The sequence below is a fragment of the Oncorhynchus nerka genome, linkage group LG27 (assembly GCF_034236695.1).
Source record: "Oncorhynchus nerka isolate Pitt River linkage group LG27, Oner_Uvic_2.0, whole genome shotgun sequence".
Lineage (NCBI taxonomy): Eukaryota > Metazoa > Chordata > Actinopteri > Salmoniformes > Salmonidae > Oncorhynchus > Oncorhynchus nerka.
This window is the reverse complement of record NC_088422.1, coordinates 5931599-6003687: the sequence shown is the minus strand read 5'-3', so window position 1 is coordinate 6003687 and position 72089 is coordinate 5931599. Positions and strand designations below refer to the sequence as shown.

Genomic DNA, 72089 nt, shown 5'->3' with positions numbered 1-72089 from the left:
GGTTTCAGTCTATCAGTCTATCAGCTGGTCGTGCTCTATCAGCTGGTCGTGCTCTATCAGCTGGTCGTGCTCTATCCCTTCATATTAGCCAGAACCTCCAGACAGTGAGACAGACCTGTCCATTACACAGCGCGTCAGACTTGTAACACAACACATCACCAATGTTATGTTGAAATAACCCTTGACCCTTCGGCCCTTTATGGAGTGGCCACTTGCTGATGCGTTTGGGGCGGTAGCGTAGCCTAGTGGTTAGAGAGTTGGACTAGTAACCAGAAGGTTGCGAGTTCAAACCCCCGACCTGACAAGGTACAAAATCTGTTGTTCTGCCCCTGGAAAAAAAGGCAGTTAACCCACTTTTCCCAGGCCGTCATTGAAAATAAGAATGTGTTCTTAACTGACTTGCCTGGTTAAATAAAGGTAAAATAAAATAAAAAAATAGTCTCAAACACTCAAGTCTTTTTTCGAAAAAAAAGAAGAAAAAAAAAGAGAATTGAAACGATCAAAGTTCACTTAAATCCCAACTGCAACTTGTCAATATCCCAAAACCCATTGGTGAGCATCGTGTCCCTCCGTGACCTGTTTTGTAACATGATTCCCTATGAAACGTTGCCAGATAGACACTCTCTGGTAATAGAAAATTAGAAAGTTATAAAAAAAAAGAAGACGTTTATAACAGCACCGAAGCACACACATGCCTCCACTCGATGTTGACTTGATAAACTGATTGATGCCCGGCTGCTCAATGTGCCTGCTAACTACGACTTCCTAGCGGCATTTCTTTTTTTTAAACACAAGAGTTGGAACTTAGCTAGCAAGTGATTTTATTTTTCTTCCACTGATAAACAGCTCGTAGATTGTTCTTTATTTAAGATAGTTTGACAGCTGATGAGGAAGTTATAGACGTGTTATTGTTCTCAGAAATCAGCCCTGAGCATGCAGCCAAACTTTCCTGACTCCATAGATTGTCTGCAGTGCACTGATTAGTTTTCATGCAAATGTTTTTAACTTGAGAAATACTACACCAAACACCTTCGCTAGATGTCAAATCGCGGGACTAAGACCACCTCGGTAAGCTCTTATTTCTCTTTGATTCATTTAGACTATTTTAAGGAAGTGGTTATGTTGTTGCTACGGTGACCCAGGAGGGACAAACAACAGTACCTGCAAAGGTATGATATGCCACACCCACATCAAACCACACCCCAAGACAACTTACGTTTGGCTTCCGTCATGGCCGCTAGCGTTTCTTAAAGAGACAGTCTTCAAAACGAGGCCAAATCAGGAAGAGCAGTTGCCCTTCAATATGGCGACACATCTTAACTCCTCCTCCACATTTACTGGATTGGTTGAACAGTGCAGAAGAGAACCTCCCCCAAACAGTTTTTTTCCCTCTCTCTCTCTCCCTCTGTTTCATTTACACCTGCTACATTAGGCTAGAGTCTGAGTGTTGATCTTTTTTATTTCTATTTTTTTATTTGACCTTTTATTTAACTAGGCAAGTCAGTTAAGAACAAATTCTTATTTTCAATGACGTTCTAGGAACACTACGTTCACTGGCAGATCGACAGATTTGTACCTTGTCAGCTCGGGGATTTGAACTTGCAACCTTCCCGGTTGCTAGTCCACTAGGCTACCCTGCCGCCCATAGTGACCATAGATAGAAACTGGGCCCTAATCACACACATCCATTCTATAGATAGATTTGGATCCTTCTGTAACCCACCGGGGCAGGTAAGAGATGTCTAAATAGGCTCTCTGTTCAAGTTGTTAGAGTCATGGCTTTTCCAACACGGAAATAATAATTCCTTGTAAATGAGAACATGCGTGTAGTAATGTGTAGGTGATCACTGTGTAACATCAACCTGAACCCCCCCCATGGTCTATTTGTGGCACAAAGACATCCAATGCATTAATATGGTCGGGCCTTATGCCCGCGTGAACATGTGGAATGTATGTTTAACACTCACTCACACACACTCACGCACACACACACGCACGCACGCACACACACACACACGCACACACTCACTCACACACACACACACACTCACACACACACACACTCACTCACACACACAAACTCGCACGCACGCACACACACACACTCACACACACACACACACTCACACACTCACACTCACACACTCACACACACACACACACACACACTCACACACACACACACACTCACACACACACACACTCACACACACACACACTCACACACGCACGCACACACACACACACACACACACACTCACTCACTCACACGCACACGCACACACAAACTCACTCACACGCACACACACACACGCACATGCACACACACTCACTCACACGCGCGCACACGCACACACACACACACTCACACGCACACGCACACACACACACACACACACACACACACACACGTCCGCTAGCCAGAGTTCAGGGTTGGTTTATTGGACAGTAGCGGTCATTAAATATCTCAATAGGTCTGTTTTCCAGGTCTGTTTTCCAGGTCTGGATGCCAGTCTGTTCTCCAGGTCTGGATGCCAGTCTGTTTACCAGGTCTGGATGCCAGTCTGTTCTCTAGGTCTGGATGCCAGTCTGTTTACCAGGTCTGGATGCCAGTCTGTTTTCCAGGTCTGGATGCCAGTCTGTTTTCCAGGTCTGGATGCCAGTCTGTTTTCCAGGTCTGGATGCCAGTCTGTTCTCCAGGTCTGGATGCCAGTCTGTTCTCCAGGTCTGGATGCCAGTCTGTTCTCCAGGTCTGTTTTCCAGGTCTGGATGCCAGTCTGTTCTCCAGGTCTGGATGCCAGTCTGTTCTCCAGGTCTGGATGCCAGTCTGTTCTCCAGGTCTGTTTTCCAGGTATGGATGCCAGTCTGTTCTCCAGGTCTGGATGCCAGTCTGTTTATCAGGTCTGGATGCCAGTCTGTTCTCCAGGTCTGGATGCCAGTCTGTTTACCAGGTCTGGATGCCAGTCTGTTCTCCAGGTCTGGATGCCAGTCTGTTCTCCAGGTCTGGATGCCAGTCTGTTCTCCAGGTCTGGATGCCAGTCTGTTCTCCAGGTCTGTTTACCAGGTCTGGATGCCAGTCTGTTTTCCAGGTCTGGATGCCAGTCTGTTTACCAGGTCTGGATGCCAGTCTGTTTACCAGGTCTGGATGCCAGTCTGTTCTCCAGGTCTGGGTGCCAGTCTGTTTTCCAGGTCTGGATGCCAGTCTGTTCCTCAGGTTGTTGTTGTTTGGCCAAACAAGATTTGTTTGGCAAGGCAACAATGTGTCGTTGTCGAAAGCAGAAACAGTCATTCAGCTACCTAGACTACACTATTGTTGCTTGGCAACCCAGACTCCTTGCTCTGGCCAAACACAGACACAATGAGCCTGGATCTGAGTACCTCCCCGACCCTCCACTGAATGCCAAAACATTCGGGGGCCGTCTGATTGGTCCAGAAACCGATGTGTTTGGACCATAGCCAGAACCACAAGCGTCAGTTTAAAAACAAAAAGATACTCTGATTAGATCCCACCTGGTCGGACAGTTATAGGCCTATCGAGCTGACATGCAACATGTGTAAATTGATTCGAGGTTGATGCATTTCTTGTAAGTTAGGGATTTGATGAGCGGAGCACAGAGTGGGGTTCAGGAGAGGGAGGTCTGCTCTGGTCACAGTTAAAAGAGGTGATGAGTGTTGTGTATTTTGACATTGAGAAAGCTTACGATACCATGTGGAGGGAAAGGGGTTGTTGATCAAGTTGAGTGCATCGGGCTTTGGGGGACGACTCTATAACTGGGCCATGGACTTCCTGTTTTGATCGAGTCATACAGATGAGGGTGGGGTCAGAATTGTCAATGTGATTTGATCAACGGTATTCCGCAGGGAAGTGTAGTTAGTCCTGTGTTCTTCACCCTGATGATAGATTACATTTTTTTTAAACAGAGTTATTTTGGACGCAGTATTTGCACCCTACTGCAGTTATACTACAGTATACTGCAGTTATACTGCACTCTGGCTACAGTTATACTACAGTTATACTGCACTCTGGCTACAGTTATACTACAGTATACTGCAGTTATACTGCACTCTGGCTACAGTTATACTGCAGTTATACTGCACTCTGGCTACAGTTATACTACAGTTATACTAGTTATACTGCACTCTGGCTACAGTTATACTACAGTTATACTGCAGTTATACTGCACTCTGGCTACAGTTATACTACAGTTATACTGCACTCTGGCTACAGTTATACTACAGTTATACTAGTTATACTGCACTCTGGCTACAGTTATACTACAGTTATACTGCACTCTGGCTACAGTTATACTACAGTTATACTGCACTCTTGCTACAGTTATACTACAGTTATACTGCACTCTGGCTACAGTTATACTACAGTTATACTGCACTCTGGCTACAGTTATACTGCAGTTATACTGCACTCTGGCTACAGTTATACTGCAGTATACTACACTCTGTCTACAGTTATACTACAGTATACTGCAGTTATACTGCACTCTGGCTACAGTTATACTACAGTATACTGCAGTTATACTGCACTCTGGCTACAGTTATACTGCAGTTATACTGCACTCTGGCTACAGTTATACTACAGTTATACTAGTTATACTGCACTCTGGCTACAGTTATACTACAGTTATACTGCACTCTGGCTACAGTTATACTACAGTTATACTAGTTATATGCACTGCTACAGTTATACTACAGTTATACTGCACTTGGCTACAGTTATACTACAGTTATACTGCACTCTGGCTACAGTTATACTACAGTTATACTGCACTCTGGCTACAGTTATACTGCAGTTATACTGCACTCTGGCTACAGTTATACTGCAGTATACTACACTCTGTCTACAGTTATACTACAGTATACTGCAGTTATACTGCACTCTGGCTACAGTTATACTACAGTATACTGCACTCTGGCTACAGTTATACTACAGTCCATGCAGTTATACTGCACTCTGGCTACAGTTATACTACAGTGTACTGCAGTTATACTGCACTCTGGCTACAGTTATACTACAGTATACTGCACTCTGGCTACAGTTATACTACAGTATACTGCAGTTATACTGCACTCTGGTTACAGTTATACTACAGTGTACTGCAGATATACTGCACTCTAACTACAGTTATACTACAGTGTACTGCAGTTATACTGCACTCTGGCAACAGTTATACTACAGTGTACTGCAGTTATACTGCACTCTGGCTACAGTTATACTACAGTGTACTGCAGTTATACTGCACTCTGGCTACAGTTATACTACAGTATACTGCAGTTATACTTGCACTCTGGCTACATTTATACTACAGTATACTGCAGTTATACTGCACTCTGGCTACAGTTATACTACAGGGTACTGCACTCTGGCTACAGTTATACTGCACTCTAACTACAGTTATACTATAATGTACTGCAGTTATACTGCACTCTGGCTACAGTTATACTACAGTGCACTGCAGTTATACTGCACTCTGGCTACAGTTATACTACAGTGCACTGCAGTTATACTGCACTCTGGCTACAGTTATACTGCATTCTAACTGCAGTTATACTATAGTGTACTGCAGTTATACTGCACTCTGGCTACAGTTATACTGCATTCTAACTACAGTTATACTATAGTGTACTGCAGTTATACTGCACTCTGGCTACAGTTATACTACAGTGCACTGCAGTTATACTGCACTCCTGCTACAGTTATACTACAGTGTACTGCAGTTATACTGCACTCTGGCTACAGTTATACTACAGTGCACTGCAGTTATACTGCACTCCTGCTACAGTTATACTACAGTGTACTGCAGTTATACTGCACTCTGGCTACAGTTATACTACAGTGCACTGCAGTTATACTGCACTCTGGCTACAGTTATACTGCATTCTAACTACAGTTATACTATAGTGTACTGCAGTTATACTGCACTCTGGCTACAGTTATACTGCATTCTAACTACAGTTATACTATAGTGTACTGCAGTTATACTGCACTCTGGCTACAGTTATACTGCACTCCTGCTACAGTTATACTACAGTGTACTGCAGTTATACTGCACTCTGGCTACAGTTATACTGCACTCTAACTACAGTTATACTATAATGTACTGCAGTTATACTGCACTCTGGCTACAGTTATACTACAGTTATACTGCACTCTGGCTACAGTTATACTGCACTCTAACTACAGTTATACTATAATGTAATGCAGTTATACTGCACTCTGGCTACAGTTATACTACAGTTATACTGTACTCTGGCTACAGTTATACTGCATTCTGGCTACAGTTATACTGTACTCTAACTAGTTATACTGTACTCTAACTACAGTTATACTGCAATCTTTTTTTCTTAAGGGAAGACATCTTCAACCACGAATGCGTTTTTTTGCGCACTGTATAATAATCAAGTTACGAACGTTTGCAGGAATAACAGGTTTCAAGGTATCCATGAGAAGAAGATTTCGGGTGATATTTTATTTTGACATGTTTAGCTGTCTGTGTAGTTTCTTCTGGCAGACTACTTTAACAGAGTTGTTATTCTGCTATGTGGTTACCTACGCTTAAAAAGGAATAGTCATCTAACAAGTTAAACTCTATCGCACCCAAGTGGCCAACAAAGAAAATACACCCTTCTACAAATCTTTTTTTTTTTTTTTTGGAATGGAGTTAGTTCCAAACTTCACTTCAGTTCCGAGGTTGATCAATTAAATATTTATGTTCCTGCTTCTATTGTGGAATTGGTACATGACACATGCAGCAAGACACAGAGATGGTCTAGGTGAACAAGTAACAGGCAGGAAGAGACAGAAGGACAAACACTATATAACGTTTTCAAGCAATCAATCACACACAAAACTAGAGCATGGTCATTTGTAGGCTACACTTTACATAACTCGGGTTCAACCAAAATACGTTTATTCTTTCTAGGGAGGTTTTTTCTTCTTCTGGCAACTGTGCTCCTGCGTGCTCTTTGGGGTTGCGATACTGTAAAACACGTTGACAATCACCATGGAACTGATGAAAGATAAACCCGCACGCAAACACAGTGTTAATTAACCTACGTCATGGGGTTTCATGTATCTTACCCACCTTGATGTGTATCTGAAGGGATACATGACAGTAGCACTAGGAGCATGGCTTCAGCCTGTTGCTCCAGCGGGAGGCGGACCATGTGTGTGTGTGTGTGTGTCTTGAACAACATTGAGCAGGAACAGTACAATTGCCTTCTAAATAAAAGTCCCCAAAATTAAACTGATGCAAACGGATGAAAATGGCGGAATCCTGCCACAATTAGACTGGAGATCATGCTAAACAAGGTAGGAATGTTGTTATATAAATTCAACAAAAGAAAAATAATTAGTTAATTTCACCCCCCCCCCCCAAAAAAAAAATCTGTTGAAATCGTAAATGAAATCATGTATGTATAGATTAAAGAATTGCATTTGGGTCACACGTATAATATAATGTATAGCCTTACCTATGGATTTTGGGTGTGTTGGAGTGTCAGAGTGTGTCGAGTCCTGTCAGTGTGTCGAGTCCTGTCAGAGTGTAGAGTCCTGTCAGAGTGTGTCGAGTCCTGTCAGAGTGTGTCGAGTCCTGTCAGTGTGTCGAGTCCTGTCAGTGTGTAGAGTCCTGTCAGAGTCCTGTCAGAGTGTGTCGAGTCCTGTCAGTGTGTAGAGTCCTGTCAGAGTCCTGTCAGTGTGTAGAGTCCTGTCAGAGTCCTGTCAGTGTGTCGAGTCCTGTCAGTGTGTAGAGTCCTGTCAGAGTCCTGTCAGAGTGTAGAGTCCTGTCAGGGTCCTGTCGGGGTGTAGAGTCCTGTCAGAGTGTAGAGTCCTGTCAGAGTCCTGTCAGTGTGTAGAGTCCTGTCAGAGTACTGTCAGAGTGTAGAGTCCTGTCAGAGTCCTGTCAGTGTGTAGAGTCCTGTCAGAGTGTAGAGTCCTGTCAGTGTGTAGAGTCCTGTCAGAGTGTAGAGTCCTGTCAGTGTGTAGAGTCCTGTCAATGTGTAGAGTCCTGTCAGAGTCCTGTCAGTGTGTAGAGTCCTGTCAGAGTGTAGAGTCCTGTCAGTGTGTAGAGTCCTGTCAGAGTCCTGTCAGGGTGTAGAGTCCTGTCAGAGTGTAGAGTCCTGTCAGGGTGTAGAGTCCTGTCAGTGTGTAGAGTCCTGTCAGAGTCCTGTCAGGGTGTAGAGTCCTGTCAGTGTGTAGAGTCCTGTCAGTGTGTAGAGTCCTGTCAATGTGTAGAGTCCTGTCAGAGTCCTGTCAGAGTGTAGAGTCCTGTCAGTGTGTAGAGTCCTGTCAGAGTCCTGTCAGAGTGTAGAGTCCTGTCAGTGTGTAGAGTCCTGTCAGAGTCCTGTCAGTGTGTAGAGTCCTGTCAGAGTGTAGAGTCCTGTCAGTGTGTAGAGTCCTGTCAGAGTCATGTCAGAGTGTAGAGTCCTGTCAGAGTGTAGAGTCCTGTCAATGTGTAGAGTCCTGTCACTGGAGATCATGCTAAACAAGGTAGGAATGTTGTTATATAAATTCAACAAAAGAAAAATAATTAGTTAATTTCACCCCCCCCCAAAAAAAAAATCTGTTGAAATCGTAAATGAAATCATGTATGTATAGATTAAAGAATTGCATTTGGGTCACACGTATAATATAATGTATAGCCTTACCTATGGATTTTGGGTGTGTTGGAGTGTCAGAGTGTGTCGAGTCCTGTCAGTGTGTCGAGTCCTGTCAGAGTGTAGAGTCCTGTCAGAGTGTGTCGAGTCCTGTCAGAGTGTGTCGAGTCCTGTCAGTGTGTCGAGTCCTGTCAGTGTGTAGAGTCCTGTCAGAGTCCTGTCAGAGTGTGTCGAGTCCTGTCAGTGTGTAGAGTCCTGTCAGAGTCCTGTCAGTGTGTAGAGTCCTGTCAGAGTCCTGTCAGTGTGTCGAGTCCTGTCAGTGTGTAGAGTCCTGTCAGAGTCCTGTCAGAGTGTAGAGTCCTGTCAGGGTCCTGTCGGGGTGTAGAGTCCTGTCAGAGTGTAGAGTCCTGTCAGAGTCCTGTCAGTGTGTCGAGTCCTGTCAGTGTGTAGAGTCCTGTCAGAGTCCTGTCAGTGTGTAGAGTCCTGTCAGAGTACTGTCAGAGTGTAGAGTCCTGTCAGAGTCCTGTCAGTGTGTAGAGTCCTGTCAGAGTGTAGAGTCCTGTCAGTGTGTAGAGTCCTGTCAGAGTCCTGTCAGGGTGTAGAGTCCTGTCAGAGTGTAGAGTCCTGTCAGTGTGTAGAGTCCTGTCAATGTGTAGAGTCCTGTCAGAGTCCTGTCAGTGTGTAGAGTCCTGTCAGAGTGTAGAGTCCTGTCAGTGTGTAGAGTCCTGTCAGAGTCCTGTCAGGGTGTAGAGTCCTGTCAGAGTGTAGAGTCCTGTCAGGGTGTAGAGTCCTGTCAGGGTGTAGAGTCCTGTCAGTGTGTAGAGTCCTGTCAGTGTGTAGAGTCCTGTCAATGTGTAGAGTCCTGTCAGAGTCCTGTCAGAGTGTAGAGTCCTGTCAGTGTGTAGAGTCCTGTCAGAGTCCTGTCAGAGTGTAGAGTCCTGTCAGTGTGTAGAGTCCTGTCAGAGTCCTGTCAGTGTGTAGAGTCCTGTCAGAGTGTAGAGTCCTGTCAGTGTGTAGAGTCCTGTCAGAGTCATGTCAGAGTGTAGAGTCCTGTCAGAGTGTAGAGTCCTGTCAATGTGTAGAGTCCTGTCAGTGTGTAGAGTCCTGTCAGAGTGTAGAGTCCTGTCAGAGTGTAGAGTCCTGTCAATGTGTAGAGTCCTGTCAGTGTGTAGAGTCCTGTCGGTGTGCATAGAGACAGTGCAAAAAGAAAGATACAAGCCATTTTGCTAGCTATTTAGCAGCTTGAGGATAGAAGCCAGTTAAGTTTTGTTGTGTTACAGCCTGAATTTAAAATGTATTAAATTGAGATTTTATGTCACTGGCCTACACACAATATCCCATAATGTCAAAGTGGAATTACATTAGAGGTCGATGCAATGATGCAATCGTCAACTCAGATAGTTTGTGAAGCCATTTTGTTTTATTCTATTTAACAGTCGTATGACTTGGGGATAGAAGCTGTTCAGGAGGATGTTGGTGCCCGACGATGTACCAGTATTGCTCGCATGGATTGCCGTGCGGAAGCAGAAAGAACAGTCTATGGCTTGGGTGACTGGAGTCTAGGGCTGTCACCGACTAGGGCTGTCACCACTGACTTGGTCGACCAAGAGTCGTCTGTTTTTTCGACCAATTGACTGGTCTGAATTTTAAAATGCGTATTGTTCCATATATAGACACGCCCTATGTGTTTTAATCAAATCAACTATATGCACTGAGCTTATCTGATGCTTTAAGCACAATCAAATCAAATGTATTTATATAGCCCTTCGTACATCAGCTGATATCTCAAAGTGCTGTACAGAAACCCAGCCTAAAACCCCAAACAGCAAAAAAGTATTTAGTCAGCCACCAATTGTGCAAGTTCTCCCACTTAAAAAGATGAGAGAGGCCTGTAATTTTCATCATAGGTACACTTCAACTATGACAGACAAAATTAGAAGAATAAAAATCCAGAAAATCACATTGTAGGATTTTTAATGAATTTATTTGCAAATTATGGTGGAAAGTAAGTATTTGGTCAATAACAAAAGTTTATCTCAATACTTTGTTATATATCAAATCAAATCAAATTTATTTATATAGCCCTTCGTACATCAGCTGATATCTCAAAGTGCTGTACAGAAACCCAGCCTAAAACCCCAAACAGCAAGCAATGCAGGTGTAGAAGCACGGTGGCTAGGAAAAACTCCCTAGAAAGGCCAAAACCTAGGAAGAAACCTAGAGAGGAACCAGGCTATGTGGGGTGGCCAGTCCTCTTCTGGCTGTGCCGGGTGGAGATTATAACAGAACATGGCCAAGATGTTCAAATGTTCATAAATGACCAGCATGGTCAAATAATAATAATCACAGGCAGAACAGTTGAAACTGGAGCAGCAGCACGGCCAGGTGGACTGGGGACAGGAAGAAGTCATCATGCCAGGTTGTCCTGAGGAATGGTCCGTTGTCTTTCTCTCTCTCCTCCCTGCTGCAGCGACCACCACAGAACATCAACAGAGTGTATAGTGTTGTCTGTCTCTCCTTCCTCCACCACAGAACATCAACAGAGTGTATAGTGTTGTCTCTCTCTCCTTCCTCCACCACAGAACATCAACAGAGTGTATAGGGTTGTCTGTCTCTCTCTCCTTCCTCCACCACAGAACATCAACAGAGTGTATAGTGTTGTCTCTCTCTCCTTCCTCCACCACAGAACATCAACAGAGTGTATGGTGTTGTCTCTCTCTCCTTCCTCCACCACAGAACATCAACAGAGTGTATAGTGTTGTCTCTCATCCTTCCTCTACCACAGAACATCAACAGAGTGTATAGTGTTGTCTATCTCTCCTCCTTCCTCCACCACAGAACATCAACAGAGTGTATAGTGTTGTCTGTCTCTCTCTCCTTCCTCCACCACAGAACATCAACAGAGTGTATAGTGTTGTCTGTCTCTCCTCCTTCCTCCACCACAGAACATCAACAGAGTGTATAGTGTTGTCTCTCTCTCCTTCCTCCACCACAGAACATCAACAGAGTGTATAGTGTTGTCTCTCATCCTTCCTCTACCACAGAACATCAACAGAGTGTATAGTGTTGTCTGTCTCTCCTCCTTCCTCCACCACAGAACATCAACAGAGTGTATAGTGTTGTCTGTCTCTCCTTCCTCCACCACAGAACATCAACAGAGTGTATAGTGTTGTCTCTCTCTCCTTCCTCCACCACAGAACATCAACAGAGTGTATAGTGTTGTCTGTCTCTCCTTCCTCTACCACAGAACATCAACAGAGTGTATAGTGTTGTCTGTCTCTCCTCCTTCCTCCACCACAGAACATCAACAGAGTGTATAGTGTTGTCTGTCTCTCCTCCTTCCTCCACCACAGAACATCAACAGAGTGTATAGTGTTGTCTGTCTCTCCTCCTTCCTCCACCACAGAACATCAACAGAGTGTATAGTGTTGTCTGTCTCTCCTCCTTCCTCTACCACAGAACATCAACAGAGTGTATAGTGTTGTCTGTCTCTCCTCCTTCCTCTACCACAGAACATCAACAGAGTGTATAGTGTTGTCTGTCTCGCCTCCTTCCTCCACCACAGAACATCAACAGAGTGTATAGTGTTGTCTGTCTCTCTCTCCTTCCTCCACCACAGAACATCAACAGAGTGTATAGTGTCGTCTCTCTCTCCTTCCTCCACCACAGAACATCAACAGAGTGTATAGTGTTGTCTCTCTCTCCTTCCTCCACCACAGAACATCAACAGAGTGTATAGTGTTGTCTGTCTCTCCTCCTTCCTCCACCACAGAACATCAACAGAGTGTATAGTGTTGTCTGTCTCTCCTCCTTCCTCTACCACAGAACATCAACAGAGTGTATAGTGTTGTCTGTCTCTCCTCCTTCCTCCACCACAGAACATCAACAGAGTGTATAGTGTTGTCTGTCTCTCCTCCTTCCTCCACCACAGAACATCAACAGAGTGTATAGTGTTGTCTGTCTCTCCTCCTTCCTCTACCACAGAACATCAACAGAGTGTATAGTGTTGTCTGTCTCTCCTCCTTCCTCCACCACAGAACATCAACAGAGTGTATAGTGTTGTCTGTCTCTCCTCCTTCCTCCACCACAGAACATCAACAGAGTGTATAGTGTTGTCTGTCTCTCCTCCTTCCTCCACCACAGAACATCAACAGAGTGTATGGTGTTGTCTGTCTCTCCTCCTTCCTCCACCACAGAACATCAACAGAGTGTATAGTGTTGTCTGTCTCTCCTTCCTCCACCACAGAACATCAACAGAGTGTATAGTGTTGTCTGTCTCTCCTTCCTCCACCACAGAACATCAACAGAGTGTATAGTGTTGTCTCTCTCTCCTTCCTCCACCACAGAACATCAACAGAGTGTATAGTGTTGTCTGTCTCTCCTCCTTCCTCTACCACAGAACATCAACAGAGTGTATAGTGTTGTCTCTCTCTCCTTCCTCCACCACAGAACATCAACAGAGTGTATAGTGTTGTCTGTCTCTCTTCCTTCCTCCACCACAGAACATCAACAGAGTGTATAGTGTTGTCTGTCTCTCCTCCTTCCTCCACCACAGAACATCAACAGAGTGTATAGTGTTGTCTGTCTCTCTCTCCTTCCTCCACCACAGAACATCAACAGAGTGTATGGTGTTGTCTGTCTGTCTCTCCTTCCTCTACCACAGAACATCAACAGAGTGTATAGTGTTGTCTGTCTCTCTCTCCTTCCTCTACCACAGAACATCAACAGAGTGTATAGTGTTGTCTCTCCTCCTTCCTCTACCACAGAACATCAACAGAGTGTATAGTGTTGTCTCTCTCTCCTTCCTCTACCACAGAACATCAACAGAGTGTATAGTGTTGTCTGTCTCTCCTCCTTCCTCCACCACAGAACATCAACAGAGTGTATAGTGTTGTCTGTCTCTCCTCCTTCCTCCACCACAGAACATCAACAGAGTGTATAGTGTCGTCTCTCTCCTCCTTCCTCCACCACAGAACATCAACAGAGTGTATAGTGTTGTCTGTCTCGCCTCCTTCCTCCACCACAGAACATCAACAGAGTGTATAGTGTTGTCTGTCTCTCTCTCCTTCCTCCACCACAGAACATCAACAGAGTGTATAGTGTTGTCTGTCTCTCCTTCCTCCACCACAGAACATCAACAGAGTGTATAGTGTTGTCTCTCTCTCCTTCCTCCACCACAGAACATCAACAGAGTGTATAGTGTTGTCTCTCTCTCCTTCCTCCACCACAGAACATCAACAGAGTGTATAGTGTTGTCTGTCTCTCCTCCTTCCTCTACCACAGAACATTAACAGAGTGTATAGTGTTGTCTCTCTCTCCTTCCTCCACCACAGAACATCAACAGAGTGTATAGTGTCGTCTCTCTCTCCTTCCTCCACCACAGAACATCAACAGAGTGTATAGTGTTGTCTGTCTCTCCTCCTTCCTCTACCACAGAACATCAACAGAGTGTATAGTGTTGTCTCTCCCTCCTTCCTCCACCACAGAACATCAACAGAGTGTATAGTGTTGTCTGTCTCTCCTTCCTCCACCACAGAACATCAACAGAGTGTATAGTGTTGTCTGTCTCTCCTCCTTCCTCTACCACAGAACATCAACAGAGTGTATAGTGTTGTCTGTCTCTCCTCCTTCCTCCACCACAGAACATCAACAGAGTGTATGGTGTTGTCTGTCTCTCTCTCCTTCCTCCACCACAGAACATCAACAGAGTGTATGGTGTTGTCTGTCTCTCTCTCCTTCCTCTACCACAGAACATCAACAGAGTGTATAGTGTTGTCTGTCTCTCCTCCTTCCTCCACCACAGAACATCAACAGAGTGTATAGTGTTGTCTGTCTCTCCTCCTTCCTCTACCACAGAACATCAACAGAGTGTATAGTGTTGTCTGTCTCTCCTCCTTCCTCCACCACAGAACATCAACAGAGTGTATACTGTTGTCTGTCTCTCCTCCTTCCTCCACCACAGAACATCAACAGAGTGTATAGTGTTGTCTGTCTCTCCTCCTTCCTCCACCACAGAACATCAACAGAGTGTATGGTGTTGTCTGTCTCTCCTCCTTCCTCCACCACAGAACATCAACAGAGTGTATAGTGTTGTCTCTCTCTCCTTCCTCCACCACAGAACATCAACAGAGTGTATAGGGTTGTCTGTCTCTCTCTCCTTCCTCCACCACAGAACATCAACAGAGTGTATAGTGTTGTCTCTCTCTCCTTCCTCCACCACAGAACATCAACAGAGTGTATGGTGTTGTCTCTCTCTCCTTCCTCCACCACAGAACATCAACAGAGTGTATAGTGTTGTCTCTCATCCTTCCTCTACCACAGAACATCAACAGAGTGTATAGTGTTGTCTATCTCTCCTCCTTCCTCCACCACAGAACATCAACAGAGTGTATAGTGTTGTCTGTCTCTCTCTCCTTCCTCCACCACAGAACATCAACAGAGTGTATAGTGTTGTCTGTCTCTCCTCCTTCCTCCACCACAGAACATCAACAGAGTGTATAGTGTTGTCTCTCTCTCCTTCCTCCACCACAGAACATCAACAGAGTGTATAGTGTTGTCTCTCATCCTTCCTCTACCACAGAACATCAACAGAGTGTATAGTGTTGTCTGTCTCTCCTCCTTCCTCCACCACAGAACATCAACAGAGTGTATAGTGTTGTCTGTCTCTCCTTCCTCCACCACAGAACATCAACAGAGTGTATAGTGTTGTCTCTCTCTCCTTCCTCCACCACAGAACATCAACAGAGTGTATAGTGTTGTCTGTCTCTCCTTCCTCTACCACAGAACATCAACAGAGTGTATAGTGTTGTCTGTCTCTCCTCCTTCCTCCACCACAGAACATCAACAGAGTGTATAGTGTTGTCTGTCTCTCCTCCTTCCTCCACCACAGAACATCAACAGAGTGTATAGTGTTGTCTGTCTCTCCTCCTTCCTCCACCACAGAACATCAACAGAGTGTATAGTGTTGTCTGTCTCTCCTCCTTCCTCTACCACAGAACATCAACAGAGTGTATAGTGTTGTCTGTCTCTCCTCCTTCCTCTACCACAGAACATCAACAGAGTGTATAGTGTTGTCTGTCTCGCCTCCTTCCTCCACCACAGAACATCAACAGAGTGTATAGTGTTGTCTGTCTCTCTCTCCTTCCTCCACCACAGAACATCAACAGAGTGTATAGTGTTGTCTGTCTCTCCTTCCTCCACCACAGAACATCAACAGAGTGTATAGTGTTGTCTCTCTCTCCTTCCTCCACCACAGAACATCAACAGAGTGTATAGTGTTGTCTGTCTCTCCTCCTTCCTCCACCACAGAACATCAACAGAGTGTATAGTGTTGTCTGTCTCTCCTCCTTCCTCTACCACAGAACATCAACAGAGTGTATAGTGTTGTCTGTCTCTCCTCCTTCCTCCACCACAGAACATCAACAGAGTGTATAGTGTTGTCTGTCTCTCCTCCTTCCTCCACCACAGAACATCAACAGAGTGTATAGTGTTGTCTGTCTCTCCTCCTTCCTCCACCACAGAACATCAACAGAGTGTATAGTGTTGTCTGTCTCCACCACAGAACTCAGAGTGTATAGTGTTGTCTCCTTCCTCCACCACAGAACATCAACAGAGTGTATAGTGTTGTCTGTCTCTCCTCCTTCCTCCACCACAGAACATCAACAGAGTGTATAGTGTTGTCTGTCTCTCCTTCCTCCACCACAGAACATCAACAGAGTGTATAGTGTTGTCTGTCTCTCCTCCTTCCTCCACCACAGAACATCAACAGAGTGTATAGTGTTGTCTGTCTCTCCTTCCTCCACCACAGAACATCAACAGAGTGTATAGTGTTGTCTGTCTCTCCTTCCTCCACCACAGAACATCAACAGAGTGTATAGTGTTGTCTGTCTCTCCTTCCTCCACCACAGAACATCAACAGAGTGTATAGTGTTGTCTGTCTCTCCTTCCTCCACCACAGAACATCAACAGAGTGTATAGTGTTGTCTCTCTCTCCTTCCTCCACCACAGAACATCAACAGAGTGTATAGTGTTGTCTGTCTCTCTCTCCTTCCTCCACCACAGAACATCAACAGAGTGTATAGTGTTGTCTGTCTCTCCTCCTTCCTCTACCACAGAACATCAACAGAGTGTATAGTGTTGTCTCTCTCTCCTTCCTCCACCACAGAACATCAACAGAGTGTATAGTGTTGTCTGTCTCTCCTCCTTCCTCCACCACAGAACATCAACAGAGTGTATAGTGTTGTCTGTCTCTCCTCCTTCCTCCACCACAGAACATCAACAGAGTGTATAGTGTTGTCTGTCTCTCTCTCCTTCCTCCACCACAGAACATCAACAGAGTGTATGGTGTTGTCTGTCTGTCTCTCCTTCCTCTACCACAGAACATCAACAGAGTGTATAGTGTTGTCTGTCTCTCCTCCTTCCTCTACCACAGAACATCAACAGAGTGTATAGTGTTGTCTCTCTCTCCTTCCTCCACCACAGAACATCAACAGAGTGTATAGTGTTGTCTCTCATCCTTCCTCTACCACAGAACATCAACAGAGTGTATAGTGTTGTCTGTCTCTCCTCCTTCCTCCACCACAGAACATCAACAGAGTGTATAGTGTTGTCTGTCTCTCCTTCCTCCACCACAGAACATCAACAGAGTGTATAGTGTTGTCTCTCTCCTTCCTCCACCACAGAACATCCTTCCTCCTCCACCACAGAACATCAACAGAGTGTATAGTGTTGTCTGTCTCTCCTTCCTCTACCACAGAACATCAACAGAGTGTATAGTGTCTGTCTCTCCTCCTTCCTCCACCACAGAACATCAACAGAGTGTATAGTGTTGTCTGTCTCTCCTCCTTCCTCCACCACAGAACATCAACAGAGTGTATAGTGTTGTCTGTCTCTCCTCCTTCCTCCACCACAGAACATCAACAGAGTGTATAGTGTTGTCTGTCTCTCCTCCTTCCTCCACCACAGAACATCAACAGAGTGTATAGTGTTGTCTGTCTCTCCTCCTTCCTCCACCACAGAACATCAACAGAGTGTATAGTGTTGTCTGTCTCTCCTCCTTCCTCCACCACAGAACATCAACAGAGTGTATAGTGTTGTCTGTCTCTCTCTCCTTCCTCCACCACAGAACATCTGTCTGTCTCTCTCCTTCCTCCACCACAGAACATCAACAGAGTGTATAGTGTTGTCTGTCTCTCCTCCTTCCTCCACCACAGAACATCAACAGAGTGTATAGTGTTGTCTGTCTCTCCTCCTTCCTCCACCACAGAACATCAACAGAGTGTATAGTGTTGTCTGTCTCTCCTCCTTCCTCCACCACAGAACATCAACAGAGTGTATAGTGTTGTCTGTCTCTCCTCCTTCCTCCACCACAGAACATCAACAGAGTGTATAGTGTTGTCTGTCTCTCCTCCTTCCTCCACCACAGAACATCAACAGAGTGTATAGTGTTGTCTGTCTCTCCTCCTTCCTCCACCACAGAACATCAACAGAGTCTCTCCTCCTTCCTCCACCACAGAACATAGTGTATAGTTGTCTGTCTCTCCTCCTTCCTCCACCACAGAACATCAACAGAGTGTATAGTGTTGTCTGTCTCTCTCCTTCCTCCACCACAGAACATCAACAGAGTGTATAGTGTTGTCTGTCTCTCTCCTTCCTCCACCACAGAACATCAACAGAGTGTATAGTGTCTGTCTCTCTCCTTCCTCCACCACAGAACATCAACAGAGTGTATAGTGTTGTCTGTCTCTCCTTCCTCCACCACAGAACATCAACAGAGTGTATAGTGTTGTCTGTCTCTCCTTCCTCCACCACAGAACATCAACAGAGTGTATAGTGTTGTCTGTCTCTCTCCTTCCTCCACCACAGAACATCAACAGAGTGTATAGTGTTGTCTGTCTCTCCTCCTTCCTCCACCACAGAACATCAACAGAGTGTATAGTGTTGTCTGTCTCTCCTCCTTCCTCCACCACAGAACATCAACAGAGTGTATAGTGTTGTCTGTCTCTCCTCCTTCCTCCACCACAGAACATCAACAGAGTGTATAGTGTTGTCTGTCTCTCTACCACAGAACTCCTTCCTCCACCACAGAACATCAACAGAGTGTATAGTGTTGTCTGTCTCTCTCCTTCCTCCACCACAGAACATCAACAGAGTGTATAGTGTTGTCTGTCTCTCCTCCTTCCTCCACCACAGAACATCAACAGAGTGTATAGTGTTGTCTGTCTCTCTCCTTCCTCCACCACAGAACAGAACAGTGTATAGTGTTGTCTCTCTCTCTCCTTCCTCCACCACAGAACATCAACAGAGTGTATAGTGTTGTCTGTCTCTCTCTCCTTCCTCCACCACAGAACATCAACAGAGTGTATAGTGTTGTCTGTCTCTCCTTCCTCCACCACAGAACATCAACAGAGTGTATAGTGTTGTCTCTCTCTCCTTCCTCCACCACAGAACATCAACAGAGTGTATAGTGTTGTCTCTCTCTCCTTCCTCCACCACAGAACATCAACAGAGTGTATAGTGTTGTCTGTCTCTCCTCCTTCCTCTACCACAGAACATCAACAGAGTGTATAGTGGTGTCTGTCTCTCTCTCCTCCACCACAGAACATCAACAGAGTGTATAGTGTTGTCTCTCTCTCCTTCCTCTACCACAGAACATCAACAGAGTGTATAGTGTTGTCTCTCTCTCAGAACTCAACAGAGTGTATAGTGTTGTCTTCCTCCTCCACCACAGAACATCAACAGAGTGTATAGTGTTGTCTCTCTCTCCTTCCTCCACCACAGAACATCAACAGAGTGTATAGTGTCGTCTCTCTCTCCTTCCTCCACCACAGAACATCAACAGAGTGTATAGTGTTGTCTGTCTCTCCTTCCTCCACCACAGAACATCAACAGAGTGTATAGTGTTGTCTCTCTCTCCTTCCTCCACCACAGAACATCAACAGAGTGTATAGTGTTGTCTGTCTCTCCTTCCTCCACCACAGAACATCAACAGAGTGTTGTGTCTCTCCTTCCTCCACCACAGAACATCAACAGAGTGTATGTCTGTCTCTCCTCCTTCCTCTACCACAGAACATCAACAGAGTGTATAGTGTTGTCTGTCTCTCCTCCTTCCTCCACCACAGAACATCAACAGAGTGTATGGTGTTGTCTGTCTCTCTCTCCTTCCTCCACCACAGAACATCAACAGAGTGTATGGTGTTGTCTGTCTCTCTCTCCTTCCTCTACCACAGAACATCAACAGAGTGTATAGTGTTGTCTGTCTCTCCTCCTTCCTCCACCACAGAACATCAACAGAGTGTATAGTGTTGTCTGTCTCTCCTCCTTCCTCTACCACAGAACATCAACAGAGTGTATAGTGTTGTCTGTCTCTCCTCCTTCCTCCACCACAGAACATCAACAGAGTGTATACTGTTGTCTGTCTCTCCTCCTTCCTCCACCACAGAACATCAACAGAGTGTATAGTGTTGTCTGTCTCTCCTCCTTCCTCCACCACAGAACATCAACAGAGTGTATGGTGTTGTCTGTCTCTCCTCCTTCCTCCACCACAGAACATCAACAGAGTGTATAGTGTTGTCTGTCTCTCCTTCCTCCACCACAGAACATCAACAGAGTGTATAGTGTTGTCTGTCTCTCCTTCCTCCACCACAGAACATCAACAGAGTGTATAGTGTTGTCTCTCTCTCCTTCCTCCACCACAGAACATCAACAGAGTGTATGGTGTTGTCTGTCTCTCTCTCCTTCCTCCACCACAGAACATCAACAGAGTGTATAGTGTTGTCTGTCTCTCTCTCCTTCCTCCACCACAGAACATCAACAGAGTGTATAGTGTTGTCTGTCTCTCTCTCCTTCCTCCACCACAGAACATCAACAGAGTGTATAGTGTTGTCTCTCCTCCTTCCTCTACCACAGAACATCAACAGAGTGTATAGTGTTGTCTGTCTCTCCTTCCTCCACCACAGAACATCAACAGAGTGTATAGTGTTGTCTGTCTCTCCTTCCTCCACCACAGAACATCAACAGAGTGTATAGTGTTGTCTCTCCTCCTTCCTCTACCACAGAACATCAACAGAGTGTATAGTGTTGTCTCTCCTCCTTCCTCTACCACAGAACATCAACAGAGTGTATAGTGTTGTCTGTCTCTCCTCCTTCCTCTACCACAGAACATCAACAGAGTGTATAGTGTTGTCTGTCTCTCCTCCTTCCTCCACCACAGAACATCAACAGAGTGTATAGTGTTGTCTGTCTCTCCTCCTTCCTCCACCACAGAACATCAACAGAGTGTATAGTGTTGTCTGTCTCTCCTCCTGTCCGTGTTACTGAAGGTGTAACATAACTACAATCATTTTTGACTGAAGAGTTTTGTTACCAAAATCCCTAATTTGGTTCATTTAAATTAGAACAGTAAAATGTATATATTTTTTTGTCATTGCTGTAGTATATGGTCAGATATAACATGGCTTTCAACCAATCAGCATTCAGGGCTCAAACCACCCAGTTTATGACTGTAAATAAATGCTGGTTGCACATGTGCATAACTATAGATAAATCTGACAGAAGAGAATGAGTGATTAATGTTGGACAGAGGATCTCGAAATCTCTGAGTGAGAAACACTAGAAGGAACTTTAAAGAATGAACGTTAGACTATTTTCTGGCAATTCTGCCCCAGCTCCAGCATTCTACCCTATCCCCAGCATTCTACCCTATCCCCAACATTCTACCCTATCCCCAGCATTCTACCCTATCCCCAGCATTCTACCCTATCCCCAGCATTCTACCCTATCCCCAGCATTCTACCCTATCCCCAACATTCTACCCTATTCCCAGCATTCTACCCCAGCTCCAGCATTCTACCCCAGCTCCAGCATTCTACCCTATCCCCAGCATTCTACCCTATCCCCAGCATTCTAACCAAGCCCCAGCATTCTACCCTATTCCCAGCATTATACCCCAGCTCCAGCATTCTACCCTATCCCCAGCATTCTACCCTATCCCCAGAATTCTACCCTATCCCCAGCATTCTACCCCAGCCCCAGCATTCTACCCCAGCCTCAGCATTCTACCCTATCCCCAGCATTCTACCCTATCCCCAGCATTCTACCCTATCCCCAGCATTCTACCCTATCCCCAACATTCTACCCTATTCCCAGCATTCTACCCCAGCTCCAGCATTCTACCCCAGCTCCAGCATTCTACCCTATCCCCAGCATTCTACCCTATCCCCAGCATTCTAACCAAGCCCCAGCATTCTACCCTATTCCCAGCATTATACCCCAGCTCCAGCATTCTACCCTATCCCCAGCATTCTACCCTATCCCCAGAATTCTACCCTATCCCCAGCATTCTACCCCAGCCCCAGCATTCTACCCCAGCCTCAGCATTCTACCCTATCCCCAGCATTCTACCCTATCCCCAGCATTCTACCCTATCCCCAGCATTCTACCCAATCCACAGTATTCTACCCTATCCCCAGCATTCTACCCCAGCCCCAGCATTCTACCCTATCCCCAGCATTCTACCCTATCCCCAGCATTCTACCCTATCCCCAGCATTCTACCCTATCCCCAGCATTCTACCCAATCCCCAGCATTCTACCCAATCCCCAGTATTCTACCCTATACCCAGTATTCTACCCTATCCCCAGCATTCTACCCCAGCCCCAGCATTCTACCCCAGCTCCAGCATTCTACCCTATCCCCAGCAATCTACCCTATCCCCAGCATTCTACCCCATCTCCAGCATTCTACCCTATCCCCAGCATTCTACCCTATCCCCAGCATTCTACCCTATCCCCAGCATTCTAACCTATCCCCAGCATTCTACCCTATCCCCAGCATTCTACCCCAGCCCCAGCATTCTTCCAGCCTCAGCATTCTACCCTAACCCCAGCATTCTACCCTATCCCCAGCATTCTTCCAGCCTCAACCTGCTCCCAACCCTCCCGGTGCAGGTGACCCGTCATTCGGGGCAGGTGTTCCGTCATTCAGGACAACTGACCCAACTGACCCGTCATTCAGGGCAGGTAACCCGTCATTCAGGACAACTGACCCGTCATTCAGGGCAGGTAACCCGTCATTCAGGACAACTGACCCGTCATTCAGGGCAGGTGACCTGTCATTCAGGGCAGCTGACCCGTCATTCAGGTCAGGTAACCCGTCATTCAGGACAACTGACCCGTCATTCAGGGCAGCTGACCCGTCATTCAGGGCAGCTGACCCGTCATTCAGGGCAGGGGACCTGTCATTCAGGACAACTGACCCGTCATTCAGGGCAGCTGACCCGTCATTCAGGGCAGGGGACCTGTCATTCAGGACAACTGACCCGTCATTCAGGGCAGCTGACCTGTTATTTAGGGCAGCTGACCCGTCATTCAGGGCAGGGGACCCGTCATTCAGGGCAGGGGACCCGTCATTCAGGGCAGGGGACCGTCATTCAGGACAGGGGACCCGTCATTCAGGGCAGGGGACCTGTCATTCACGGCAGGGGACCGTCATTCAGGACAGGGGACCCGTCATTCAGGGCAGGGGACCGTCATTCAGGACAGGGGACCCGTCATTCAGGGCAGGGGACCTGTCATTCAGGGCAGGTGACCTGTCATTCAGGGCAGGGGACCCGTCATTCAGGGCAGGTGACCTGTCATTCAGGGCAGGGGACCGTCATTCAGGACAGGGGACCCGTCATTCAGGGCAGGGGACCGTCATTCAGGGCAGGGGACCTGTCATTCAGGGCAGGTGACCCATCATTCAGGTCAGGGGACCCGTCATTCAGGACAACTGACCCGTCATTCAGGGCAGCTGACCCGTCATTCAGGGCAGCTGACCCGTCATTCAGGGCAGGGGACCCGTCATTCAGGGCAGGGGACCCGTCATTCAGGGCAGCTGACCCGTCATTCAGGTCAGGGGACCCGTCATTCAGGGCAGGTGACCTGTCATTTAGGGCAGCTGACCCGTCATTCAGGGCAGGGGACCTGTCATTCAGGGCAGGTGACCCGTCATTCAGGGCAGCTGACCCGTCATTCAGGTCAGGTAACCCGTCATTCAGGGCAGGGGACCCGTCATTCAGGGCAGGGGACCCGTCATTCAGGGCAGGGGACCTGTCATTCAGGGCAGGGGATCAGTCATTCAGGGCAGCTGACCCATCATTCAGGTCAGGTAACCCGTCATTCAGGGCAGGGGACCCGTCATTCAGGGCAGGGGACCCGTCATTCAGGTCAGGGGACCCGTCATTCAGGTCAGGGGACCCGTCATTCAGGGCAGGTAACCCGTCATTCAGGACAACTGACCCATCATTCAGGGCAGGGGACCCGTCATTCAGGGCAGGGGACCCGTCATTCAGGGCAGGGGACCTGTCAATCAGGGCAGGGGACCTGTCAATCAGGGCAGGGGACCCATCATTCAGGGCAGCTGACCCGTCATTCAGGTCAGGTAACCCGTCATTCAGGGCAGGTGACCTGTCATTCAGGGCAGGGGACCTGTCATTCAGGGCAGGGGATCAGTCATTCAGGGCAGCTGACCCATCATTCAGGTCAGGTAACCCGTCATTCAGGGCAGGGGACCCGTCATTCAGGGCAGGGGACCCGTCATTCAGGTCAGGGGACCCGTCATTCAGGTCAGGGGACCCGTCATTCAGGGCAGGTAACCCGTCATTCAGGACAACTGACCCATCATTCAGGGCAGGGGACCCGTCATTCAGGGCAGGGGACCCGTCATTCAGGGCAGGGGACCTGTCAATCAGGGCAGGGGACCTGTCAATCAGGGCAGGAGACCCATCATTCAGGGCAGCTGACCCGTCATTCAGGTCAGGTAACCCGTCATTCAGGGCAGGTGACCTGTCATTCAGGTCAGCTGACCTGTCATTCAGGTCAGGTAACCCGTCATTCAGGGCAGGTGACCTGTCATTCAGGGCAGGGGATCAGTCATTCAGGGCAGCTGACCCATCATTCAGGTCAGGTAACCCGTCATTCAGGGCAGGGGACCCGTCATTCAGGGCAGGGGACCCGTCATTCAGGGCAGGGGACCTGTCATTCAGGGCAGGGGATCAGTCATTCAGGGCAGCTGACCCGTCATTCAGGTCAGGTAACCCGTCATTCAGGGCAGGGGACCCGTCATTCAGGGCAGGGGACCCGTCATTCAGGTCAGGGGACCTGTCATTCAGGGCAGGGGACCTGTCATTCAGGGCAGGGGACCCGTCATTCAGGTCAGGGGACCTGTCATTCAGGGCAGGGGACCTGTCATTCAGGGCAGGGGACCCGTCATTCAGGGCAGGGGACCTGTCATTCAGGTCAGAGGACCCGTCATTCAGGACAACTGACCCGTCATTCAGGTCAGGTGACCCGTCATTCAGGGCAGGTGACCTGTCATTCAGGGCAGGTGACCTGTCATTCAGGACACACCTGTTTTGAGCCCCACATTTTTACCTGGCATTAATACGTGTCACATATCAGCTTGCAAACAATGTAAAAAAAAAAAAAAAAATCTTTGAGTTTGTAAAGTCGCATACAAACATGTTTTTTGCTTTCTTGAGTAAGGCAGCTCCAAAATGTAGGTGTTTCAGCCTAGCTCAGTGCTTTCTGTGGTGGGGCATCCAACGGAAAATACGGAGCGTAGGGGTTGGTAATGTCCTCTAGGTGCGCTGCGATTGGATAATGTTCTCTAGTTGCGCCATGATTGGCTCAGTCTTCTGTCACTCATGGGGACACTACTTCACTGACAAATCTAAGGGTAGACCTAAAAAATTCAAGCCCCTTGGGTGCTGCCTGAAGAGTTACTTTTAGAAGTGTCCATCCAAGATGGGTGGTCATTGGTCACAGATAAAATGACGGCAAATCACGTGATATCTACAGTAGCTTTGATTGGACTGATCTTAGCTAGCAAGATAGCAGAACCTAACAGTTTGTCCATCTCAACTGTCAGTAGAAACCAAATTTGTTTCAGCAAGTCATCCATATCAGCTATGTTTAAAAAAAAAAAAAGGCAGTAAATGAGGCTGAATGAACTGTTTCACTGCCAGACAAGGATCTGCTGATAGCCAGGTTTAGCAGTGGTAAGGTGTTGGGACTGCTGTTTGTAGGTCTTAGGAGTTTGTGGGCTTGCCCCACCAAGATGTACCAGCTAAAATCGCCACTGGTCTCCATAATGATCAATCTAAATGGCTTACCTACAACTGGCAAAAAAGTTGTCACGACGTGCACGCTCTGTTTCCGTGACTTGGCTACCTCTGCTGCAACACACACACACACACACACACACACACACACACACACACACACACACACACACACACACACACACACACACACACACACACACACACACACACCTCCGGTCCTCCGCCTCCCAAACATTCACTCACTCACTCACTCAATATCATAGTCAGCAGCAGGTAACAGTGAACAATATATACTGACATATATAAATACCCTATAGTGGTCGCGGTGGAATTTAAAAGTATCTGAAAAAAACTACATATTTTCCACCCGTGACATCGTTTTCAAAATAGCCCAATTTGTCAGGAAGACCGTGAACATGGCAGCCCTCGTTCAGGAAACACTTATGTTCCTACCCTGTCACAATAACTCCTCCTGGCGTTTTCATTCGTTGTCACGTCCAACAACACTGTATTCAACGCGCCCACTGCCCTATCGGGGGGCTCCCGAGTGCCGCAGCGGTCTAAAGCACTGCATCTCAGTGCTAGGTGCATCATTACAGACCCTGGTTTGATTCCAGGCTGTAGCACAACCGGCCGTGATTGGGAGTCCCCACAGGGCGGCGCACAATTGCACCAGCGGTAAGTAAGAATTTGTTCTTAACTGACTTGCCTAGTTAAATAAAAAATAAATACAAATTATTATATTCTATCTATAGAATTAGAATAGTCATTGATTACATATCCGTGATTCCAACATGAATGTGTTGTCACCCTGGGATCACTACTCATAAAGAACATTTAGAATGTATGTGTTGTCACCCTGGGATCACGACTCATAAAGAACATTTAGAATATATATATGTGTTGTCACCCTGGGATCACTACTCATAAAGAACATTTAGAATATATATATGTGTTGTCACCCTGGGATCACTACTCATAAAGAACATTTAGAATATATATATGTGCTGTCACCCTGGGATCACTACTCATAAAGAACATTTAGAATATATATATGTGTTGTCACCCTGGGATCACTACTCATAAAGAACATTTAGAATATATATATGTGCTGTCACCCTGGGATCACTACTCACAAAGAACATTTAGAATGTATATATGTGTTGTCACCCTGGAACCGAGTTTGTGAAGCCCTGATCTAAAACATTGTCTGTTCTTGTACCAGATGTAGGTGGGGTTGGGGTTGTCACTCAGAAGGCAGGTGGTGCTACAGGTCAGTATCTTCTCTGTCATTGTGGTTGGAATCACCTTCACCTGCAGGTCTAAATGAAAAAGGGACTAGAAAACCCAAAGAGTGTTGTAAAATTAAATGTATATTTATTCATTATTTTCTGGTTGTACCCAGAACACCTAAAATACAAAGGTAGTTTAATCAATGTACTTTTTTTTAAAAATCAGCTGATTCAGGACTGAACCATACAACCTTAATGATAGTAATAATAATGTGATGTTCCCATTAAACAGTATCTTGGAAACAGTCCTTGGAAACAGTCCTTGGAAACAGTATCTTGGAAACAGTCCTTGGAAACTGTCCCTGGAAACAGTATCTTGGAAACAGTCCTTGGAAACAGTCCTTGGAAACTGTCCCTGGAAACAGTATCTTGGAAACAGTCCTTGGAAACAGTATCTTGGAAACAGTCCTTGGAAACAGTATCTTGGAAACAGTCCTTGGAAACAGTATCTTGGAAACAGTCCTTGGAAACAGTATCTTGGAAACATTTTCTTGGAAACAGTATCTTGGAAACAGTATCTTGGAAACAGTCCTTGGAAACAGTATCTTGGAAACATTTTCTTGGAAACAGTATCTTGGAAACAGTATCTTGGAAACAGTCCTTGGAAACAGTATCTTGGAAACATTTTCTTGGAAACAGTATCTTGGAAACAGTATATTGGAAACAGTCCTTGGAAACTGTCATTGGAAACTGTCCTTGGAAACAGTATCTTGGAAACAGTATATTGGAAACAGTCCTTGGAAACAGTCATTGGAAACTGTCCTTGGAAACAGTATATTGGTAACAGTCATTGGAAACTGTCCCTGGAAACAGTATCTTGGAAACAGTCCTTGGAAACAGTCATTGGAAACAGTATCTTGGAAACAGTATCTTGGAAACAGTCATTGGAAACAGTATCTTGGGAACAGTCATTGGAAACAGTATCTTGGAAACAGTAATTGGAAACAGTATCTTGGAAACAGTCCTTGCACATCACTGGACCATTCCTATGAAAACGTTGGGTAGTGAGTGACCTAATGAGACTCTTAAGGGACCATTCTCTAAAGTTGTGGGAACGCTTGTTGTTAACTGGGTAAGCAAGGCTGTACGTTGTAAGCACAATAACCCGAATAGCTAGGTGATTTCCCAGTCCTGCAATAAGAGATACTACAACGTTGATATGTGTGTAAACTCTAAATAATTGTAATCTGCGAGTGTCATTGTAGTAGGCTGATACCCCATTTAATGGACCCAAGAGCCATAGGCAAGGCTCTACATTTCAATATGAATGTTCAATACACACAATGGACTGAATGGGAAGTTGATTTCCCACAGTTAAAGTTCCATACTAAGAGCTATGTTATGTTCTGTTAATTACTGATGTCCCCTTTAAGGATGGAGCACCCTTGGTCATGCGCAGTATTGTTCTATGTTATTCTGGTACTAACTAGTTTGAGTAAATGTGAAGCTCCAGTTCAATTGCTTGTATTCCGAGTCTTTCTTATTACATAAATAAGTACTAAGTGTTAAGACACTACAATGGCGACGAGGATGATTACCTGCAGTGTGCATCACGAATACAGATGGAGTTCGTAGGAAGAGAGGAAGATTTTGACCCTGTAGCACAACAGCTAGCAAGCAGTGAAAACGAGGGGAGAGCTGACGAGAACGAGGCGGCAGATCAAAGACCCGTGGAGCCGGAGGTAAAGAGAATGGCTAGCATCGGGAAAATAGATGTGTTTGATGACACTTGGAACGACTGGAACAGTACTTCATTGCAAACGACATTGCTGATAACAAAAGAGTACCAGCGTTGTTGAGTTTAATTGGCCCAAAAACATGCAGTTTGCTAAGAGATCTGACTGCCCCTCTGAAGCCCTCAAATAAAACATTCACAGAGATTGTGGAGATATTGCAAAATCACCTATCACCTAAACCACTCCTCATCGCGGAACGTTTTCGTTTCCACAAGAGAGATCAGAATGAGGGGGAGGGGGTTAGTACATATGTAGCAGTGTTGAAGAAACTGTCTGAACATTGCCAGTTGGGAGAGAACCTAAATGACACATTAAGGGATAGATTTGTTTGTGGACTGAAACATGAACACATTCAAAAACGTTTGCTCACAGAATCAGAGCTCACGTTTGCAAAGGCTGTTGAAATTGCTGTGGCTATGGAAATCGCGACTAAAGATGCATTTGAGTTGCAAAGTAAAAGAAGTACTGACCTGTCACAAATTTCCCTGCACAAGTTTTCACGCAGTCGACAGCGCCCCCGTGTGGCCGAAAAATGCAACAGGTGTGACAGAGATGGTCACAGAGCAGAGGATTGCCGTTTCAAAGACGAAATTTGTCACAAATGCAGTAGAAGGGGGCACATTCAAAGAGCATGCAAAGCAAAATTGAGTCACAACAGGAAAACTGAGAAAATTAAAGGGTCTGTGAATGCACTAGCAGAGAACAGTGGCAGTGATTCAGATGAACGATTAATTGGTACAATGGAGTTAAACACAGTGACTTCTCCCAGCAGTAGCATAATATGGGTGACACCAGATATCGAAGGCAAACCCCTCAAAATGGAGCTGGACACAGGATCTGCAGTGTCTATAATTTCCACTACTGTCTACAATGAGCATTTTAAGGCTATCAAGCTGAAGAACACAAATGTGTTGCTGAAGACATACTCAGGAGAGAGATTGAGCCCAATGGGGGCGTTGCAAGTCAGAGTGCATTATGGGGGCAAACACAGCAGTTACAGCTGTATGTGGTGCCTGGAACTGGCCCCCATTATTTGGCAGGGAATGGCTTTCAAAAATAAAGCTGAATTGGTGTGACTTGAAAATGCTCCACACGTTCCAGTCCAAAGAGAAAGGCACAGACCAAACACTGGAACACTTGCGGAAGAAATACAACACAGTTTTCAGTGATCAGATGGGAACAGTAAAAGGCTTCACAGCAAAACTTGTACTAAGAGATGATGCAACCCCAAAATTCTGCAAAGCCAGATCTGTTCCATACTCCCTGAGACCAAAGGTGGAAGCGGAAATCGATCGCTTGCAGGATACAGGGATCCTGACGAAAGTGGACAGAAGCGAATGGGCCACACCCATAGTTCCTATTGTGAAGAAAGACGGGTCTGTTAGAATGTGTGGGGACTTCAAGGTAACTGTGAATCCAATGTTGCATGTGGACCAATACCTCCTACCACGTCTGGATGACATCTTTGCTGCACTAGCTGGTGGGAAACACTTCAGTAAAATCGATCTGAAACAGGCTTACCTGCAGCTACCGGTTGAAGAGAGTTCCAAACAGTACCTGACAATAAACACACACAAAGGTCTATCCAGGTATAACCGCCTGGTTTTTGGCATTGCATCAGCCCCAGCCATTTGGCAACGAACTATTGACCAGATTTTGCAAGGAATCCCAGGAACCCAGTGTATCCTGGATGACATGATCATAACAGGACGCACCGACAAAGAGCACCTGGCTAACCTGGAAGAGGTCCTGAAAAGACTGAAAGAGTATGGTCTACAGGCAAACTTAAAGAAGTGTGAGTTCTTCAAAGACAAGATTGTCTTCTGTGGATATGAGATTGACTGCAATGGATTGCACAAAACACAGGACAAAATCGAGGCAGTGGTACAGGCACCACGACCACAAAATATCACAGAAGTGAGATCTTTCACGGGACTGATCAATTACTACAGAAGATTCCTCCCAAACCTTTCAGCAGTACTCCAGCCTCTAAATCAGCTCCTGGAAAAGAATAGGACATGGCGGTGGACAGAGCAGTGTGAAAATGCATTTCTGGAGGCAAAACGGCTCATAACATCTGAACAGGTCCTGATGCATTACGACCCTGAAAGGCCAGTGAAGTTGGCGTGTGATGCGTCCCCTTATGGATTAGGGGCAGTCCTTTCACACACACTGAAACATGGGTCAGAGAGGCCAGTTGCATTCGCGTAACGAACATTGAATGATGCAGAGAAAAACTACTCACAAATCGACAAAGAAGCACTGGCACTAGTGTGGGGCGTCAAGAAATTCCACGCATACCTATATGGCAAGCGTTTCACACTGGTTACAGATCACCAGCCGTTGCTTTCCATTTTCAGTCCAAAGAAAGGCATTCCGGCAATGACAGCAGCCAGGTTACAGCGATATGCCCTGTTCCTTGCCAGTCAATGACAGCAGCCAGGTTACAGCGATATGCCCTGTTCCTTGCCAGTCAATGACAGCAGCCAGGTTACAGCGATACGCCCTGTTCCTTGCCAGGCAATGACAGCAGCCAGGTTACAGCGATATGCCCTGTTCCTTGCCAGGCAATGACAGCAGCCAGGTTACAGCGATACGCCCTGTTCCTTGCCAGGCAATGACAGCAGCCAGGGTACAGCGATACGCCCTGTTCCTTTCCAGTCAATGACAGCAGCCAGGTTACAGCGATATGCCCTGTTCCTTGCCAGTCAATGACAGCAGCCAGGGTACAGCGATACGCCCTGTTCCTTGCCAGTCAATGACAGCAGCCAGGTTACAGCGATATGCCCTGTTCCTTGCCAGTCAATGACAGCAGCCAGGGTACAGCGATACACCCTGTTCCTTGCCAGTCAATGACAGCAGCCAGGTTACAGCGATATGCCCTGTTCCTTGCCAGTCAATGACAGCAGCCAGGTTACAGCGATATGCCCTGTTCCTTGCCAGTCAATGACAGCAGCCAGGTTACAGCGATACGCCCTGTTCCTTGCCAGTCAATGACAGTGATACGCCCTGTTCCTTGCCAGTCAATGACAGCAGCCAGGTTACAGTGATACGCCCTGTTCCTTGCCAGTCAATGACAGTGATACGCCCTGTTCCTTGCCAGTCAATGACAGTGATACGCCCTGTTCCTTGCCAGTCAATGACAGCAGCCAGGTTACAGTGATATGCCCTGTTCCTTGCCAGTCAATGACAGCAGCCAGGTTACAGCGATACGCCCTGTTCCTTGCCAGTCAATGACAGCAGCCAGGTTACAGCGATACGCCCTGTTCCTTGCCAGTCAATGACAGCAGCCAGGTTACAGTGATATGCCCTGTTCCTTGTCAGTCAATGACAGCAGCCAGGTTACAGTGATACGCCCTGTTCCTTGCCAGTCAATGACAGCAGCCAGGTTACAGTGATATGCCCTGTTCCTTGCCAGGCAATGACAGCAGCCAGGTTACAGCGATATGCCCTGTTCCTTGCCAGGCAATGACAGCAGCCAGGTTACAGCGATATGCCCTGTTCCTTGCCAGTCAATGACAGCAGCCAGGTTACAGCGATATGCCCTGTTCCTTGCCAGTCAATGACAGCAGCCAGGTTACAGCGATATGCCCTGTTCCTTGCCAGGCAATGACAGCAGCCAGGTTACAGCGATACGCCCTGTTCCTTGTCAGGCAATGATAGCAGCCAGGTTACAGCGATACGCCCTGTTCCTTGCCAGGCAATGACAGCAGCCAGGTTACAGCGATATGCCCTGTTCCTTGCCAGGCAATGACAGCAGCCAGGTTACAGCGATATGCCCTGTTCCTTGCCAGGCAATGACAGCAGCCAGGTTACAGTGATATGCCCTGTTCCTTGTCAGTCAATGACAGCAGCCAGGTTACAGTGATACGCCCTGTTCCTTGCCAGTCAATGACAGCAGCCAGGTTACAGCGATATGCCCTGTTCCTTGTCAGTCAATGACAGCAGCCAGGTTACAGTGATACGCCCTGTTCCTTGCCAGTCAATGACAGCAGCCAGGTTACAGCGATATGCCCTGTTCCTTGCCAGGCAATGACAGCAGCCAGGTTACAGCGATATGCCCTGTTCCTTGCCAGGCAATGACAGCAGCCAGGTTACAGCGAAATGCCCTGTTCCTTGCCAGTCAATGACAGCAGCCAGGTTACAGCGATATGCCCTGTTCCTTGCCAGTCAATGACAGCAGCCAGGTTACAGCGATACGCCCTGTTCCTTGCCAGTCAATGACAGTGATACACCCTGTTCCTTGCCAGTCAATGACAGCAGCCAGGTTACAGTGATACGCCCTGTTCCTTGCCAGTCAATGACAGTGATACGCCCTGTTCCTTGCCAGTCAATGACAGTGATACGCCCTGTTCCTTGCCAGTCAATGACAGCAGCCAGGTTACAGTGATATGCCCTGTTCCTTGCCAGTCAATGACAGCAGCCAGGTTACAGCGATACGCCCTGTTCCTTACCAGTCAATGACAGCAGCCAGGTTACAGCGATACGCCCTGTTCCTTGCCAGTCAATGACAGCAGCCAGGTTACAGTGATATGCCCTGTTCCTTGTCAGTCAATGACAGCAGCCAGGGTACAGCGATACGCCCTGTTCCTTTCCAGTCAATGACAGCAGCCAGGTTACAGCGATATGCCCTGTTCCTTGCCAGTCAATGACAGCAGCCAGGGTACAGCGATACGCCCTGTTCCTTGCCAGTCAATGACAGCAGCCAGGTTACAGCGATATGCCCTGTTCCTTGCCAGTCAATGACAGCAGCCAGGGTACAGCGATACGCCCTGTTCCTTGCCAGTCAATGACAGCAGCCAGGTTACAGCGATATGCCCTGTTCCTTGCCAGTCAATGACAGCAGCCAGGTTACAGCGATACGCCCTGTTCCTTGCCAGTCAATGACAGTGATACGCCCTGTTCCTTGCCAGTCAATGACAGCAGCCAGGTTACAGTGATACGCCCTGTTCCTTGCCAGTCAATGACAGTGATACGCCCTGTTCCTTGCCAGTCAATGACAGTGATACGCCCTGTTCCTTGCCAGTCAATGACAGCAGCCAGGTTACAGTGATACGCCCTGTTCCTTGCCAGTCAATGACAGTGATACGCCCTGTTCCTTGCCAGTCAATGACAGTGATACGCCCTGTTCCTTGCCAGTCAATGACAGCAGCCAGGTTACAGTGATATGCCCTGTTCCTTGCCAGTCAATGACAGCAGCCAGGTTACAGCGATACGCCCTGTTCCTTGCCAGTCAATGACAGCAGCCAGGTTACAGCGATACGCCCTGTTCCTTGCCAGTCAATGACAGCAGCCAGGTTACAGTGATATGCCCTGTTCCTTGTCAGTCAATGACAGCAGCCAGGTTACAGTGATACGCCCTGTTCCTTGCCAGTCAATGACAGCAGCCAGGTTACAGCGATATGCCCTGTTCCTTGCCAGGCAATGACAGCAGCCAGGTTACAGCGATATGCCCTGTTCCTTGCCAGGCAATGACAGCAGCCAGGTTACAGCGATATGCCCTGTTCCTTGCCAGTCAATGACAGCAGCCAGGTTACAGCGATATGCCCTGTTCCTTGCCAGTCAATGACAGCAGCCAGGTTACAGCGATATGCCCTGTTCCTTGCCAGGCAATGACAGCAGCCAGGTTACAGCGATACGCCCTGTTCCTTGCCAGGCAATGACAGCAGCCAGGTTACAGCGATACGCCCTGTTCCTTGCCAGGCAATGACAGCAGCCAGGTTACAGCGATATGCCCTGTTCCTTGCCAGGCAATGACAGCAGCCAGGTTACAGCGATATGCCCTGTTCCTTGCCAGTCAATGACAGCAGCCAGGTTACAGCGATATGCCCTGTTCCTTGCCAGTCAATGACAGCAGCCAGGTTACAGCGATATGCCCTGTTCCTTGCCAGGCAATGACAGCAGCCAGGTTACAGCGATACGCCCTGTTCCTTGCCAGGCAATGACAGCAGCCAGGTTACAGCGATACGCCCTGTTCCTTGCCAGGCAATGACAGCAGCCAGGTTACAGCGATACGCCCTGTTCCTTGCCAGGCAATGACAGCAGCCAGCTACAGCGATACGCCCTGTTCCTTGCCAGGCAATGACAGCAGCCAGGTTACAGCGATATGCCCTGTTCCTTTTCAGGCAATGACAGCAGCCAGGTTACAGCGATACGCCCTGTTCCTTGCCAGTCAATGACAGCAGCCAGGTTACAGCGATATGCCCTGTTCCTTGCCAGTCATATGTATGACATTGAGTTTAAGCCGTCATCCCTCCACACAAATGCAGATGGATTATCCAGACTGCCGTGTACAAGAGAAAGACAAAGGAGGGTGGATGCAGTGGACATGTTCCATACCGCTCAGCTTGAGGCACTACCAGTCACAAGCACAGTTATCAAACAGGAGACAAGGAAAGATGTGACCTTGTCAAAAGTGTACACCTACACCATGTCAGGATGGCCAGCTACTGGCAGAAAGGAGCTGACTCCGTATTTCCAGCGGAGAAACGAAATTACAACGTACCAAGGATGTTTGATGTGGGGAATGAGAGTCATGATAACCCAGAAATGCCAACATCTAGTCTTGCAGCAACTACATGAAGGTCATGTTGGAATTGTCAAAATGAAGCTGCTCGCAAGGAGCCACTTCTGGTGGCCAGGTCTGGACCAACAGATAGAAAATATGGCAAAGAACTGTAGTGGATGTTTGGAAACCCTTCACATGCCTGCTCCTGTCCCAGTCCACCCATGGGAATGGCCCGCAGAGCCATGGCAGAGAATTCATGTGGACTACGCTGGTCCCTTTGAAAAGCACATGTTTCTGGTTATAGTTGATGCCCATTCCAAATGGCCAGAGGTGTTTTGCACTGACTCCTCCACCTCAGCTCAGACGATAGAGTGTCTCAGAACAACGTTTGCACGCTTCGGTTTGCCACTGCAGCTGGTAAGTGACAACGCGCAAGCTTTTGTAAGTGACGAGTTTACAAGATTCATGTTAGTAAATGGAATCAAACACTCAACCTCAGCTCCGTACCACCCTGCCACCAATGGGCTGGCAGAACGCTTTGTGCAAACCCTAAAGCAAGGACTCCGTGCAGCAAAACGAGACGAAGGGACTTTGCAAACAAAACTGGCCAAGTTCCTGGCCTCCTACCGAAACACCCCACATGCCACGACAAATGAAAGCCCAGCAGCACTGATGTTCGGGAGGCCTCTCCGCACACAGCTGGACATCATGAAGCCAAACAGGCGTAATGAAGTGCTGAACAAACAAGCCAAGATGCTCTCCGGTGGCCGGGAGCGCCATCTCCAAACAGGACAGGAAGTGATGGTGCGAGACTACAGAAGAGGAGGGAAATGGACAAGAGGGACCGTACACACACAAACGGGACCCAGAACTTACCAGGTTCAAGTGAGCCCAGACATAATGTGGCGGCGTCACATTAACCAAATGCATTCCACGGAAAACAGCACAACAATCGAGAGAGAACAGGCACAGAGAGCTCCTGAGAGTGACACACAGGGAACTGTAGAGGACGGTGGGGCAGTAGAGAGACCCCAGGCTGAAAGAAGGGAACGTGTTGATGAAGGTACTGCTATAGCAGACGCTATAATGGAACAAGCACACACTGAGGATGTTCAGGAGCCTCCAGACAATCCGAGGCGCTACCCAGAACGAAGGCACCGTCCACCAGACAGACTAGACTTATAAACAAACAAACAAAAACGAACTGTTCAAGTTCAAATTAAAAGATGCAAAATAACTACAAGAAGTTCTGGGAAATGTTTCAGTTGTGGTTTGGTAAAAGTAACTCTGATTGTATAAGAGAAGGAATGTTGTGTTCTGTTAATTACTGATGTCTCCTTTAAGGATGGAGCACCCTTGGTCATGAGCAGTATTGTTCTATGTTATTCTGGTACTAACTAGTTTGAGTAAATGTGAAGCTCCAGTTCAATTGCTTGTATTCCGAGTCTTTCTTATTACATAAATAAGTACTAAGTGTTAAGACACTACAAGCTACAAAGCTAATATTTGTGAAAACCCTTCACAGTTGTGTTCTGTGGGTGTTCCAGAGTAGGCTGATACCCCATTCCATGGACCCAAAATCCATAGGTAAGGCTGTGTACTGTACATTGCAATGTAAGTATGCCCCCAATGCAATTCTGAAGTACATATATAGCCATAGATTATTTTTTTTTGTCAAATGAAAGGATTATTATTATTATTTGGGGTTGAATTCATATGGGGAGGCAGGGTAGCCTAGTGGTTAGAGCGTTGGACTAGTAACCGGAAAGTTGCAAGTTCAAACCCCCCGAGCTGACAAGGTACAAATCTGTCGTTCTGCCCCTGAACAGGCAGTTAACCCACTGTTCCTAGGCCGTCATTGAAAATAAGAATTTTTTCTTAACTGACTTGACTAGTTAAATAAATGTAAAATATATATAACAACATTCCAAATGTTGTTTTAGACATATCGAGTCCAATTGCGGCACGATTCCACTGTTTTAATCTGTTTACGTCAGTTTCCAATGTGCGACTTTTATTTGGAAGGCGAATCGCAGATTCCCACTATTGTTTCTCACAACACAGACATGTGGCTGCGGAGACCGGATCCTTCATATGAGGTATTAAGAGGTCAGGGACAGCTAGGTTGCTGGTTCAAGCTTCAAGTGAGTCCGTGTATGGGCCCGTGTTAGTGTCCCAATAGGATGTCCCGTCATGAAGGTAAGAAGTCAACTCGGGATAAAGAGACCGGGGTGAGGCGGGTTGCGATAGCTGCGGGTTAGTGACATGGGAGGGTGTTGTTTTTGTATCGAACTGTATATGATGGCGGCACCACTTTAACATTTGGCCACTTTTATCAAGCCCCCTACCCGAGTTTCTGTAGCTAACTAATAAAGAAATACTTGCTTTCCAATAATGAAATGCTTGTATTTACCCGCAAGGACACTGGCCAAGAAAGCAGCTCATATTTGGTTTGTATAGCTAACCAAACAACTACAGTCACGTAGAACTAAGTTAGCATTAGTTGGACTTGCTAATAAGTTAGCTTGCGAACTGTTTATCGGGTTAAGGTACTGCGGCAACAAAAAAAAAAAAACACTTTTTGCAAATTTGAAATCTATTTCGACACTTTGACAAAAGTGTCCTCGTTAACTTGCCTCTGTTTCACTTTCCTTTTCTCTCTTGCCAACTTCACACTCACAGGTTGTGAATGCACTGTCATGGATGAGTCCCTGTATTCATGCTTTCAGAAGTATAGTTCGTTAGCTCCATTTTTTTTTAGCACGTACAACAACAACAAAAATATATATACCAGCGTAATGTACAAGTCTAATTATTTTCTTGGTTTCTAAAATAAAAACCCAGATAATGAACAACCTTTGCTGACCTCTGCTAGTTCGGTACAGGCTGTATTTGACATAGCCTGGGGATCTAATGTTGGATTCAACGGTGGACATTATTGACAAGTTGGATTAGGAACGTTTTATTTCCTCTCACGACCTTTACAAGCCATAATGTTCAATCAAAGTATATTTTAACATCCTTTTTTTATTGCAGGGAGGAATGAGATGAACAATGTCCACAAAAGTATACTTACAAAATGTTTCAAAGTGCTGGTAGTGCAGTTCAATTGTCTTATTACCTGGAGCAAGAGTTCCCAACCTAGGGTGCACAATATTTTGTTGTGGGGGTACGGGACCCTGCTTGTTTTGACGGGTACATTATATATAAAAAATATATATTTACAATTCACGGTTGTTTATACCGATCATGCTTTAGTCTAGAAACAAGCAGTGAAATCCAAATTCAACGTTGGATTTCCAGGCTATTTGGGAATGTTGGCTCGTTTTGCAAGCCAGCTAGTTTTTTTTATTAACCTGACGTAGAAAAGACGCCAGGACAAGTTAGGTTGAAATACTGTATCCCTGAGAACCAGAAACATCCGCTTTTCGACCAACGCTGCTAAGGGTGGCTGTTTTTTTTATAGCAAGACTGTTGTAGTCAATCAATTGCCTGCTGTCAAAGGTGGAAGTTCGCATAGCTAGCTGGATATAGTAGTCACACTGGTATTTCATAACGACGGCCATCAGTCCTGCACTGGCATTGTAGCAATGTTGGCTTTTCATTAACCATGTGGACCCCGGAAATGGGAAACTGTTCTGTGTCTGTGCAGTAGGTTAGGTTAAGTGTGTTATGTCAATATGTTGGTTCTATGTCATGATGGATAAATTATGCAACATGTAGGCTTGCTGTGTGTGTGTTGTTACCTTTATTTAACTAGGCAAGTCAGTTAAGAACAAATTCTTATTTGCAACCTTTCGGTTACTAGTCCAATGCTCTAACCACTAGGCTACCCTGCCGTGTGTGTGTGTGTGTGTGTGTGTGTGTGTGTGTGTGTGTGTGTGTGTGTGTGTGTGTGTGTTGGGGGTTTGACCAATACCCTGTGTGGTGGTGTTGGGTTTGACCAATACCCTGTGTTGGGATTGACCAATACCCTGTGTGGTGGTGTTGGGTTTGACCAATACCCTGTGTGGTGGTGTTGGGTTTGAACAATACCCTGTGTGGTGGTGTTGGGTTTGAACAATACCCTGTGTGGGGGTGTTGGGTTTGACCAATACCCTGTGTGGGGGTGTTGTTTTTGACCAATACCCTGTGTGTTGGGTTTGACCAATACCCTGTGTGTTGGGTTTGACCAATACCCTGTGTGTTGGGTTTGACCAATACCCTGTGTGTTGGGTTTGAACAATACCCTGTGTGGGGGTGTTGGGTTTGACCAGTACCCTGTGTGTTGGGTTTGACCAATACCCTGTGTGTTGGGTTTGAACAATACCCTGTGTGGGGGTGTTGGGTTTGACCAATACCCTGTGTGGGGATGTTGGGTTGACCCATACCCTGTGTGGGGGTGTTGGGTTTGACCAATACCCTGTGTGGGGGTGTTGGGTTTGACCAATACCCTGTGTGGGGGTGTTGGGTTTGACCAATACCCTGTGTTGGGTTTGAACAATACCCTGTGTGGTGGTGTTGGGTTTGACCAATACCCTGTGTGGGGGTGTTGTTTTTGACCAATACCCTGTGTGTTGGGTTTGACCAATACCCTGTGTGGGGGTGTTGGGTTTGACCAGTACCCTGTGTGTTGGGTTTGACCAATACCCTGTGTGTTGGGTTTGACCAATACCCCGTGTGTTGGGTTTGACCAATACCCTGTGTGTTGGGTTTGAACAATACCCTGTGTGGGGGTGTTGGGTTTGACCAGTACCCTGTGTGGGGGTGTTGGGTTTGACCAATACCCTGTGTGGTGGTGTTGGGTTTGATCAATACCCTGTGTGGGGGTGTTGGATTTGACCAATACATTGTGTGGGGGTGTTGGGTTTGACCAATACCCTGTGTGGGGGTGTTATTTTGACCAATACCCTGTGTGGGAGTGTTGGGTTTGACCCGGTCCTGTTAATGTTGTGTCCTTCCCCAGGTGTGAGCTGCGACGCGTGTTTGAAAGGTAACTTTCGGGGGCAACGGTACAAGTGTTTAATTTGCTACGACTACGACCTGTGTGCCTCGTGCTACGAGGGCGGAGCCACGACCACCAGACACACGGCAGAGCACGCCATGCAGTGTATACTAACCAGGGTCGACTACGGTGAGTACACGCACGCACGCACGCACACACACACACACACACACACACACACACTTGCATATAATAATAATAAATATATGGAAAATAAGTATTTGGTCTGCTCTTCTGTACTGTCTCCTCCTCCCTAACCTCTGCTGTTCCATCCTGTCTCCTCCCCCCTAACCTCTGCTGTTCCATCCTGTCTCCTCCTCCCTAACCTCTGCTGTTCCATCCTGTCTCCTCCTCCCTAACCTCTGCTGTTCCATCCTGTCTCCTCCTCCCTAACCTCTGCTGTTCCATCCTGTCTCCTCCTCCCTAACCTCTGCTGTTCCATCCTGTCTCCTCCTCCCTAACCTCTGCTGTTCCATCCTGTCTCCTCCTCCCTAACCTCTGCTGTTCCATACTGTCTCCCCCTCCCTAACCTCTGCTGTTCCATACTGTCTCCCCCTCCCTAACCTCTGCTGTTCCATACTGTCTCCTACTCCCTAACCTCTGCTGTTCCATACTGTCTCCTACTCCCTAACCTCTGCTGTTCCATACTGTCTCCTCCTCCCTAACCTCTGCTGTTCCATCCTGTCTCCTACTCCCTAAGCTCTGCTGTTCCATCCTGTCTCCTACTCCCTAACCTCTGCTGTTCCATACTGTCTCCTCCTCCCTAACCTCTGCTGTTCCATACTGTCTCCTCCTCCCTAACCTCTGCTGTCTCCTACTCCCTAACCTCTGCTGTTCCATACTGTCTCCTACTCCCTAACCTCTGCTGTTCCATACTGTCTCCTACTCCCTAACCTCTGCTGTTCCATCCTGTCTCCTACTCCCTAAGCTCTGCTGTTCCATCCTGTCTCCTACTCCCTAACCTCTGCTGTTCCATACGGTCTCCTACTCCCTAAGCTCTGCTGTTCCATCCTGTCTCCTACTCCCTAACCTCTGCTGTTCCATCCTGTCTCCTCCTCCCTAACCTCTGCTGTTCCATCCTGTCTCCTCCTCCCTAACCTCTGCTGTTCCATCCTGTCTCCTCCTCCCTAACCTCTGCTGTTCCATCCTGTCTCCTACTCCCTAACCTCTGCTGTTTCCGTACTGTCTCCTCCTCCCTAACCTCTGCTCTCTCCTCCTCCCTAACCTCTGCTGTTTCCATACTGTCTCCTACTCCCTAACCTCTGCTGTTTCCATCCTGTCTCCTCCTCCCTAAGCTCTGCTGTTCCATACTGTCTCCTACTCCCTAACCTCTGCTGTTCCATACTGTCTCCTACTCCCTAAGCTCTGCTGTTCCATACTGTCTCCTACTCCCTAACCTCTGCTGTTCCATACTCTCTCCTACTCCCTAACCTCTGCTGTTCCATACTGTCTCCTACTCCCTAAACTCTGCTGTTCCATACTGTCTCCTACTCCCTAAGCTCTGCTGTTCCATCCTGTCTCCTACTCCCTAACCTCTGCTGTTCCATCCTGTCTCCTCCTCCCTAACCTCTGCTGTTCCATCCTGTCTCCTCCTCCCTATCCTCTGCTGTTCCATACTGTCTCCTCCTCCCTAACCTCTGCTGTTCCATACTGTCTCCTCCTCCCTAACCTCTGCTCTCTCCTCCTCACTAACCTCTGCTGTTTCCGTACTGTCTCCTCCTCCCTAACCTCTGCTGTCTCCTCCTCCCTAACCTCTGCTGTTCCATCCTGTCTCCTCCTCCCTATCCTCTGCTGTTCCATCCTGTCTCCTCCTCCCTAACCTCTGCTGTTTCCGTACTGTCTCCTCCTCACTAACCTCTGCTGTTTCCGTACTGTCTCCTCCTCCCTAACCTCTGCTGTCTCCTCCTCCCTAACCTCTGCTGTTCCATCCTATCTCCTCCTCCCTAACCTCTGCTGTTTCCGTACTGTCTAACCACGTCCCGGTCCTCTTTTCCACCAGACCTGTATTATGGGGGAGAGTCCTTCTCGGTGGAGCAGCCCCAGGCTTTCACCTGTCCCTACTGTGGCAGGATGGGCTACACAGAGACGTCTCTACAGGAGCACGTGACTGCAGAGCACACAGAGACCTCCTCAGAGGTGGTGAGTGGACAAAACATTAGGAACACCGACTCTTTCCTTCGACACCCTAACCAGTTTAAAGATATGATCCCTTATTGATGTCACTTGTTAAATCCACTTCAATCAGTGTAGAAGAAGGGGAGGAGATGGGTTAAAAAATATATATATTTTAAGCCTGGAGATAATTGAGATATGGATTGTGTAGGTGTGTCATTCATCGGGTGAATGGGTAAGACAAAATATTAAAATGCCTTTGAACGAAAAATGTGATTTATTATTTGACCCTGCTGGTCATCTATGAACATTTGAACATCTTGGCCATTGTATACGGTTATAATCTCCACCCGGCACAGCCAGAAGAGGACTGGCCCCCCCTCAGAGCCTGGTTCCTCTCTAGGTTTCTTCCTAGGATTCTGGCCTTTCTAGGGAGTTTTTCCTAGCCACTGTGCTTCTACACCTGCATTGCTTGCTGTTTGGGGTTTTAGGCTGGGTTCCTGTACAGCACTTTGTGACATCGGCTGATGTAAGAAGGGATGTATAAATACATTTGATTATGGTAGTAGGTGCCAGGCGCACCGGTTTGTGTCAAGAACTGCAACGCTGCTGGGTTTTTGACGCTCAACAGTTTCCCTGTGTGTATCAAGATTGGTCCACCACTCAAAGGACATCCAGCCAACTTGACACAACTGTGGTTGTCAACACGGGCCGGCATCCCTGTGGACCGCTTTAGACACCTTGTAGAGTCCATGCCCCTGACAAATTGAGGCTTTTTTTTTTTTAGGGCAAAAAAGGGGGGGTGCAACTCAATATTAGGAAGGTGTTCCTAATGTTTTGTCCACTGTGTATATTACTGTATATAAGGACACAGAGAAAGCTACAGAGACCTTAAAAAAAAATAAATGTAAACCTTTATTTAACCGTGGGTTAACTGGTCTAGGAACAGTGGGTTAACTGGTCTAGGAACAGTGGGTTAACTGGTCTAGGAACAGTGGGGTTAACTGGTCTAGGAACAGTGGGTTAACTGGTCTAGGAACAGTGGGTTAACTGGTCTAGGAACAGTGGGTTAACTGGTCTAGGAACAGTGGGTTAACTGGTCTAGTGGGTTAACTGGTCTAGGAACAGTGGGTTAACTGGTCTAGGAACAGTGGGTTAACTGGTCTAGGAACAGTGGGTTAACTGGTCTAGGAACAGTGGGTTAACTGGTCTAGGAACAGTGGGTTAACTGGTCTATGAACAGTGGGTTAACTGGTCTAGGAACAGTGGGGTTAACTGGTCTAGGAACAGTGGGTTAACTGGTCTAGGAACAGTGGGTTAACTGGTCTAGGAACAGTGGGTTAACTGGTCTAGGAACAGTGGGTTAACTGGTCTAGGAACAGTGGGTTAACTGGTCTAGGAACAGTGGGTTAACTGGTCTAGTGGGTTAACTGGTCTAGGAACAGTGGGGTTAACTGGTCTAGGAACAGTGGGTTAACTGGTCTAGTGGGTTAACTGGTCTAGGAACAGTGGGGTTAACTGGTCTAGGAACAGTGGGTTAACTGGTCTAGTGGGTTAACTGGTCTAGGAACAGTGGGTTAACTGGTCTAGGAACAGTGGGTTAACTGGTCTAGAACAGGGTTAACTGGTCTAGGAACAGTGGGGTTAACTGGTCTAGGAACAGTGGGTTAACTGGTCTAGGAACAGTGGGTTAACTGGTCTAGGAACAGTGGGTTAACTGGTCTAGGAACAGTGGGTTAACTGGTCTAGGAACAGTGGGTTAACTGGTCTAGGAACAGTGGGGTTAACTGGTCTAGGAACAGTGGGTTAACTGGTCTAGTGGGTTAACTGGTCTAGGAACAGTGGGTTAACTGGTCTAGGAACAGTGGGTTAACTGGTCTAGTGGGTTAACTGGTCTAGGAACAGTGGGTTAACTGGTCTAGGAACAGTGGGTTAACTGGTCTAGTGGGTTAACTGGTCTAGGAACAGTGGGTTAACTGGTCTAGGAACAGTGGGTTAACTGGTCTAGGAACAGTGGGTTAACTGGTCTAGGAACAGTGGGGTTAACTGGTCTAGGAACAGTGGGTTAACTGGTCTAGGAACAGTGGGTTAACTGGTCTAGGAACAGTGGGTTAACTGGTCTAGGAACAGTGGGTTAACTGGTCTAGGAACAGTGGGTTAACTGGTCTAGGAACAGTGGGTTAACTGGTCTAGGAACAGTGGGGTTAACTGGTCTAGGAACAGTGGGTTAACTGGTCTAGGAACAGTGGGTTAACTGGTCTAGGAACAGTGGGTTAACTGGTCTAGGAACAGTGGGTTAACTGGTCTAGTGGGTTAACTGGTCTAGGAACAGTGGGTTAACTGGTCTAGTGGGTTAACTGGTCTGGGAACAGTGGGGTTAACTGGTCTAGGAACAGTGGGGTTAACTGGTCTAGTGGGTTAACTGGTCTAGGAACAGTGGGTTAACTGGTCTAGTGGGTTAACTGGTCTAGGAACAGTGGGTTAACTGGTCTAGGAACAGTGGGTTAACTGGTCTAGGAACAGTGGGTTAACTGGTCTAGTGGGTTAACTGGTCTAGGAACAGTGGGTTAACTGGTCTAGGAACAGTGGGTTAACTGGTCTAGGAACAGTGGGTTAACTGGTCTAGGAACAGTGGGTTAACTGGTCTAGGAACAGTGGGTTAACTGGTCTAGGAACAGTGGGTTAACTGGTCTAGGAACAGTGGGTTAACTGGTCTAGGAACAGTGGGTTAACTGGTCTAGGAACAGTGGGTTAACTGGTCTAGGAACAGTGGGTTAACTGGTCTAGGAACAGTGGGTTAACTGGTCTAGGAACAGTGGGTTAACTGGTCTAGGAACAGTGGGTTAACTGGTCTAGGAACAGTGGGTTAACTGGTCTAGGAACAGTGGGTTAACTGGTCTAGTGGGTTAACTGGTCTAGGAACAGTGGGTTAACTGGTCTAGGAACAGTGGGTTAACTGGTCTAGGAACAGTGGGTTAACTGGTCTAGGAACAGTGGGTTAACTGGTCTAGGAACAGTGGGTTAACTGGTCTAGGAACAGTGGGGTTAACTGGTCTAGGAACAGTGGGTTAACTGGTCTAGGAACAGTGGGTTAACTGGTCTAGGAACAGTGGGTTAACTGGTCTAGGAACAGTGGGTTAACTGGTCTAGGAACAGTGGGTTAACTGGTCTAGGAACAGTGGGTTAACTGGTCTAGGAACAGTGGGTTAACTGGTCTAGGAACAGTGGGTTAACTGGTCTAGGAACAGTGGGTTAACTGGTCTAGGAACAGTGGGGTTAACTGGTCTAGGAACAGTGGGGTTAACTGGTCTAGGAACAGTGGGTTAACTGGTCTAGGAACAGTGGGTTAACTGGTCTAGGAACAGTGGGTTAACTGGTCTAGTGGGTTAACTGGTCTAGGAACAGTGGGTTAACTGGTCTAGGAACAGTGGGGTTAACTGGTCTAGGAACAGTGGGGTTAACTGGTCTAGGAACAGTGGGTTAACTGGTCTAGGAACAGTGGGTTAACTGGTCTAGGAACAGTGGGTTAACTGGTCTAGGAACAGTGGGTTAACTGGTCTAGGAACAGTGGGTTAACTGGTCTAGGAACAGTGGGTTAACTGGTCTAGGAACAGTGGGGTTAACTGGTCTAGGAACAGTGGGTTAACTGGTCTAGGAACAGTGGGTGGGGTTAACTGGTCTAGGAACAGTGGGTTAACTGGTCTAGGAACAGTGGGTTAACTGGTCTAGGAACAGTGGGGTTAACTGGTCTAGGAACAGTGGGTTAACTGGTCTAGGAACAGTGGGTTAACTGGTCTAGGAACAGTGGGGTTAACTGGTCTAGGAACAGTGGGTTAACTGGTCTAGGAACAGTGGGTTAACTGGTCTAGGAACAGTGGGTTAACTGGTCTAGGAACAGTGGGTTAACTGGTCTAGGAACAGTGGGTTAACTGGTCTAGGAACAGTGGGGTTAACTGGTCTAGGAACAGTGGGTTAACTGGTCTAGGAACAGTGGGTTAACTGGTCTAGGAACAGTGGGGTTAACTGGTCTAGGAACAGTGGGTTAACTGGTCTAGGAACAGTGGGTTAACTGGTCTAGGAACAGTGGGGTTAACTGGTCTAGGAACAGTGGGTTAACTGGTCTAGGAACAGTGGGTGGGTTAACTGGTCTAGGAACAGTGGGTTAACTGGTCTAGGAACAGTGGGTTAACTGGTCTAGGAACAGTGGGGTTAACTGGTCTAGGAACAGTGGGTTAACTGGTCTAGGAACAGTGGGTTAACTGGTCTAGGAACAGTGGGTTAACTGGTCTAGGAACAGTGGGTTAACTGGTCTAGGAACAGTGGGTTAACTGGTCTAGGAACAGTGGGTTAACTGGTCTAGGAACAGTGGGGTTAACTGGTCTAGGAACAGTGGGGTTAACTGGTCTAGGAACAGTGGGTTAACTGGTCTAGTGGGAACTGGTGGGTTAACTGGTCTAGGAACAGTGGGTTAACTGGTCTAGGAACAGTGGGTTAACTGGTCTAGGAACAGTGGGTTAACTGGTCTAGGAACAGTGGGTTAACTGGTCTAGGAACAGTGGGTTAACTGGTCTAGGAACAGTGGGTTAACTGGTCTAGGAACAGTGGGGTTAACTGGTCTAGGAACAGTGGGTTAACTGGTCTAGAACAGTGGGTTAACTGGTCTAGGAACAGTGGGTTAACTGGTCTAGGAACAGTGGGTTAACTGGTCTAGGAACAGTGGGTTAACTGGTCTAGGAACAGTGGGTTAACTGGTCTAGGAACAGTGGGGTTAACTGGTCTAGGAACAGTGGGTTAACTGGTCTAGGAACAGTGGGTTAACTGGTCTAGGAACAGTGGGGTTAACTGGTCTAGGAACAGTGGGGTTAACTGGTCTAGGAACAGTGGGGTTAACTGGTCTAGGAACAGTGGGTTAACTGGTCTAGGAACAGTGGGTTAACTGGTCTAGGAACAGTGGGTTAACTGGTCTAGGAACAGTGGTCTAGGGGTTAACTGGTCTAGGAACAGTGGGTTAACTGGTAGGAACTAAGGAACAGTGGGTTAACTGGTCTAGGAACAGTGGGGTTAACTGGTCTAGGAACAGTGGGTTAACTGGTCTAGGAACAGTGGGTTAACTGGTCTAGGAACAGTGGGTTAACTGGTCTAGGAACAGTGGGTTAACTGGTCTAGGAACAGTGGGTTAACTGGTCTAGGAACAGTGGGTTAACTGGTCTAGGAACAGTGGGTTAACTGGTCTAGGAACAGTGGGTTAACTGGTCTAGGAACAGTGGGTTAACTGGTCTAGGAACAGTGGGTTAACTGGTCTAGGAACAGTGGGTTAACTGGTCTAGGAACAGTGGGTTAACTGGTCTAGGAACAGTGGGTTAACTGGTCTAGGAACAGTGGGTTAACTGGTCTAGGAACAGTGGGTTAACTGGTCTAGGAACAGTGGGGTTAACTGGTCTAGGAACAGTGGGTTAACTGGTCTAGGAACAGTGGGTTAACTGGTCTAGGAACAGTGGGTTAACTGGTCTAGGAACAGTGGGTTAACTGGTCTAGGAACAGTGGGTTAACTGGTCTAGGAACAGTGGGTTAACTGGTCTAGGAACAGTGGGTTAACTGGTCTAGGAACAGTGGGTTAACTGGTCTAGGAACAGTGGGTTAACTGGTCTAGGAACAGTGGGTTAACTGGTCTAGGAACAGTGGGTTAACTGGTCTAGGAACAGTGGGTTAACTGGTCTAGGAACAGTGGGTTAACTGGTCTAGGAACAGTGGGTTAACTGGTCTAGGAACAGTGGGGTTAACTGGTCTAGGAACAGTGGGGTTAACTGGTCTAGGAACAGTGGGGTTAACTGGTCTAGGAACAGTGGGGTTAACTGGTCTAGGAACAGTGGGGTTAACTGGTCTAGGAACAGTGGGGTTAACTGGTCTAGGAACAGTGGGTTAACTGGTCTAGGAACAGTCTAGGAACAGTGGGGTTAACTGGTCTAGGAACAGTGGGGTTAACTGGTCTAGAAACAGTGGGGTTAACTGGTCTAGGAACAGTGGGGTTAACTGGTCTAGGGACAGTGGGGTTAACTGGTCTAGGAACAGTGGGGTTAACTGGTCTAGGAACAGTGGGGTTAACTGGTCTAGGAACAGTGGGTTAACTGGTCTAGTGGGTTAACTGGTCTAGGAACAGTGGGTTAACTGGTCTAGGAACAGTGGGTTAACTGGTCTAGGAACAGTGGGGTTAACTGGTCTAGGAACAGTGGGTTAACTGGTCTAGGAACAGTGGGTTAACTGGTCTAGGAACAGTGGGTTAACTGGTCTAGGAACAGTGGGTTAACTGGTCTAGGAACAGTGGGTTAACTGGTCTAGGAACAGTGGGTTAACTGGTCTAGGAACAGTGGGTTAACTGGTCTAGGAACAGTGGGGTTAACTGGTCTAGGAACAGTGGGTTAACTGGTCTAGGAACAGTGGGTTAACTGGTCTAGGAACAGTGGGTTAACTGGTCTAGGAACAGTGGGTTAACTGGTCTAGGAACAGTGGGTTAACTGGTCTAGGAACAGTGGGTTAACTGGTCTAGGAACAGTGGGTTAACTGGTCTAGGAACAGTGGGTTAACTGGTCTAGGAACAGTGGGTTAACTGGTCTAGGAACAGTGGGTTAACTGGTCTAGGAACAGTGGGTTAACTGGTCTAGGAACAGTGGGGTTAACTGGTCTAGGAACAGTGGGTTAACTGGTCTAGGAACAGTGGGTTAACTGGTCTAGGAACAGTGGGTTAACTGGTCTAGGAACAGTGGGGTTAACTGGTCTAGGAACAGTGGGTTAACTGGTCTAGGAACAGTGGGTTAACTGGTCTAGGAACAGTGGGTTAACTGGTCTAGGAACAGTCTAGGAACAGGGGTTAACTGGTCTAGGAACAGTGGGGTTAACTGGTCTAGGAACAGTGGGGTTAACTGGTCTAGGAACAGTGGGTTAACTGGTCTAGGAACAGTGGGTTAACTGGTCTAGGAACAGTGGGGTTAACTGGTCTAGGAACAGTGGGTTAACTGGTCTAGGAACAGTGGGGTTAACTGGTCTAGGAACAGTGGGTTAACTGGTCTAGGAACAGTGGGGTTAACTGGTCTAGGAACAGTGGGTTAACTGGTCTAGGAACAGTGGGGTTAACTGGTCTAGGAACAGTGGGTTAACTGGTCTAGGAACAGTGGGGTTAACTGGTCTAGGAACAGTGGGGTTAACTGGTCTAGGAACAGTGGGGTTAACTGGTCTAGGAACAGTGGGGTTAACTGGTCTAGGAACAGTGGGGTTAACTGGTCTAGGAACAGTGGGTTAACTGGTCTAGGAACAGTGGGTTAACTGGTCTAGGAACAGTGGGGTTAACTGGTCTAGGAACAGTGGGGTTAACTGGTCTAGGAACAGTGGGGTTAACTGGTCTAGGAACAGTGGGGTTAACTGGTCTAGGAACAGTGGGTTAACTGGTCTAGGAACAGTGGGGTTAACTGGTCTATGAACAGCAGTGGGGTTAACTGGTCTAGGAACAGTGGGTTAACTGGTCTAGGAACAGTGGGTTAACTGGTCTAGGAACAGTGGGGTTAACTGGTCTAGGAACAGTGGGGTTAACTGGTCTAGGAACAGTGGGGTTAACTGGTCTAGGAACAGTGGGGTTAACTGGTCTAGGAACAGTGGGGTTAACTGGTCTAGGAACAGTGGGGTTAACTGGTCTAGGAACAGTGGGTTAACTGGTCTAGGAACAGTGGGGTTAACTGGTCTAGGAACAGTGGGGTTAACTGGTCTAGGAACAGTGGGTTAACTGGTCTAGGAACAGTGGGTTAACTGGTCTAGGAACAGTGGGGTTAACTGGTCTAGGAACAGTGGGGTTAACTGGTCTAGGAACAGTGGGGTTAACTGGTCTAGGAACAGTGGGTTAACTGGTCTAGGAACAGTGGGGTTAACTGGTCTAGGAACAGTGGGTTAACTGGTCTAGGAACAGTGGGGTTAACTGGTCTAGGAACAGTGGGGTTAACTGGTCTAGGAACAGTGGGGTTAACTGGTCTAGGAACAGTGGGGTTAACTGGTCTAGGAACAGTGGGTTAACTGGTCTAGGAACAGTGGGGTTAACTGGTCTAGGAACAGTGGGGTTAACTGGTCTAGGAACAGTGGGGTTAACTGGTCTAGGAACAGTGGGGTTAACTGGTCTAGGAACAGTGGGGTTAACTGGTCTAACTGCCTTGTTCAGGGGCAGAACGACAGATTTGTACCTTGTCAGCTCGGGGGGTTTGAACTTGCAACCTTCCGGTTACTAGTCCAATGCTCTAACCACTAGGCTACCCTGCCGCCTCTAAGGTGTTGAGTGAACCACTAACCTTTATTGGGGCCCCGGTCAGAGCCATGAAAACTGGAAAGTCTGAGTCTTTAGGTTAATCACTGAGGTAAATCCCTACAGTGGAAAAGAGACATCAGTGTTTTCTCTAGATTATTTCCAGGCGGGAGGGTCGGTGCAAAAATATCCACAAAGAGATCAAGGCCATGTTCAGTAAAAAAAAACAGCACCTAAAAAAAAGTCTGGCTGTAAAAGTGTTTTCAAATTAATTTGATGTGGAGTGTGTTCAGATGGTTGTGTGTTCTCTCCAGGGGTTGGAACCCGGTCCATTTGATGTGGAGTGTGTTCAGATGGTTGTGTGTTCTCTCCAGGGGTTGGAACCCGGTCCATTTGATGTGGAGTGTGTTCAGATGGTTGTGTGTTCTCTCCAGGGGTTGGAACCCGGTCCATTTGATGTGGAGTGTGTTCTCTCCAGGGGTTGGAACCCGGTCCATTTGATGTGGAGTGTGTTCTCTCCAGGGGTTGGAACCCGGTCCATTTGATGTGGAGTGTGTTCTCTACCAGGGGTTGGAACCCGGTCCATTTGATGTGGAGTGTGTTCAGATGGTCGTGTGTTCTCTACCAGGGGTTGGAACCCGGTTCGTGGAACAGAACCAAAAGAGTAAATATTTGAGGAACAAAATCAAACCCGTTAAGGAAAGTGATCTAGAACAGAACTGTTATTTTTAAAAGCATGTGAACCGGTTAATAACGTTAATTTAAAAAAAAATATATATATATATTTCTTTTTCTTTTTCAACCAAAAAACACAAAGAGTGAGGGCTTTGCATAGACACTTGTCACTCAAACTTATTCCAGTGCCTGCCTGGTGGCTGATAATCTTTGTCTGGGTAAGTCGCTCTGGATAAGAGCGTCTGCTAAATGACTTAAATGTAAATGTGTGCACGGTAGGGTTGACCCCAATTAGTCGACTGGTCGACCAATATTTTGTTGTTGTTGAGCACTAGCAAATATATATAAACGCAGCAACAAAAAAAGAAACGGCCCTTTTTCAGGACCCTGTCTTTCAAAGATAATTCTGAAAAATCTAAATGACTTTATAGATCTTAATTGTAAAGGGTTTAAAACACTGTTTCCCATGCTTGTTCAATGAACCATAAACAATTAATGAACATGCACCTGTGGAACGGTCGTTAAGACACTAACAGCTTACAGACGGTAGGAAATTAAGGTCACAGTTATGAAAACTTAGGACACTAAAGAGGCCTTTCTACAGACTGAAAAAAAAACACACAAAAAAAGATGCCCAGGGTCCCTGCTCATCTTTGTGAACGTGCCTTAGGAATGCTGCAAGGAGGCATGAGGACTGCAGATGTGGGCAATAAATTGTAATGTCCATTAGGGCTGAGCGATATATCAATAATTAGAGGTAATTACTTCCCTCCAATAACGATAAAAAAAAGTTTAGATTTATTTTCGATAATGTCGATATAGAATAATTCGGTCCATTTCACCTCAGTGACGCAACAGGAACGTGCAGAGAAGTGACACTATGCACGTGGAGACGTACACGCCCACTAAAAAACCACTTAGCACCTGGTGGAGGAGGAGCCATGGAGAGGTACACGCCCACTAAAAACCACTTAGCACCTGGTGGAGGAGGAGCCATGGAGAGGTACACGCCCACTAAAAAACACTTAGCACCTGGTGGAGGAGGAGCCATGGAGAGGTACACGCCCACTAAAAAAAACACTTAGCAACTGGTGGAGGAGGAGCCATGGAGAGGTACACGCCCACTAAAAAAACCACTTAGCAACTGGTGGAGGAGGAGCCATGGAGAGGTACACGCCCACTAAAAAAAACACTTAGCACCTGGTGGAGGAGGAGCCATGGAGAGGTACACGCCCACTAAAAAAACCACTTAGCACCTGGTGGAGGAGGAGCCATGGAGAGGTACACGCCCACTAAAAAACCACTTAGCACCTGGTGGAGGAGGAGCCATCGAGAGGTACACGCCCACTAAAAAAACACTTAGCATCTGGTGGAGGAGGAGCCATGGAGAGGTACACGCCAACTAAAAAACCACTTAGCACCCGGTGGAGGAGGAGCCATGGAGAGGTACACGCCCACTAAAAAACCACTTAGCACCTGGTGGAAGAGGAGCCATGGAGAGGTACACGCCCACTAAAAAAAACACTTAGCACCTGGTGGAGGAGGAGCCATGGAGAGGTACACGCCCACTAAAAAAAACACTTAGCACCTGGTGGAGGAGGAGCCATGGAGAGGTACACGCCCACTAAAAAACCACTTAGCACCTGGTGGAGGAGGAGCCATCGAGAGGTACACGCCCACTAAAAAACCACTTAGCACCCGGTGGAGGAGGAGCCATGGAGAGGTACACGCCCACTAAAAAACCACTTAGCACCTGGTGGAGGAGGAGCCATGGAGAGGTACACGCCAACTAAAAAACCACTTAGCACCCGGTGGAGGAGGAGCCATGGACAGGTACACGCCCACTAAAAAACCACTTAGCACCTGGTGGAGGAGGAGCCATGGAGAGGTACACGCCCACTAAAAAACCACTTAGCACCTGGTGGAGGAGGAGCCATGGACAGGTACATGCCCACTAAAAAAAACACTTAGCACCTGGTGGAGGAGGAGCCATGGAGAGGTACACGCCCACTAAAAAAACCACTTAGCACCTGTTGGAGGAGGAGCCATGGAGAGGTACACGCCCACTAAAAAAACCACTTAGCACCTGGTGGAGGAGGAGCCTCTATTAACCACGAAACATTTGTGATGTAGGTGAAAACAGTGGCAGTGAAAGCCATGGAGAAGGAGCAGCTTCCAACCAAGAAATCATTGGTTAAAAAGGGTTCAACGGTTTCAGTCATTTGGAAGTGGGTTTGGCTTTTTGAAGTCCGACAAAGAGCAGAGCAATGTTCAGGGGCAAATTGTGCCGTAGACAGGTGGCTACCAAGTCTGGTAATAAGACAAACCTGTTTCAACATCTGAAGCAAAATCACTCTTTGGAACATACAGGAAGTTTGAGTTTGCGCCACGGTATTGATAAACGCCCCTCATAGCACCAGCCAATCTAGGGATGTTTGAGTTCGCCCAAAGCAGTCAACACTGACACCTTTTATGCCCTACAAGCAAACATCTTAAAGACAGACATCACAAATGCTATTATGCATTGCTAAGGACCAATTAGCACTGTCGAAAAGGAAGGTTAAGAGGCTTATCAATTTAATTGACCCAAGGTACGTGCTCCTTGGCCTCCTTTATTTAACTAGGCAAGTCAGTTAAGATGACGGCCTATCGGGGAACAGTGGGTTAACTGCCTTGTTCAGGGGGTAGATTTTTACCTTTCTGTTACTGGCCCAACGCTCTAACCATTAGTCTACCTGCCTCCCCTACGCTCTAACCACTAGGCTACCTGCCGCCTCTACACTCTAACCACTAGGCTACCCTACCACCTCTACACTCTAACCACTAGGCTACCCTGCCGGCCCTACACTCTAACCACTAGGCTACCTGCCGCCTCTACACTCTAACCACTAGGCTACCCTACCACCTCTACACTCTAACCACTAGGCTACCCTGCCGGCCCTACACTCTAACCACTAGGCTACCCTGCCGGCCCTACACTCTAACCACTAGGCTACCCTACCACCTCTACACTCTAACCACTAGGCTACCTGCCTCCTCTACACTCTAACCACTAGGCTACCTGCCTCCTCTACACTCTAACCACTAGACTACCCTGCCCCCTCTACACTCTAACCACTAGGCTACCTGCCTCCTCTAAACTCTAACCACTAGGCTACCCTGCCGCCTCTACACTCTAACCACTAGGCTACCCTGCCGCCTCTACACTCTAACCACTAGGCTACCCTGCCGCCTCTACACTCTAACCACTAGGCTACCCTGCCGCCTCTACACTCTAACCACTAGGCTACCCTGCCGCCTCTACACTCTAACCACTAGGCTACCCTGCCGCCTCTACACTCTAACCACTAGGCTACCCTGCCGCCTCTACACTCTAACCACTAGGCTACCCTGCCTCCTCTACACTCTAACCACTAGGCTACCCTGCCGCCTCTACACTCTAACCACTAGGCTACCCTGCCGCCTCTACACTCTAACCACTAGGCTACCCTGCCGCCTCTACACTCTAACCACTAGGCTACCCTGCCGCCTCTACACTCTAACCACTAGGCTACCCTGCCTCCTCTACACTCTAACCACTAGGCTACCCTGCCGCCTCTACACTCTAACCACTAGGCTAACCTGCCACCTCTACACTCTAACCACTAGGCTAACCTGCCACCTCTACACTCTAACCACTAGGCTACCCTGCCACCTCTACACTCTAACCACTAGGCTACCCTGCCACCTCTACACTCTAACCACTAGGCTACCCTGCCGCCTCTACACTCTAACCACTAGGCTACCCTGCCGCCTCTACACTCTAACCACTAGGCTACCCTGCCGCCTCTACACTCTAACCACTAGGCTACCCTGCCGCCTCTACACTCTAACCACTAGGCTACCCTGCCACCTCTACACTCTAACCACTAGGCTACCCTGCCGCCTCTACACTCTAACCACTAGGCTACCCTGCCACCTCTACACTCTAACCACTAGGCTACCCTGCCGCCTCTACACTCTAACCACTAGGCTACCCGAACTTGATAGAAGCTGCTCCTCCGGAGGAGGACAACTCATCTAGCGCCCTACACTTGTCTGTCCAACGCATGTAAACAGTTTGCCCAGTCCACGGCCCAGTCCACGGTCCACGGCCCAGTCCACGGTCCACGGCCCAGTCCACGGCAAGCTGCTCTATCTGCACTGATTGATAGATCACTTTAATGTTGAGATAAATGAAAAAAATAAATAAAAAAGGAATTATATAAACATTACTTTTCGGTTAAGAACATTTTATTTTGCTGTTCAGAACAGTGGAACAGAACGAACGATTGGAAAATAAGTTTGGTTCCAACCCTTGGTTCTCTCTCTCTCCCTCTCTCTCTCTCTCTATGTCTCTCTCTCCCTCTCTCTCCCTCTCTCTCTCCCTCTCTCTCTCTCTCTCTCTCTCTCTCTCTCTATGTCTCCCTCTCTCTCCCTCTCCCTCTCTCTCCCTCTCTCTCTCTCCTCTCTCTCTCTCTCTCTCTCTCTCTCTCTCTCTCTCTCTCTCTCTCTCTCTCTCTCTCTCTCTCTGTCTCTGTCTCTCTGTCTCTCTCTCTCTCTGTCTCTCTCTCTGTCTCTCTCTCTCTCTCTCTGTCTCTCTCTCTCTCCCTCTCCAGATCTGTCCCATATGTGCTGTGCTGCCTGGCGGAGACCCTAATCACGTGACGGACGACTTCGCTGCTCATCTCACACTTGAACACAGAGCCCCCAGAGACTTGATATCCTTTACCCTCAGGGTCTTTCACCAATAGGCACACTACCGTTCTTTGAGCATGAATGAGTCCAAATCAAAGTATGCAAAACGGGAGGCCTTTCTTGGGATGCGTACTTCGCTTCGTAAATATTTTCGAAAGCGTGCGTCGACTCGAGCTTCAACGAAAAGCATGGACGTAAATACGATGTAATGCAATATTTCTCTAAATCAGTGGCGAAAATTGTTTGGGCTGAAGAGAGAAAATAAACTGACTTTGACTTATTTCACATCTCATATCTTGCCTGACTACAATATTAATATTCCATCTTGATATGTTAATAAAAACATGGTGTTTCATTTTGGCATGTTTACCTGCCTATAATACTCACTGATGTGTGTAGATCACAACCCCATAGTAAGTCAATAGGGCTAGCTAGCCATTAAGATTTTTTTTTAATAGTCCCCAGCACAAGGTGCACCTGTGTAATCAGCTTCTTGATATGCCACACCTGTCCGATGGAATGGATTATCTTGGCTAATGAGAAATGATCACCAACAGGGATGTAAATAAATCTGGGCACAATATTGAGAGAAATAAACTTTTTGTGTGTGTGTGTGTGGAACATTTCTGGGATCTTTTTTATTCGTGTTTTTATTCCGTGTATATTCATGACGTTCCTTGACGATGTTGCTCCACGATGAGTCGAGCGGTGTGCGGCACGTGCGTAGGATGATCCACCCGGGTCGGGGTCTGGGGGGGCAGAGGGCCCGTCGATCCAACATGCACTTCACCTCGTCAACCTCCGGGGGGAGCTCTACGACACAGACCTCTACACAGAGCTCCAACTACAACAGGGAGGCCATGGATCCTATAGGAGGTAGGATGGGGACGGCTGGTTTGGAGATGACATACATTACATTACAGAAAGAATTTAAAATGGATTGAATCACTGGTCTACCCACAATACACCATACTGTCAAAGTGGAATTATGATTTTAGACAATTTTTTTTTTTTACAAATGGAAAAACTGAAATGTCTTGAGTTAATAAGTATTCAATTCCTTTGTTATGGTAAGCCTAAATTAGTTCAGCAGGAAACATTTGCTTAACAATTTAACATATTGCAGAGTGAGTCCATGCAACATAAGTGTTTAATATTCTTTTTTTTTTTACGACTACCTCATCTCTGTACCCCACACATACAATTATTTGGAAGGTCTCTGTCAAGTAGTGAATTTCAAACATATTCAACTAGGCTACCCTGGGGCGGCAGGGTAAACACAACACATCACTCTTCATATTTTCAAGAATGGTGGTGGCTGCATCATGTTATGGGTATGGTCATCGGGAAGGACTAGGGAGTTTTTTTTTACAATAATACAATTTTTTTTAAATGGGCGAAATCCGAAACTTTTCAAACAGACACTAAAACACAAGGCTAACCAAGACGACATTGAATGTTCCTGAGTGGCCTAGTTAGTTTTGACTTTAATCGGCTTGAAAATGGCTGTGACTTCCCCCCTTTCTCTGCTGATAACTACTTTAAAATGTACATTCGGAAAGTATTCAGACACGTTGACTTTTTCCACATTTTATGTTACAGCCTCATTCTAAAATGGATTAAAGGAAATGTTTTCACTCTACACACAATACCCTACAATGACATCACCATACCCCACAATGACATCACAACACCCCACAATGACATCACAACACCCCACAATGACATCACAATACCCCACAATGACATCACAATACCCTACAATGACATCACAATACCCCACAATGACATCACAATACCCCACAATGACATCACAATAGCCCACAATAATGACATCACAACACCCCACAATGATATCATAATACCCCACAATGACAAAGCAAAAACAGGTTTTACATTATTTTTTTGCACATTTATTAAAAATAAACTGAAATACATTATTTACTTAAGTATTCAGACCTTTTGCTATGAGACTTGAAATTAAGCTCAGGTGCATCCTGTTTCCATTGATCATCCTTGAGATGTTTCTACAACTTGATTGGAGGCCACTTGTGGTAAATTCAATTGATTGGACATGATTTGGAATGGTACTAGGGCACGGTTATTGTAAAGCAAATAACTGTCTGTCTCATGGTAATTGGTAATATCTGTCTGTCTCATGGTAATTGGTAATATCTGTCTGTCTCATGGTAATTGGTAATAACTGTCTGTCTCATGGTAATTGGTAATATCTGTCTGTCTCATGGTAATTGGTAATAACTGTCTGTCTCATGGTAATTGGTAATAACTGTCTGTCTCATGGTAATTGGTAATATCTGTCTGTCTCATGGTAATTGGTAATAACTGTCTGTCTCATGGTAATTGGTAATAACTGTCTGTCTCATGGTAATTGGTAATAACTGTCTGTCTCATGGTAATTGGTAATAACTGTCTGTCTCATGGTAATTGGTAATAACTGTCTGTCTCATGGTAATTGGTAATAACTGTCTGTCTCATGGTAATTGGTAATAACTGTCTGTCTCATGGTAATTGGTAATAACTTTCTGTCTCATGGTAATTGGTAATAACTGTCTGTCTCATGGTAATTGGTAATAACTTTCTGTCTCATGGTAATTGGTAATAACTTTCTGTCTCATGGTAATTGGTAATAACTGTCTGTCTAATTGGTAATAGCTGTCTGTCTCAAGGTAATTGGTAATAACTGTCTGTCTCATGGTAATTGGTAATAACTGTCTGTCTCATGGTAATTGGTAATAACTGTCTGTCTCATGGTAATTGGTAATAACTGTCTGTCTCTTGGTAATAACTGTCTGTCTCATGGTAATTGGTAATAGCTGTCTGTCTCATGGTAATTGGTAATAGCTGTCTGTCTCATGGTAATTGGTAATAACTGTCTGTCTCATGGTAATTGGTAATAACTGTCTGTCTCATGGTAATTGGTAATAACTGTCTGTCTCATGGTAATTGGTAATAACTGTCTGTCTCATGGTAATTGGTAATAACTGTCTGTCTCATGGTAATTGGTAATAACTGTCTGTCTCATGGTAATTGGTAATAACTGTCTGTCTCATGGTAATTGGTAATAACTGTCTGTCTCATGGTAATTGGTAATAACTGTCTGTCTCATGGTAATTGGTAATAACTGTCTGTCTCATGGTAATTGGTAATAGCTGTCTGTCTCATGGTAATTGGTAATAGCTGTCTGTCTCATGGTAATTGGTAATAGCTGTCTGTCTCATGGTAATTGGTAATAACTGTCTGTCTCATGGTAATTGGTAATAACTGTCTGTCTCATGGTAATTGGTAATAACTGTCTGTCTCATGGTAATTGGTAATAACTGTCTGTCTCATGGTAATTGGTAATAGCTGTCTGTCTCATGGTAATTGGTAATAACTGTCTGTCTCATGGTAATTGGTAATAGCTGTCTGTCTCAAGGTAATTGGTAATAACTGTCTGTCTCATGGTAATTGGTAATAGCTGTCTGTCTCAAGGTAATTGGTAATAACTGTCTGTCTCATGGTAATTGGTAATAGCTGTCTGTCTCATGGTAATTGGTAATAGCTGTCTGTCTCATGGTAATTGGTAATAGCTGTCTGTCTCATGGTAATTGGTAATAGCTGTCTGTCTCATGGTAATTGGTAATAACTGTCTGTCTCATGGTAATTGGTAATAGCTGTCTGTCTCAAGGTAATTGGTAATAACTGTCTGTCTCATGGTAATTGGTAATAGCTGTCTGTCTCAAGGTAATTGGTAATAGCTGTCTGTCTCATGGTAATTGGTAATAGCTGTCTGTCTCATGGTAATTGGTAATAACTTTCTGTCTCAAGGTAATTGGTAATAGCTGTCTGTCTCATGGTAATTGGTAATAACTGTCTGTCTCATGGTAATTGGTAATAACTGTCTGTCTCAAGGTAATTGGTAATAGCTGTCTGTCTCATGGTAATTGGTAATAGCTGTCTGTCTCATGGTAATTGGTAATAACTGTCTGTCTCATGGTAATTGGTAATAGCTGTCTGTCTCATGGTAATTGGTAATAGCTGTCTGTCTCATGGTAATTGGTAATAGCTGTCTGTCTCATGGTAATTGGTAATAGCTGTCTGTCTCATGGTAATTGGTAATAGCTGTCTGTCTCATGGTAATTGGTAATAACTGTCTGTCTCATGGTAATTGGTAATAACTGTCTGTCTCATGGTAATTGGTAATAGCTGTCTGTCTCATGGTAATTGGTAATAGCTGTCTGTCTCATGGTAATTGGTAATAGCTGTCTGTCTCATGGTAATTGGTAATAACTGTCTGTCTCATGGTAATTGGTAATAGCTGTCTGTCTCATGGTAATTGGTAATAGCTGTCTGTCTCATGGTAATTGGTAATAGCTGTCTGTCTCATGGTAATTGGTAATAACTGTCTGTCTCATGGTAATTGGTAATAACTGTCTGTCTCATGGTAATTGACTGTTATTCAACAAACACATGTAGCATCTCCTGGCTTCCACACATAGCCAACATGCCATTTTAAAAAGTCTAATAAATCCATGTAATATAGCCATGATTTATTTTAGACAGGTCTAAAGAAGCAGGATATGAAGAAAATATAGTCTTTCAGAATAAAAGAATAGCATACTCTGAGTTGTCCTTATGTTATGTCCTGATGTGGCTATGCCAAATGGCTTTGGGGCGGCAGCGTAGCCAAGTGGTTAGCGCGTTGGACTAGTAACCGAAAGGTTGCAAGATCGAATCCCCGAGCTGACCAGTCTAGACAGTAACACCCCCCCCCCCCCCAAGGCCCCAATAGACCAGTCTAGACTGTAACACCCCCCACCCCACCCAAGGCCCCAATAGACCAGTCTAGTCATTAACCCCCCAATAGACCAGTCCAGACTGTAACACCCCCCCACCCACTCAAGGCCCTGATAGACCAGTCTAGACATTAACCTCCCTAATAGACCAGTTTAGACTGTAACCCCCCACCCAAGGCCTGAATAGACCAGTCTAGACATTAACCTCCCTAATAGACCAGTCTAGACAGTAACACCCCCACCCAAGGCCCTGATAGACCAGTCTAGACAGTAACACCCCCAATAGACCAGTCTAGACAGTAACACCCCCACCCAAGGCCTGAATAGACCAGTCTAGACATTAACCTCCCCTAATAGACCAGTCTAGACAGTAACACCCCCACCCAAGGCCCTGATAGACCAGTCTAGACAGTAACACCCCACCCAAGACCCTAATAGACCAGTCTAGACAGTAACACCCCCACCCAAGGCCCTGATAGACCAGTCTAGACAGTAACACCCCCACCCAAGGCCCTGATAGACCAGTCTAGACAGTAACACCCCCCACCCAAGGCCCTGATAGACCAGTCTAGACAGTAACACCCCCACCCAAGGCCCTGATAGACCAGTCTAGACAGTAACACCCCCCACCCAAGGCCCTGATAGACCAGTCTAGACAGTAACACCCCCACCCAAGGCCCTGATAGACCAGTCTAGACAGTAACACCCCCACCCAAGTCCCTGATAGACCAGTCTAGACAGTAACACCCCCACCCAAGTCCCTGATAGACCAGTCTAGACAGTAACACCCCCCACCCAAGGCCCTGATAGACCAGTCTAGACAGTAACACCCCCACCCAAGGCCCTGATAGACCAGTCTAGACAGTAACACCCCCACCCAAGGCCCTGATAGACCAGTCTAGACAGTAACACCCCCACCCAAGGCCCTGATAGACCAGTCTAGACAGTAATACCCCCACCCAAGGCCCTGATAGACCACCCTCCCCCCTAATCCTTAACCTAATCCGGATTTGAATTCGTCTGGTTCAATGCCTACGACTGCTGTGTTTAAATGGCACCGGCCCAGATAGACTGCCACGTGGACAGACAGAAATTACATTTTTATTTAACCCCTTCTTCCTCCCCACGCCTCGCAGAGCTGCTGTCCCAGTTGTCAGGGGTGCGTAGGTCGGCGGGCAGCCAGCTGAGTTCAGGTCATTCAGCCTCCCAGCTACAGCAGCTCCAGGTAGGTAGTCCATAGGAGAGTCAGCAACAAGAGGGTTGACAGTTCGAATCCCAGAGCCCTCCGGTTGTTGTTATCAGTAGCCTAGAATCTGATGCAATTCTTCTGCCATTTATGCCCTTAAGTGAAGCACTTTAACTCTTCATTGTCTTCTACGACTTCTTGTTCATCACTTCCTCTGTCCCCTTTCCTCCGCTTCCCTCTCTTCCAACTTCCTGTCTTCATCTTCTCCTCCTCCTCCCACTCTTCGTCCTCATCACTTCGTCCTGTAGATGCAGCTCCAGGTGGATTGGCAGCAGACCCAGGCTACCAGACAGCAGTTGGAGACGGTCCGGGGCACCTCGCAACGCGGTAGCCGCACCTCCAACCACGCAGGGAATCGCAACGCCAACCCTGGCTCCAACTTCTTCAACAACCTTAGTCCCAACCCGGAGCAGCAGGAGCCCAACACACAGAGCAGCACCTCCCAGTTCCTTCTCAACAGGTTGGCAACTGTCTGCTACACTTTATTTATACTAGTTATTCTCTTGAGCGAGAGGCTTGTCTGCCCGTTAGATGTGGGTGATGGATTGTTTTTGTAATAGAGCTCCATTTGTCCCTCCCTCCCTCCCCCTCCCTCCCCCTCCAGACTGAGTGAGCCGAGGTTGTCAGAGGCGGAACACCAGCTATGCGAGGGCCAGTGGGCGGACCGCTCTCTCTTCGTCACGGAGCTCCTCCTCTCCACCCTGCTGGCCAATCCCGACCACAGCGAAGACGACGATCTCCGTGACTACCACGATGCCGTGACGCGAGGCTCGGATGTCTTCGCCGCCTTCGAAGATATGGGCTGCGTGGGGGGTCATGACCCTAGACGTGGCTCTGCAGAACCTCAACCTCCGAGAACTGAAGAACGAGTAGCAGCCCCCGGCGTTGCCGTAGCCACCACTACAATGTTTGGGGGGGTGTTGTCATCTCATCTCATCTGTCACCCCCCCACCACATTCTATCACAATGTGTACATGACAGGACACAGAATGTGAACGTGAGAGAGCGAGTGTTGTGAGCAAGAGGAAATTTAACCATTTATAATACAGCCATATAAATGTTTATGAATGAAAGCGGATAATCAACACCACATGAAGACGTGTTTGACTGCTTGGGCCCCCAGCAGGTGAACGTTGGTCAGATAGATGGGTAGGTAAGCAGCTTGATCATTTATTATCATAGAGTCGTCCACAGACACACAAGAGGACAGACAGACAGTGGGAAGATCTGTATTGCATACTCCTTGTCCCCTCCAATCCCTTAAAACCCAGTGGGTTTTTAGCTATTCTGAAAGGTAACCTTGTGGGCTTTCTGTTTCAATGACTTGTGGGTTTTGAGGAGACGTCTTCCCAGATTCTCTTCTCCTACGCCTCCTGGATATTTATGAAAACCTACTCCAACAAACGTTCATATTGTTCACCACTGTGTTCCCTCTTCCCAACTACAGTCACTGTTCCATATTAAACTGCTATCACAAAATCGGGGAGTCGGGTATCATCGCAGAGATGTTTTAACTCCTATAGGATAGCATATGTGTGTTCGGTCTATGGCTAACCTGCTCTGTCAATTATAGGGGGTGTTTTTCATTTAAATATTTTTGTTCTACACAAATGATTCACTCCTCAGAGACTGTTGATTGAAATGGTTTAGTTCCTCAGAGACTGTTGATTGAAATGGTTTAGTTCCTACCACACTTACTCCTCAGAGACTGTTGATTGAAATGGTTTAGTTCCTACCACACTTACTCCTCAGAGACTGTTGATTGAAATGGTTTAGTTCCTACCACACTTACTCCTCAGAGACTGTTGATTGAAATGGTTTAGTTCCTCAGAGACTGTTGATTGGATGGTTTAGTTCCTCAGAGACTGTTGATTGGATGGTTTAGTTCCTCAGAGACTGTTGATTGGATGGTTTAGTTCCTCAGAGACTGTTGATTGGATGGTTTAGTTCCTCAGAGACTGTTGATTGAAATGGTTTAGTTCCTCAGAGACTGTTGATTGGATGGTTTAGTTCCTCAGAGACTGTTGATTGGATGGTTTAGTTCCTCAGAGACTGTTGATTGGATGGTTTAGTTCCTCAGAGACTGTTGATTGAAATGGTTTAGTTCCTCAGAGACTGTTGATTGAAAAGGTTTAGTTCCTCAGAGACTGTTGATTGGATGGTTTAGTTCCTACTTACGGTGCTATGTGACCTCCTGCTTTATGCCAACGGTCCCGTGGCTCAGTTGTTTTGAGTTGCACATCCAGGGAGAAGCTTCATACAGTATAACACTACATAAAGGAGGTACTTAAGACCTGTTACACAGGAGGACCATAGAAGACATGTTACACAGGAGGACCATAGAAGACCTGTTACACAGGAGGACCATAGAAGACATGTTACACAGGAGGACCATAGAAGAGCCACAGGACTGGTATAAAAAGGGAGTGTTTTTTATTTTATTCTAAAAGGCAGGTCTGAAAGGAGGGAGTGTTGTCTTCTAAAAGGCAGGTCTGAAAGGAGGGAGTGTTGTCTTCTAAAAGGCAGGTCTGAAAGGAGGTGTTTGCTATAGAATCACTTTTACCTTTTACATCACAATGGTTGATTTATATGGACAGACATGGGGGAGGGGGCTGATCCTAGATCAGTACTTTATGACACCCCCCTGACTGACAGTATTCCTCAATTGCAGAGATGCTAATCCGACAGAGTGACTGGTGAGAGTCCTTCTCTCTGTCTCTCTCTCTCTGTCTCTCTATCTGTCTCTCTCTCTCAGACCAGACGACCCTTTGTATGCCTCCAATGCTACCTTTAACAAATGCAATGTATGATTACATGTTTTTGGTGTTTTGGAAAATGCAAAAAAAAAAAAAAAAACAGGGTAAACTGTTCAACTTGGGGAGGACAATAAAAGTAGTTTTGAATGTAAAATGAACTACACCATCGTTGTCTAGAGATGCGACATCCCAGTCACTATTCTGTAGAAAGAGGTGCCCAGCAGGTAACCATCTATTTTTCGGCAGGTAGCATAGCGGTTAAGGGCATTTGGCCATTAACCAAAAAGGTTGCTGGTTCGAATCCCTGAGCTGACTAGGTGAGAGAAGAGAAAAAAAAATCTGTCTGTGCTCTTGAGCTCCTGTAAGTCTCTCTGGATAAGAGCGTCTGCTGAACGACCACACTAGAAAGAGTGATAGGAGAACTAGGCCAGGATTGAAACTAACCATAAAGTAGGTATTGGTCTACAATCTTATTTGACCTTTATTTAACTAGGCAAGTCAGTTAAGAGCAAATTCTTATTTTCAATGACGGCCTAATGACGGCCTAGTGGGTTAACTGCCTTGTTCAGGGGCAGAACAACAGATATACCTTGTTAGCTCGGGGATTTGAACTTGCAACCTTCCGGTTACTAGTCCAACACTCTAACCACTAGGCTACGCTGCTGCCCCATGAGGGGAGTGTTAGTAGTTGTAGGTTTCTATACAGTGTCTAGCTGTAAAGAGCAGTCTGAATGTATGAGGTGGGGGGGGGGACTGCAGCATGGTCAATTATTTATTTTTGTTTAACCAGGCGAGTCGGTAAAGAACATATTCTCATTTACAATGATGGCCTGGGGACAAGACTAATGGCCACTTGGTGAGAGTGAGAAATAATGAGATTGCCTCTTCTCTTCAGTCTCCATGCGCTCAGAGTGGCACCCTATTCTCTATAATAGTGCTATGGGCCCTGATCAAAAGTAGGGCACTCTAAAGACAAATCGGTTTCCTTTGTGATGCGTGACTGCGCCAGCATTCCATGCTGTTACCAAGGGGACATTAATGGGGGAGGGACTTAGTTAATATGACGGTTAAACTCAGCACTATATGTTAAACACATCAAGTGGGTGTCCATCCTAGGGCTCCCATTGCAACAACACTAACCTCTTCTCTTTTTCACATCAGCATTTAGAGCAAAGTCATTGACATTTTACTCTCGGGTCACACAAGCCCAAAGTAGAACCTAAAGGAAATGAGTTGTTTCTATAAAAACGTCATTATTCGAGGGTATTCAGGGTTGTATTAATGAAGCACCAAACAGGGAGGCAGAGCGTACCCTTTAAAGGTACCCAGGGAGGCAGAGCGTACCCTTTAAAGGTACCCAGAGGGGCAGAGCGTACCCTTTAAAGGTACCCAGAGGGGCAGAGCGTACCCTTTAAAGGTACCCAGAGGGGCAGAGCATACCCTTTAAAGAAAAGCATAATGAGTCATCATAAAACACAACAAAATAAATATGTCATAAATGACGATTCGTCTATAGAGCATTTCAATTAAACCTATTTATTTAACAAGGCAAGTCAGTTAAGGACAAAAGTTTGTATGTAAAATGACGGTCTACTTCGGCCAAATCCGAACGACGCTGGGCCGTCCTCCTGGTTATGACTGCAGTGACGCTTCTTGCAGACTGCTGCACACCGCGGGAGCCCAATTTTAAAAGGGAGACTCGGTGACAATGACCAGCGATGAAACTACAGATGTCGTAGAAGACCAAGTCAAGTGTAGACCTTACCTCGGTTAGTGCAGTTATAGGCGTGCCATACAGATGGCGTGTGATCGCCGCGTGACAACAAACGTAGTCGTTCCACGGTTTATATCCATATCGCTGAGCGTACCTTTAATAATGGCTAAAAACACACAAAAAAACATTGAATACTATGCCACACCCTCTTAGCTCAGACCACACCTACAACACACAATAACCACACCCACAACACACAATAACCACACCCACAACACACAATAACCACACCCACAACACACTGTTTGGTATGCTTTGTAATTTTAATTCCCGTAATTTCATTTGTTTTTAAATGCAGACACATTTTTTAAATCTTTTTTTTTCCCACAAAAACATTTAAACTTAAAACTTTACGGTACAATTATTATGCAAGTCAGAAGAGCTTTAGTCTTAGCTGAAGCTCAGGCTTGGAGGAGGGACTGATTATCAAACGGGTTAAACAGTGAAGCAGTATAAAGACGACATCGAGCAGTAGACAGCTAGCAATACCTAGTGGACAAAGCTCTGTCTGTACCCTCAGTAGAGACAGCTAGCGCCACCTAGTGGACGAAGTGAGGACTGGAACCGTTTCATCCTCGGGAGCAGCAGCAGTGCTAGCCTGGAAATCCAACCTGAATTCAGCTCCCTTTATTACAGTAGTGAAACCATTCTAAAACGTAGCGTGATTCAGTCTGGCTTTCTGGGCTAAAAGCAACAGCGCCACCCTGTGGGGAGACAATACCATTACACCCATCCACCCTGAGAAGAACAGTGTCTCTACAGAGAGAGAGAGAGAGAGAGACAGCGGTGCAGTCACAACAAGCAGCTTGATCTAATATTAACGTTCAGAAAATAAACCCTTTTTGTCACATTCTGTTCCGTTCCCGCAGAACACCTGAGAGGGGGTTGGCTGTCTGCTATCACACGTCGGCATGGTAACAACACAGGAGGCTGCTGATTGGAGGACGGCTCATAGTAATGTCTGGAACGGAGCAAATGGAATGGCATCAGACACCTGGAAACCATAGAAACCAATGCGTTTGATAACATTCCGCTGATTTCGCTCCAGTCATTACCACGAGCCAGTCCTCCCCAATTAAGGTGCCACCTGTGGGTAACAAACTGTCACCAACTCCCAATTGGCAACTACATCAGCCATTGGTTATTGTTTTGATCGATGATCGGTAGCTAATATTGATTGATCAAAATGTGGTCCCTCTCTACCTTGAGCGGTGCATCAGCCTATCAGGACTGAGAATGCATGAAAATAAGAATGACCAAGTGTGTTCCAAAAAGGGTCTCAATCTATGGAAGCAGATTAATGCCAAAATGTTGGCAGGAATAAGACTTCATAGCCCACAGAGCAACTCAAGTGTTTGTCAAAGGAAAAGGAACATGAGCCGCTAGAGCGAAAGTCGCCTCCGGCAAAAAACCCATTTCAGATAATCTCCCGTCTACAGACCTATTCTGAGAAGAGCTGATTTGAGACCAGCCCTTAAGTGTCACCAGTCTAAGCTCTGTCCTTAGTGATACTGATTTCAGGCCTGCTGTTAACTTATGGGTCAGACATGGATGGTAAAAAAACAAACAGTGTAATATATATAGGCTTTCAGTTTCCATTTCCTACTGTTCAAACAAGTGACCCCAGTCTGGCTGCTCATTAAAGCGGTGTAGGGAGACAAAATTACAAAGTGTTTTTTATCTAAAATAAAAATGGTAGTTTAAAAGTCTGCATCTGTATCGGCAAACTGACACGCCATCTAACGTAAGGCGAGGAGAGCGCACTGGGTTAGAGTCGAACCGTGGTCAATCGCGTTGGAACGGAGGAGATTGTTTTTCCTGTGTCGTCACGTCCACTTCCTGGTTAAGGGCTAGGTTTAAAATTAACAAAGGTTAAGACAATAGGATTCTAATATCCCAGAAGTCTTTGCATAAATACAGAACAAGTCTAAACAATGGGACTAGCAATGTGAGTCAAAATGACAAAGTGACTGTTCGCAGTAGCCTATAGAAAGTTTGCCAACCAAAGTGGGAAAAAAACCCCACAATCGTAGTGAATTTCCCGCTAACTACACAGCCAACAAATCGGATAACTGTTTTTACTGTTATTCTATTCATATAAAATAAAATGATCTAGTCACTTTATTACTTGATTTTCACGACTGCTAATCCTGCAGAATCAGCAACGGTGCTGCTGGTCAAATGAAAATATTTATTTTCTAAAGTTTTAAATTAAATTGTCTTAACCTTTGTTACCTAGGTTACAGGCGATAGCGTCATAGCCTAAGACCCGTTGCCAGCGATCTCCCATTGGTTCCCAGCGCATTCCGCCACCCTCACGGTGTATGGAGTGCTTCACTCAGATGGTAGAAAAATATAGTCTATTTATTCTCTTCATTGTTTCATCGCAGCCAGACATGTAGTGTTTAATAACACAGTAGTGTAGAGGCTTTCAGGATAACTAGCACTACAAGAGAAGAAAAAAAAACATGAGGGCAATGACACGTCATCAACTCCCGTCTAGACACTTCAGGTTATTTTTTTTGTCTTACTTGCACTTGATAATTCATGGTTAATAATAATAAGTATTATAGTTGTCTTTTCATTGGCATTTATTTGGCAACACGTTTGTATTTTTTATGTATTTTTAGTTTTTGTTTTGAGGTACTTTACAATATGGTTACGATGTAAATTCCACAGTACTTAGAAATGACTGTATCGATCACACAGTAAAACACTACTTTACAAGGCAAATGGCCACTTCAGAATAGATGTTTTCATGAGAACAACGAAAGAAAAATACAAAATAAAATAACAGCGACTCCTCGCATTGGGGGGGTTGTTCAGATTTAAAAAACAAAGCCACACTTTCATTAATTTGTTCATTTACAAGTGAGGTGACTCTGATAAAAATGCTGGTGATGACCAATACAACTGCAAAAACCTCAATATAAACCCGAGTTGGACAGAGACTTGCCACAAACCCTGTTTTAACTTGGGCAGAGACATTGATATGTGCCCTTTATCCAACTCTATGCCTCCATGTCTTGTATGAGCTACAGGTACCTCCATATTAGCCCGATTTCAGACCTATCCCCCCCCCCCTAATATTACTCCTGATATCAGACCTATCCCCCCTCCCTCAATGTCACTCCTGATATCAGACCTATCCCCCCTCCCTAATATTACTCCTGATATCAGACCTATCCCCCTCAATGTTACTCCTGATATCAGACCTATCCCCCTCAATGTCACTCCTGATATCAGACCTATCCCCCCTCCCTAATGTTACTCCTGATATCAGACCTATCCCCCTCCCTAATATTACTGCTGATATCAGACCTATCCCCCTCCCTCAATGTTACTCCTGATATCAGACCTATCACCCCCCCTAATGTTACTCCTGATATCAGACCTATCCCCTCCCTAATATTACTCCTGATATCAGACCTATCCCCCTCAATGTTACTCCTGATATCAGACCTATCCCCCTCCCTAATGTTACTCCTGATATCAGACCTATCCCCCTCCCTAATGTTACTCCTGATATCAGACCTATCCCCCTCCCTAATGTTACTCCTGATATCAGGCCTATCACCCCCCTAATGTTACTCCTGATATCAGACCTATCACCCCCCTAATGTTACTCCTGATATCAGGCCTATCCCCCTCCCTAATGTTACTCCTGATATCAGACCTATCCCCCTCCCTAATGTTACTCCTGATATCAGGCCTATCCCCCTCCCTAATGTTACTCCTGATATCAGGCCTATCCCCCTCCCTAATGTTACTCCTGATATCAGGCCTATCCCCCTCCCTAATGTTACTCCTGATATCAGACCTATCCCCCTCCCTAATGTTACTCCTGATATCAGGCCTATCCCCCTCCCTAATGTTACTCCTGATATCAGACCTATCCCCCTCCCTAATGTTACTCCTGATATCAGACCTATCCCCCCTCCCTAATGTTACTCCTGATATCAGGCCTATCCCCCTCCCTAATGTTACTCCTGATATCAGACCTATCCCCCTCCCTAATGTTACTCCTGATATCAGGCCTATCCCCCTCCCTAATGTTACTCCTGATATCAGGCCTATCCCCCTCCCTAATGTTACTCCTGATATCAGGCCTATCCCCCTCCCTAATGTTACTCCTGATATCAGACCTATCCCCCTCCCTAATGTTACTCCTGATATCAGGCCTATCACCCCCCTAATGTTACTCCTGATATCAGACCTATCACCCCCCCCCTAATGTTACTCCTGATATCAGACCTATCCCCCTCCCTAATGTTACTCCTGATATCAGATCCCCCCCCTAATGTTACCCCTGATATCAGACCTATCCCCCTCCCTAATGTTACTCCTGATATCAGACCTATCCCCCTCCCTAATGTTACTCCTGATATCAGACCTATCCCCCTCCCTAATGTTACTCCTGATATCAGACCTATCCCCTCCCTAATGTTACTCCTGATATCAGACCTATCCCCCTCCCTAATATTACTGCTGATATCAGACCTATCCCCCCTCCCTCAATGTTACTCCTGATATCAGACCTATCACCCCCTAATGTTACTCCTGATATCAGACCTATCCCACCTCCCTAATATTACTCCTGATATCAGACCTATCCCCCTCAATGTTACTCCTGATATCAGACCTATCCCCCTCCCTAATGTTACTCCTGATATCAGACCTATCCCCCTCCCTAATGTTACTCCTGATATCAGACCTATCCCCCTCCCTAATGTTACCCTGATATCAGGCCTATCCCCCTCCCTAATGTTACTCCTGATATCAGACCTATCCCCCTCCCTAATGTTACTCCTGATATCAGACATATCCCCCTCCCTAATGTTACTCCTGATATCAGACCTATCCCCCTCCCTAATATTACTCCTGATATCAGACCTATCCTCCCTCCCTAATGTTACTCCTGATATCAGACCTATCCCCCTCCCTAATGTTACTCCTGATATCAGACCTATCCCCCTCCCTAATGTTACTCCTGATATCAGACCTATCCCCCCTCCCTAATGTTACTCCTGATATCAGACCTATCCCCCTCCCTAATGTTACTCCTGATATCAGACCTATCCCCCTCCCTAATGTTACTCCTGATATCAGACCTATCCCCCTCCCTAATGTTACTCCTGATATCAGACCTATCCCCCTCCCTAATGTTACTCCTGATATCAGGCCTATCCCCTCCCTAATGTTACTCCTGATATCAGACCTATCCCCCTCCCTAATGTTACTCCTGATATCAGACATATCCCCCTCCCTAATGTTACCCCTGATATCAGACCTATCCTCCCTCCCTAATGTTACTCCTGATATCAGACCTATCCCCCCCTAATGTTACTCCTGATATCAGACCTATCCCCCTCCCTAATGTTACTCCTGATATCAGACCTATCCCCCTCAATGTTACTCCTGATATCAGACCTATCCCCCTCCCTAATGTTACTCCTGATATCAGACATATCCCCCTCCCTAATGTTACTCCTGATATCAGAC

The 72089-nt window shown here is 46.5% G+C and overlaps 1 long non-coding RNA gene and 1 pseudogene across 1 annotated transcript; one reads left to right on the top strand and one right to left on the bottom strand.

Annotated features, from left to right (window-relative positions):
• Nucleotides 1–37355: 37355 nt before the first annotated feature.
• Nucleotides 37356–62990, top strand: LOC115124416 (E3 ubiquitin-protein ligase KCMF1-like; annotated as a pseudogene).
• A 1318-nt stretch (nt 62991–64308) lies between these two features.
• LOC135565246 (uncharacterized) lies at nt 64309–64804 on the bottom strand. Its single transcript, XR_010461414.1, has 2 exons — nt 64406–64804; nt 64309–64351 (listed from the first exon to the last, which is right to left on the bottom strand). It is a non-coding gene; the product is annotated as an uncharacterized LOC135565246 (long non-coding RNA).
• Between the last annotated feature and the right edge of the window lie 7285 nt (nt 64805–72089).